Here is a 72,089-nt window from a genome sequence, read left to right on the forward strand (position 1 = left end):
TTAAGAAAATGTGGTATCTATACACAATGGAATTTTATGCAGCCATGAAGAAGAACAAAATGTTATCATTTGCTGGTAAATGGATGGAATTGGAGAACATCATTCTGAGTGAGGTTAGCCTGGCCCAAAAGACCAAAAATCGTTTGTTCTCCCTCATATGTGGACATTAGATCAAGGGCAAACACAACAAGGGGATTGGACTTTGATCACATGATAAAAACGAGAGCACACAAGGGAGGTATGAGGATTGGTAAGACACCTAAAAAATTCATTAGCATTTGTTGCCGTCAACACAGAGAAACTAAAGCAGATACCTTAAAAGCAACTGAGGCCAATAGGAGAAGGGGACCAGGAACTAGAGAAAAGGTTAGATCAAGAAGAATTAACCTAGAAGGTAACACACATGCACAGGAAATTATTGTGAGTCAACTCCCTGTATAGCTATCCTTATCTCAACTAGCAAAAACCCTGTTCCTTCCTATTATTGCTTATACTCTCTCTTCAACAAAATTAGAAATAAGGGCAAAATAGTTTCTGCTGGGTATCAAGGGTGTGGGGGGGAGAGAGATGGGGAGGTGTGGATGGCAAGGGAGGGGGTGGGGGCAGGGGAGAGAAATGACCCAAGCATCGTATGCACATATGAACAATAAAAAAAAATTTTAAAAAGTATGTCTTCCTCTGGAACATGAGCCATTTGGAAAGAGATAGGGCTCCGGACTGGGAAAAGACCCCCACCAAAGATCAGAAAGAAATTCTCTAACTTCTAGAGGACATAGAGCTGCCCAAGAAAGTGGCAGTAATTCACTGGTGAGCACTGAATTGGCCTGGCTTATAAGGAAGCAAAGCAGGTTTCCTTTAGGCCCTACCCTTCAGCACTGCCACTCTTGCCCTCTCCTCCATCTTTACCAGTTTACTATAATCTTGAGGAAGAAAAGGATACAGCCCAAAGAGGAGGGACAAACCGAGGTGAATGTTGAAAGGTACAAATTGTACCTCCCATGGCCATCCAGTAACAGATAATAAAACCTCTACAAGATTCCTTCCACTTGGGAAGGGATGCTACTCTAGGAGTAATCATCTGACACTTGTTGAAACAGGAATAAACAACACTGTGCACAGGTTTGTAAGGCCTGCTCTTTGTGTTCACACAATCATACTTGGCCTATACTCCTCTGCTGGTGGAACCTAAGGAGGAGAACTTACCTTGGGGAAGACTGGTAGGTAGATTTTACTAATATGCCTCATTTCAGGGGCTACAAATGTTTGTTGCTTCTAGTGGATATCTTCACCAAGTGGGTTGAGGCTTTTCCATCCTGAAAGGAAAGCTCTCTGAAAGTAACTAATGTACTCCATAAGAAGGTCATTCCTAGGAATGGACTTCTAAGGTCTTTCCAAAGTGATAATGGACCTACAATCATCTCCCAGATAACTCAGGCAAGAAGCAGAGCCCTAGACATCACTTACCGTTTATTCACCTCTTGGAGGTCACAGGCCATGGCAAAGGTGGAAAGGACTATTCAGTCTCTAAAACAGACTCTGTCCAGACTCTGTTAGGAAACCTCAGAGAAATGGCCACCCACTTACCCACAGCTCTCATGAAAATAAAAAATACCCATAACCTAAGAAAATATCTGAAAGCCTAAATATCATAGCCATAACTCTCCTAGACCTCAAAATACAGTATGATTGTCTAGCAGCCATGGTACTGCAGAACAGACCTGCCTTGGATAAGATCACTGCCTCCCAAGGTAGGATTTGTTCCATGTTAGGAAAAGAATGCTGCTTTAATGTTAACAATTCTGGGGAAATACAAAACAACATAAAGCAGATACTGGAAAAGACCAGAGACCTAAGGGAAAGAGCTGCAAAAGGATAGCTGTCTTGGGAAGGAACTTGGTTTTCTCCCATCCTTGGACACTTACTTGTAATCTGCTGATTTTGCTCATCAGCCCTTATCTTGTTAACTGCCTTTCCAGGTTCACCTTACCCAGGAGGCAAGCTCTGTGCTTTCAGATGCTAACCCAGGCTCTGGGCTAGAAAAATAATCAATCTGAAATGAACAACTCAATAACACACATAAAAGTCTCAATGGAAACCTAGGTGAACAAAGTGGAGCAAGTTGAAAATACAGTATCAGGAAAAGAAGACAAATTAGAGGAATTAGAACAGTAAAAGATCATGAAAGGATGCTAAGAAAATATGAATGGAACATACAAGATATCTGGGAAACCATGAAAACACCAAATCAATGAGACATGGGTGTAGAAGTTGACACAAACTAAAGGCATACACAACCTATTTAATAGAATAATAGCTGAAAACTTCCCTAACCTCAAGAAAGAGAGAGTCATCTAGGTACAGGAGGCTTACAGAACACCAGACCATCAGGATCAAAAAGAAACAATCCCTAGACACATCATAATCAAAACACTCAGCATACAGAATAAAGAAAGAATAGTGAAAGCTGCAAAAGAGAAACAACAAATGACATATAAAAGTAAACTCATTAGAATAACAGCAGATTTCTCAACTCAAGCTCTAAATGCAAGAGGTCATGGAAAGACACAATTTAGGCCCTGAAAGAAAGCAACTGTCAACCTAGACTAGTCTACCCAGCAAAACCATCCTTCCTAATTGAAGAAGAAATTAAGCCTTCCATAACAAGGAATAACTAAAGGAATTTTGTGACCCCTAAGCCAGAACTACAAAAAATACTCAAAAAACTTTTACATATAGAAGAAGAAACTAGAGTGAGCAGAAAGACTTAAGAAAGGATAAACCCTTTTGAGCAAGCAGGCCAGTAAGCAAGGAATAGGTAAAACTAAACAGCAGGGGAACAAAATTGACTGGAAACAACAGGTACCTCTCAATCTTAATACTGAATATAAATAAATGGCTTCAACACACAATCAAAAGACATAGAACACCAAACTGGGTTAAAAAACAAGACCCAACCTATGTTGCTTACAAGAGACTCATCACACTGACAAAAACAAATACTGGTTTATAGTCAAAGGGTGGAAAAAGGTTTTATAAGGAAATTGACCCCATAAACAGGAGCTATACTCATAGCTGACAAAGTAGACTTCAGACTGAAGTCTGAAAAGACTCAGTCAGAAGAGACAATGAAGGTGACTTCATATTAATTAAAGGAACAATTCATCAAGAGGAACTATCAATTCTTAATATGTATGTACCAAACACAGGGGCACCCATCTACATTAAAAAAAATTATAATGGACCTACAAGCACACATAGACCCTAATACTGTGAGAGTGGGAGTCCTGAATACATCACGGTCATGAATAGGTAATTCATCCAGGCAAAAGATCAACAAAGAAACTTCAGAGCTACTTCACACATTAGACTAAATAGATATGGCTGATATCCACAGAGTATTCACTCCAAAACCAGGCCATACACATGCTTTTCTGAAGCTTATGGAACTTTCTACAAAATAGATCATGTTTTAGGATACAAAGTAAGTCTCAATAAATTCAAGAAAATTGATATCACCTCCTATATAATATAAGATCACAACGGAATAAAACTAGATCTCAACAACAAAAGAAACAACAGAAAATAATCAAACACATGGAGACTGAACAACACACTGCTAAAAAACCAGTGGTTGACTGAAGAAATAAGGGAAGAAATAAAAAAGTTCACAGAATCCAGTAAAAAGGAAAATGCAACTTACTAGAGTCTGTGTGACATAGGAAAGGCCATCCTAAGGGGAAGGTTTATAGTTTTGAGTGCATACATTTAAAAAAAACAGAGACCTAATGATGCACCTTAAGCTCCTAGAAAAACAAGAACAAACCAAACTCAAAACCAGCAGATGGAGAGAAATAATAAAGATCAGGGCCAAGATCAATGAGACTGAGATTATATCTACCTATCTTTATCTATCTATCTATCTATCTATCTATCTATCTATCTATCTATCTATCTATTAATAAAACAAAAAAGTTGGTTCTTTGAAAAGATTAACAAGATCATCAAACCCTTAGCCAAAATAAGAGGAGGGAAAAGACCCAAATTAATAAAATCAGAGGTGAAAAGGAGGACATAACCACAAATACTAATGAAATCCAGAGAATCATTATAGAGTACATTGAAAACATATTTAAGTAAACTAGAATACCTAGAAGAAATGGATAAATTCTTAGATGCATATAACCAACCAAATTGAGCCAAGAAGATATTGAACACCTAAATAGTCCTGTCACAGGCAATGAAATTGAAGCAGTAATAAAGAGTCTCACTACAAAGAAGAGACCAGGAACTGAAGGATTCATGGCCAATTTTTACCAAACCTTTAAATAAGAAATAACATCAATACTCATCAAAATTTTCCAGGAAATAGAAAGGGAAGGAACACTACCAAACTTATTCTATGAAACCAGTGTTACACTCATTCCCAAATCCAATAAAAACACAACCAGAAAAGCAAATTATCTTTACTGAATATGAATGCAAAGATTCTCAACAAAATACTGGCAAACAGAAGTGAACAACATGTCAAAAAGATTACACACCATTAACAAGTCAGTTTCGTTCCAGGGATGCAAGGATGGTTCAACAGACATAAATCCATAAATGTAATACAGCATATCAATAGAAGCAAGAACAAAAACCATATGATCCTCTCAATAGACACAGAAAAAGCCTTGGCAAAATCCAACACCCCTTCATGATAACAGCTCTGAAGAAACTAGGAATAGAAGGAATTTTCCTCAACATAATAAAGGTTATATATGACAAACCTAGATCCAACATCATACTAAGTGGAGAACAACTGAGACTGTTCCCATTAAAGGCAGGAAGGAGACAGGGCTATCTGCTTTCTCCAATATAGTTTTGGAGCCATAAGAAAAGAGTAAGAAATAAAAGGGATTAACATAAGGCAGGAAGAAGTCAAACCATCCCTATTTGCAGATGATATGATCCTGTACCTAAGAGACCCTAAAAACTCTACCAAAAAACCATTAGAAATCAAAAACTTTTTCAGTAAAGTAGGTTACAAAATTAACATACAGAAACCAGTAGCCTTCCTATATGCCAACAATGAAAAGTCAGAGAAAGAAATCAGGGAAATAATCCTATTTATAGTACCTCAAAAAAAAGAAGATACCTTGGAATAAACTTAATGAAAGTATTCAAAGACATTTTTAATGAAAAGTATAAACCACTGAAGAGGGAAATTGAAGACATCAGAGGATGGAAAGACCTTCCATGCACATGCATTGTTAGAATGAACATTGTGAAAATGGCCATACTACCAAAAGTAATCTACAATTCCTATCAAAATTCCAGTGACATTCTGCACATAAATAGAAAAATCAATCTTGAAATACATGTGGATACACAACAAACCTCAAATAGCCAAAGCAATTCTGAGCAAAATGTCCAGTGCTAGAGGCATCACAATACCCAACTTCAAACTAGAGCCAGAACAATAAAACCATGGAATTGGCACAAAAAGAAAGATCAATGGATCAGAATAGAAGATTCAGACATAAACCCACTCATCTATAGCCACCTGATCTTTGACAAAGGAGCCCAAACACATGATGGAGAAAAGGTACCCTCTTCAACAGATGTTGCTAGGAAAAGTGGATATCCACATGTATAAGACTGAAACTAGATCTCTTTCATCCTGTACCAAAATCAACTCAAAGTGAATCAAAGATCTTAATAAAAGGCCTGAAACTTTGAAATAACTCTAGGAAGCTGTAGAAAATACACTGGAACAGAAAAGTATAAGGAATGACTTCCTAAGTAGAACTAAAAAGGCTCAGCATCTAAGACAAAGAATGAATAATTAGGATGCATCATACTAAAGAGTTTCTGCATAGCAAAGGAAACAGTCACCAGCCTCAAGAGACAGCCCACAGAATTGGAGAAAATCTTTGCTAGTTACTCATCCAGTAAGGGACTAATATCCAGAATCTACAGGGAACTCAAAAAACTCAGTCCCCAAAGAATCAACACCACAATGAAGAAATGAGCACAGGCATTAAACAGGGAATTCTTAAAGGAAGAAGTATAAATGGCCAGTAAATATATGAAGTGTTAAACTTCCTTGATTATAAAAGAGATACAAATCAATGCTTGGATTTCATCTCACCCCAGTTATAATGGACATAAAGAAGGGTAATAACAACAACAAATGCTGGGAAGGTTATGGCAAAACAGGAACCCTCATACACAGTTGGTGGGAATGCAAATAAGTACAACCACTCTGGAAAGTAGTATGGAGATTCCTCAAAAAGCTAAAGATAGAACTGCCATATAATCCAGTGATACCTCTCCTCGACATCTACCCAACTGAACATAAGACAGAATACAACAGAGACACCTGTATTCATCACAGTACTATTCATAATAGCCATGTTTTGGAACCAACCCAGGTCCCTACAACTGATGAATGGATCAAGAAAATATGGTATATGTACACTGTGGAGTATTATTCAGCCATAAGGAACAATGACATGTGGTTTGAGGGTAAATGGATGCAATTGGAGAACATCACATTGAGTGAGTTATCCAGGATCAGAAACACAAAAGCTACAAGTTTTCTCTCATATGTGGAAGATAGATCCAAAGATAAACATATACACAAAAACAAGCATGATCATATACAAACTCAGGTGTAGAACATGTTTGTAATACTGGAAATACTCTATGGAACTTGGGGAAAGAGGAAAAGGAAAAGAGAATAACAGAGCATCAGTAATATTATATAACATAAGATGAGAAGGTAGAGGATATAAGGATGTGTATTGAAAGCTGCTGAAAATGGGTGGTGGGAGACAAAGGGGTAAGGGAGAGTAATGAAAGGGGTTGAATGACGCAAAATAAAGTATACCAAAATAAAGTATCTCATACAATGAGATACCCCTTTGAAAATCAACTTAAATATTAATAACAAAAACCAGAACTGTAAAATAGGTACAGTGTTTTTTTTGGGGGGGGTTACAAGTGGGAGGGGGGAGTGTGAAGATTAAGATGATGGTAGATGGTACATGCACTTCATATAGCTTTAAGAAACCTTTTGCAATTGCTTTAAGTGGGATAGGGAGGACATTGAGGGGGAGATGATGGGGGCAATGTAAATAATGCACAATATAAGTCTTATCAGAATTGCCACTATGAAACCCCCTTATAATGAATATATACTAATGAAAAATTTATAAAGTAAGAAATAAAGTAAGTAGAGATAAGGGCAAAATAGTTTCTGCTGGGTATTGAGGGGGTTGGGGGAGAGGGAGGGGGCGGAGTGGGTGGTAAGGGAGGGGTGGGGGCAGGGGGGAGAAATGACCCAAGCCTTACATGCACATATGAATAATAAAACAATAAAAAAAAGAAATAAAGTAACTAGTGGGTGGGGCAGAGCTTGGAACCTCGAAGTAGAGGGACTTGGACCTCAGGGGATGGGTCTTAAAAACTGGCCAGGGCTTTGGATTTGGGAATGGGGCTTGATAAGTTACAATATATTTTTTTAAACATGTCGACAAATATTGTCATATTTGTATTTTGAACATTATACACAAAAATGAAATACAAAATATCCAAGGTTAACACTGATCTCCAAAGCCCGACTCAGATTTAAATGATGAGTATTTTATATCTTATAGAAAGAACATTCAAAATTCTGTCAATGCTTATAGTATGTACTATTATTCCTTACCAAGATCTTCATGTAATTTAAAAGGTCTGTATTAAAAAAGGTTATTTATTTTCTTGGATATTCTAAAACATGTCACTATGGATTAGTCTTCAAGATTCAGCACATGGGTACAAATAGAGTACCCAAGAATATGTTTTAACACAGTTAGGGTCATTTCATTTCTAGTTATGTATGCCAGTGATAACTAACTTTTAGATATTTAAAAATAAAATACCCTAAGCAAATGTTTAAAAAAAGTCAAACTAGAAATAGGCAGGGTGATGGTTACAGAGGCAGATGGTAGGAGAGGCAGGGAGCTAGGGAAGGAGGAGGTGTGGGTCAAAGAGTCAGACAGGAGGCATCACAGAGCAGTATGAGCATGAATCCTGTTCTGTGTAGTTCAAAGACACTGAGAGGGCTTTTCACATGTGTGTCTGCATGTTAAGTAGAAAGAGAACCCAGGACTCCACAGATCCTGATGTCATGGTGTGTGGGATGGGCAAAGTATGATAGAAACACCTCCAGGATGGAGCTAAGCAGAAAGTCGATGCTGCTGTGAACACCCAACCCAGAGGACTCAGTCAGTCTTAAGAATGAGGAAGAAGTGAAAATGCACATGGACAAGAGGACATCCCGCTCCAGACTGCCTGGAGATGTTCAGCCCAAACCTCTACCTGGTCTAAAAATAAGGCACTCTTTCCCTTCACACATCTGCTCTGTACTTACAAATTTCTGTTTTTCATAAGTATAATAAATTGATTTTCCTTAATGATGATCACAGGGTCTTCCATTGTCTTGTACTCTCCTCATTCTTGCTTCATTAGCGTGGTGGGTATCATGCAGTCACAGGAATTATCCAAAAGACTAAGGGAAATGTCATTTCAGAGATGATCTAGGTCACCCCAGCAGCAGCTAATGATTAAACAGGCTTCTGAACAGACAAGATTCTGGGCTCCCTCAGGGCAGAAACGGAGACCCAGGATTCAGTGACCTTGGGACACTGGTGTCACCAGGCTACCATTTTCAGGACCATCAGGAGTATTAGTTGCATGGTTTTATCCTAATTCTGCCAGAAATCTTCAATCTCATGATGATGTCCTGTGACCACTTTGTGTTGGGAGTCAGAGATGTGGTATGAGTATTGTCCCCAGAACTCTACTGCAGTCTACAAGGAGGTTGCTTTTTACATGGAGACATCTCTCCTTTCAGAGCCAGTCTGAGATTTTAAGGGATGCTGAGAGTCAACCAGATGTCTTGAGTGTCAGAGGAGGATGGGTGGCAAGAAAGAGAAGAAAGAGAAGGCCAGACAACTGGGATCATCATACAGGTCTTACCCTGTCATTAAAACTGACACACACACCTGTGGAACAGGCTACGTGCTCCCACCAAGGCAGAATATTTGACAGCAACCAAGATGTTCAATCAACTTCTCATGTACATCCTGGTAGCCAGGAATCAAAGAGAAAGCTGACAGTTATAACAAGGCACTTCCCTGACACCCCTTATGCTCTGTCAATAAATGGATTAATCCACGCATGAGGTTAGGGCCCTGAAGTCCTACTCATATAAGAGAAGCCCCACCTCTGACTCTGCTGCACTGAGTGCCACCCCTTCAATACATGAATGCTTGAAGGCATTTACCATCCACATCATAACACTGAATCCCTTCCTTCAAAGGTTCAGGTCCATCTCACAATGGAAAATGCATTCAGTCCACCTGCAAGATTTCCCATATTCTTAAAGTCTGAGAGTTACTCAAAAGTCCACAGTCTCCTCTGAGAAACAACACAAACTCTTAGCTGTCAAATTCCTAGAAAACCAAAAAGAAATTTACATATTTCAGGCATAATGCTTCAAGTGTTAATGTTTTCATTCAAAAAGGGAGGAACAGGAAAATGTAAGGAGAAAGCATACCAGAGCAAGACCAAAAGCAAGCATGGAAAACAATATACCCTGTAGCTTCAGTTCCAACATCTGGATACCCAGTGCTATAATCTGAGCTCCAAAGATTGCAGGCAGTCCTGTCCCTGTGGCATTGGCAGGTGCAATCAACATGGCTGCCCTTGGGCGAGCTATGCTCAATGCCTGTGGCCTTCCCTCTGTATTTTGCCCACTTTCCTGGCAACTGACCTCCTGGAGTCTCCATGGCAGCTCAGGTTCACTCTCACAGCTTCACACTTTGGCCTCTCGATAGCTGCTTGCAGATTGTCTGACCCTACTGCATACTGCTTGACCTCTCAGGCTTTCCTTTGAAATCTCAGTGGAAGCCTCTATGATCCATATCCTTGCATTCTACAGACCTAAAAACAAGCATCATGTGGAGGATGCCAAAGTTGGCCACCTCCTTGTACTGTACAGCCTGGGTCCACTTGAGCCTTAGCTTCTGTAGACTCTGAGTACATAGATGGCTGACAATGGGAAAATGAATTCCAGGGAAAATAATTTCCTTGAAGGCCCAGGAAAGCAGAAACCTCAGGGCTCTCCTCACACAAAAGTCCATGAAAGAGCTTTGGTTTTGTGGGTCAAACCTGTAACCCCAGGTACTTGGGAAGCTGAGTTCAGGACAATCATGGCTCAAGGCCATAAAGGGCAAATAGTTCTCAAGACACCAACTCCAAAATAAGCCAAGCAAAGGAACTGGAGGTATGGCTCAAGCGGTAAAGCCAGGAAGCCCTGAGTTACACACACACACACACACACACACACACACACACACACACACAATATGTGAAAGGAGTTTACAGTTTTGCACACTGGAGCTGTGCTGCATGGGGTTTTGCTGATTCTTGAGAAGCTCTCAAGGCACCTTTTGAAAATTCTGGTGCAAATAACTTGGCTTACTCTTAAAAACACTATTCTCTGTAGCAAGCATCCCTTGACTACAAATTTACACATGCTTCTTTCCAGAACAAAAGGAAAGTTTTCAAAACTTTTGCCCTGGTCTTTGCCTCCAATTCTCATGTATATGTGGCTAAGAGCAGTCATCCATAGCCATGTCATAGCCTGAGAGCTGTGCTGCCTTCAACTCTCCTCCACCAGATGAACAGATCCACCTCCTACAAACTCAGCCTCTCACAAATATCAGGAAATAGACACAATGTAGACAACTTCTTTGCCAGATTGTCATTCACATGGCCTACAGTATGGTTCCCAGCTGAACCTTGTGGCCGAGCTTTATGTCTGATTTCCTAGTGACAATCTGGCCTTCTGACTCCTTACCAGAATTGTCCATTAAGCTCGATTTACAGTATTCTAGGGCCTTTTTAGCCCACATCTCCAACCCTTTGATAACTCCTCCAAACCAATTCTAAAGGTTGTGAACCACATTATCTGGTACAGTGACACCAATGACCCCATCATCCTGTGCCAACTCTTTGCAACACTTAGCTCTCCAATATTGTGATAATATACCCAACATCATCAACTTGTAAGGAGGGAAGATGACTTGCAGTCACCATTTCAGAGGTTTAAGTCCATGGTCAGCTGGGTCTATTTATTTTGAGCCTGTGGTGAGGAAGAAAATTATGGCAGGGAGCGTGGGTGGAACAATCTTCTCACCTCATAGCATCCGAGAAGCAGAGAGCTTGCTTTTATAACCAAGCTTCTTCCTCAATACCCTTTAAACCATTTTCAATAAAATGAATAGTGTTTCTCTCCAGAAAACATGGCAGTCCAGAAAGCAGTGGCACAACACATTTAAGATGTGCTGAAAGAAAAAAGCAAACATCTTTAAAGGATGAAGGAGAAATTGAGGAATTCACAGATAAAGAAAAGGAGAGGACTTTGGTAGCAGTAGCTAGGCCTTACAAGAAATGCTACAGAGAGCCTATAGGCTGAAATGAAAATGCATAGACCATTACCCAAAGCCAAATGAAGAACACTGGTAGAGGCAACTAATAGGTATTAGAAAGGCCAGTACTACTGCACTTTGAACTTATCACTCTTCTCTTTACATTTGATTTTAAAGTTCAATTTATCAAATGAGTGACAAATTCATGTTAAGTGGAACACAATATATATGGAAGCAATCTGCAATGTAGAACATATAAGGGAAGGAACGGAACAGTATAAGAGCAGAGTATTTCAATACCACTGAAACTAAAATTAATACTATTCTAACTAGGTTGCAATGCATTTAGGATATTCATTGTAATCCCAAAGATAAATAATGAAAAAAATAACTATAAGGAAAACAGAAGAGGAAAGAAAGTGGAATCAAAATGGTACAGTACAAAAACTCAACTGAAAGGGCTGTGGTGTAGCTCAGTGGTAGATTCCTTGCCTAGCTTGCATGGGATCCTAGGGTAAAATTCCCAGCTTGAAAAATCAAGTAAATCCATAAAAAATGGTAATGCAGCAATGGAAAGAAACAAGCACATAAGACATCCAGAAGCTGAAAGCTGGTGGCTCACATTTGTCATCTTAGCTACTTGGGAGGCTGAGATAGGGAGGTTCAAGTTCAAGGCCAGCTCAGGCAAATAATTCACGATACCCCATTTTCAAAATAACCAGAGCAAAATGGATTGGAGGTGTGTCTCAAGTGGTAGAGTGCCTGTTCTATAAGTACAAAGCCCTGAGTTCAATCCCGAGTACAAGAAAAAGAAAAAAATGACATACAGAGTACAAATAGCTAAGTGGCAAGAGTTAGACCTTTCTTCACAGGAATCATGTAAATACAAATGGGTTAAACTGTCCAGTTAAAAACAGAGACTGGTAGAATGGATTTGAAAACCATGATCTATATAGGCTGCATTAAGAGACTCACTTTGGGTACAAAGATACACAAAGACTGAAAGATGGAAAAACTTGTTCCTTTAAAACAGTATATTTCAATATGAGTATATTATCATGCATGCTCAATTTTACATCAAAAAGGTAGGAAGAAATGTCAGTATATATTGATAAAAGTCTCAATTCACCAAGATACAATTTTTATCATAATATCTCCCAATACATGAGTACCCCTGAAATATATGAACCAAGACTATATGCAATAAAGACTTTAACACATCATATCCAAGATCCATGGGGAAACAGAGAACTTGACCAATACTATAAACCAATCAGGCCTAGCAGACTGTACAGAACACTGAAATCAACACATTCTTTTCAAGTGCCCATAGAACACTCCTCAGGACAGATCATGTGTTAGGCAACAAGTCTTAATACATGTAAAAAGACTGAAATCATACAGGGACTTTTTTCAATATAGTGGAATAAAACCAGAAATCAACAGCAGAAAGAAAATTGGAAGTTTAAGTCTGATAACATATGCAAATCAATAACACACTCTTACACAACCAGCGTCAAAAAATGTCACAAAGGAAAAAAGATCTAGGGACAATGAAAACAAAAACACAATATACCAAAATTTACTCACATAGTGAAACCAAAAACACTGCTCAGAGGCAAATTTGTATGACTCTACACCTGTGTTTTAAAAAAATGATCTCCTCTCACCAAAAATGAAATCTAGACCCAAATCTAGCAGAAGGAAGGAAATAATAAAGATTATGGCAGAGATAAATCAAGTAGAGAATAGAGAAGCAACAGAAAAATCAGTAAAAGCAAATATTGGTTCTTTGACAAAAACTAACAAACTTGACAAACATTTAGCTAGACTAGCAAAGAAAAGTCGAGAAGTAATAAAATTTGAAACTGAAGTGGGAAAATTGCTACCAACAATACAGAAATAAAAAAGATTGTGAGTACTATACAGCACTGCATGCCAGCACCATACAATTGAGTACTATTCAGTCATAAGCAGGGATGGACACTGATGGGAGTGAGAATGTGGACAAACCTTGTGGATTATGATTCTACTTCTAAGTTACAAAATTCATAGATATAAATTAGCAATTCATAGAAGCTGATGGATAGGGAAGTGGGGAGTTAGTATATAATGAAAATAGTTTCTTGGATGAAATAATCAATGGTGCTTCCCTTTGGGGTGTTGAAAAACTGCTCCCTGGTTGAACATTCTGGAAATTCTCGTGGTTGAACCTTTAAATATATTCCCCAGCAGTTTATTTAATTTCAAAATACTCTGCCAGGGGCTGGGCATCAGTGCTCACACCTGTAATCCTAGCTACTCAGGAGGCAGAGATCAGGAGGATTCTGGTTCAAAGCCAGCCTATGCAGAAAAATCATGCAACCCTATCTTGAAAACACCCATCACAAAAAAGGGCAAACACACAAAAAACACAAAAAGCCAAATCCTCTGCCAGAGCTGTCCAGACTGGATCTTTCTACTTCCTCCTCCCTTGTGCTCCTCTAAGCCAATGCTATAGTTGCTATAAGATCATGAGATTTATTTTTCGACTGAAATGCAATATGATGTAGAAGTATATCAGTGTGTAGCACGCGTTAACTATTTTCCACTGTTGTGTGGAATTGCCTTCTCCTATAGTTTCATGTTATACATGCTAAATCTATGAGGTAAGGTGTGCACACACACTTAGCATGGTTGTAGCAGCCTGACATGTGGAATCTTTTACCAATCCTTTATAGATTTGGGACTAGCTCTAAGAATATTTTTTGATTTAAAGCTAAGTATGTCTGGAATAAGGGTAGGTAATGTAACTTATTTTTTGTTTGCTTTTCCTTAAAATACACCTAAGCAATTCTTTCCCTTATATGTGTACTCATATTGCTATTTAAAGTCTGTACCTTATAGTCAGCATTTGGGACATATAACAGACTGTAAAGTGTGGGAAGTCTTCCGTGTGCAGTGATGGAGGGGACAAAACCATGATTTTGACATCTGTCCTAGGATAGGAATAGGGGCCTGATCAGTTGCAACCAGAACCACCACTACTGTACTTGTAGTCTGATCTCCCAGGAAAGGCCATCCTAACTGGATGAAATGATCTACACCAGGTGGGTACACACTGAGATATAGTTTCAATGCACATCGACTCAGAATTCAGAACAGGCTTGTGGATGTGTGAAGAAATTAAACACAGATCATAAGGGAAATAATGGATCAATATCATTGATCATAAAAAAATCATTCTAAAACACACTAAAGGAAGTTAAACCCAGTGTAATTTTAAGATGTTAAAAAAGAAGAGGTCAGAAACAGGGCAAATTCAGTCAAGGCAGGATTCAATTACAAACAGAAATGACACAGCTCTATAAACTGGGAGCCAGAGGGAAAAAACCACACACTGGATAAAACAATGCAGTGGTCTTCTATCAATAACATGGGCTGGGCCTCAAGGATGTTCACAAAACCTGGACCTTTTAGTCTTCATGACTCCCTGCTTATGGTTTTTCTGTACCCTATAAACACAGACTCCTCATGGTGTGGGATGCTCCAGGTTCACACACAAATTCAGTGACTACAAGATTTCATAGCCGATGGACACTTACTCCCACCCTGGATGTAAGATCTCCTATGAAGACTGCATATGTAGCAGTATATTATGGTCACACTGGTGGCTTGATACTAAGAACTCTGGGGAAATGATGTTGGGTAGAAGAAAGTAACAGACACCCCAAATAATCCCGTAAAAACAGAATGGAGATGAATTTCAAATCAGGGGGTATTATGGACAGAATTGTGTGCAAACCCAGGACCTCAAGTTTGGTAGATTGAAAACTCTTAAGCCATATCCCAAGCCTATTTTTTTAAAGTTATGTTTCACATAGAGTCTCAGCTTTTGTCCAGGGAGCCCTGGAACACAATCCTTCTACCTATGCCAATCACAGAACTAGGGTTACAGCTGGATATACCTGTGATGACCCTTGGGTTATTAGCTGAGATCGAGTCTTCCTAACTCTCTGCCCAGGATGGCCTCAAATCATAATTTTCCACCCTCTACCTACCAACTAGCTAGGATTATAGGCATGAGCTACTGCTCCCTGGCCCCCACATTTCTTTCATTCTCTCAAAACCTGACTTGGAGATGAAAGATGACAACACAGTGTTTTTTTTTTTCTTCTGTATGAATTTTAAGAAAAACATAAACTGGACAAGTATCTCAGGAATACCTCCCAAATTCGTAAAGTGAGCAAGCAACAGTGGTTATGGGTGCTGAAATGCACAGACCAAACATAAAACAGCTCAACAGAGTAGGTTTCATTTCTCACATGTAACAAATGGAGGGTGCTGGGCCAGGGGTGGAAAGTCCTCGGTTCTCTTCATTTCTGTCTGAAAGCACAGTGATTGAAGATACATAGGGCTCAAATCCCAAGTCTCGGAGGACTGCAAGGTCACTGTTACATTTCAGGCCTAGAAGGAATGTTCATCACTTGTGCCTTTATCTCCACAGAGAGCTGTGAACTCTTGGCCACAGGAAGAGACAGAGAAAAGTTTGCCATAACACAGAGAAATGTAAATGGCTCTTGGAGGACACATAACTAGTCTCAGCCATACAGGATATTCCCTTCATGTGAATTCTCTAATGTTTCCTGAGGTTTGATTTCTGAGAAAGATCTTCTACCTTTAAGTCTCCTCTCTTGTGAGTGGTCTGATGCCTGCTCAGATGTAATTTCTGGCCAAAGGTTTTTCCACACTGATTACACTGATAGGGCTTCTCGCCAGTGTGAATTATCTCATGCTTGGTGAGGTTTGATTTTAGGCTAAAGGTTTTCCTACACTGATTACATTGATAGGCCTTTTCCCCAGTGTGAATTATCTCATGTCTATCAAGGGTTGACTTCAGGTGAAAGGATTTTCCACACTGACTACACTGATAGGGCTTCTCCCCAGTGTGAATGATCTCATGCTTGGTGAGGTTTGATTTCAGACTAAAGGTTTTTCCACACTGATTACATTCATGGGGCTTCTCACCAGTGTGAATTATCTCATGTCTATCAAGAGTTGACTTCAGTTGAAAGGATTTTCCACACTGACTACACTGATACGGCTTCTCCCCAGTGTGAATCATTTTATGCCTAGTGAGTAGTGATATTGAGACAAAGGATTTATGACACTGACTACACGTATGGAGCTTCTCACCAGTGTGAATTGTCTCATGCACAGTGAGGTATGACTTCCAGGCAAAGGTTTTGCTACACTGACTGCACTGATAGGGTTTCTCCCCAGTGTGAATTCTCTCATGACTGCTGAGTCTTGACTTCCTCCGAAAGGTTTTTCCACACTGATTACACTGATAGGGCTTTTCACCAGTGTGAATTATCTCATGCTTTGTGAGGTTTGATTTTAGGCTAAAGGTTTTCCTACACTGGTTACATTGATAGGGCCTTTCCCTAGTGTGAATTATCTCATGTCTATCAAGGGTTGACTTCAGGTGAAAGGACTTTCCACACTGACTACACTGATATGGCTTCTCCCCACTGTGAATGATCTCATGCTTGGTGAGATTTGATTTCAGGCTAAAGGTTTTTCCACACTGATTACATTGATAGGGCCTTTCCCCAGTGTGAATTATCTCATGTCTATCCAGAGTTGACTTTAGCTGAAAGAATTTTCCACATTGACTACACTGATAGGGCTTCTCCCCAGTGTGAATCATGTTATGCCTAGTGAGTTGTGACTTTGAGACAAAGGTTTTATGACACTGACTACACTTATAGGGCTTCTCCTCAGTGTGAATCATCTGATGCAAGGTGAGGTATGACTTCCAGGCAAATGTTTTGCCACACTGACTGCACTGATAGGGCTTCTCCCCAGTGTGAATTATCTCATGACTGCTGAGTCTTGACTTCCGGCAAAAGGTTTTTCCACACTGATTACACTGATAGGGCTTCTCCCCAGTGTGAATTATCTCATGCTTGGCGAGATTTGATTTCCAGCTAAAGGTTTTTCCACACTCATTACATTGATAGGGCCTTTCCCCAGTGTGAATTATCTCATGTCTATCAAGAGTTGACTTCAGGTGAAAAGATTTTCCACACTGACTACAATGATAGGGCTTTTCTCCCGTGTGAACCATCTTATGCCTAGTGAGTTGTGACTTTGAGGCAAAGGTTTTATGACACTGACTACACTTATAGGGTTTCTCCTCAGTGTGAATCATCTGATGTGTGGTGAGGTATGACTTCCAGGCAAAGGTTTTTCCACACTGACTGCACTTATAGGGCTTGTCCCCAGTGTGAATTATCTCATGCCTGGTGAGATTTGACTTCCGGCGAAAGGTTTTTCCACATTGATTACACTGATAGAGCTTCTCTCTACTTTGAATTCTCTCATGCTTGGTAAGGTGTGACTTCTGGACAAAGGATTTTCCATATTGATTACACTGATAGGGTTTGTCAACCACATACATCCCATTAGGCATACTAGGGCGAAGACTGTTTTGACACACATTCAACTCCTCAGGCTTCACTCCCAAAGAGACTGCATTCTTTACAATCAAATTGGAAATATGGTTGGAACTCAAATGAAAGGTATGTCTTAATATAACTCTCTTCTTGATAGTGACTCCAGCTTGCCACAAATGGGTGTCTTGACTTTCCTCACAGCTCTGAATTATGACATCCACTTTCTGGACATCTAAAGTGAGAAAAAAGAAAAGAACCATATACATGATACATATCTAAGCATTTCTATGAAATGTGCATGTGCATATAAAGGAGCTTTTTCCCCTCCTACTGGCATAAGATTACGTAAAAACCACAACAGGTATTGGCTTGTAAATAGTTTTCTTCCTACTGACTTCAAGTAATAAATGACAGTGACAGATTTTATATTGTTGAAATATTTTTCCTTGCTTCTTTCATTTTATTTGCACATGGTAGTATTTGGTTAAAATATTCACCTACAGCCTAGTCTTAGTTTTCCATGGAGTGCTTCTCCCCTGCCATTTCATTCTTCCGTTCTTTTCCTCTATTGTGGTGACAATGCTGGGGTCTCCCACTGCTGTTCTTCTCATTATTCTACTTTGAAGGGTGCTGGTATTTTCAGGACCAGAAAGTTGCTTAATACAAGTGGAATACAACTGACTGCCACCTGAGCAGGAACATGGATTTGGTACAGCATTTGCATCTATATTTGTTTAGCTTTCATTCTTACCTGGTGAAAAACTGTATGTATCTAGGAAGTTTTTCCAATAAAAAATATCTTTCCCACAACTTCCTACAAAGCCCTAACGTAACCTCATGACTCTGTTTCTCAGAAATGTTAAGTTTTTTCTTCATCCCACCACACTGGACACCCATTTGTGAATCCCACTATGTTTATACAATGATTTTCTGGCTCCTTCTAAGATCAAAAGCCCCAGCACCTTCCCACAATTCCTGGTACAAGCACCCATGCTTCATAATCGACTTCTCCTGAATGATATTATCTTGTGCACTGGACTGTCAGCTTTCCCCTTTCATAGAAAATGGAGTCTTTTGAACATCTCTCCTTTTCTTTCTTGTTTATAATGATATCCACTAAGAGAATGCAGAAGTGCTAACTTCAAACTCCAAAACTCCAATCCCAAACAAAGATCTGTGAGCTTCAACATGTACCCACTTGGGATTGGCACCAAGAATATCCTGGTTCTTCCACAAATGCAGACCCATATGTTGGATTCTCCATTTTCATGATGTCTGACCCCATGGTTAACAAGGCTAACTTTGGACTTTTCTCATTTTCTTTTCAACTCCCTAGGGGAACTGCTCTGTAAATTTAAATACCAGCTTCAAGCTACCAACTTCCAAATTTGTGCTTCCAAGGGTGATGTAGACAATCAAATACAGATCTTCATATTCACCTATTATGTGTAGAATTTTGAAAAAAATATATGCCAGACAGCCCTCCTTTGAGATTATAATGCACTGTCCTCAGGTGTGCAACCTGGAAGATAGCCCGGTGAAGTCACTGCAACACAGCCAACATCCCTAAATAGCCTCCCCATCCACTATGCACTGACTCACCTGGTGGGTTCTGATTTGGGGATTCTTTTCCCATCCAAAGTTCTGTTCCTTGCTCTAGCTTGATGATCAGCTCAGGTTTGGTCATGCATTGCCCTGTTCATGGAAAATGATGTAGGATTGTGTCAAATGATTAAGTCAGTATATTTTCCCTCATTATTCCTTTCTGCAATGAAGAATATGCTCTGTTCCTGTGCTGCCAGTAAGGGAGCTGATAGCCACAGTGGATATCAAACACTTGAAATAGGACTAGTCACACTGAGGATCTCCATTTAAAATTTTATTTATTTTTGTTTCTTTTATTGATGAGTCAGCATATTATAGTTGTACTGGGGACAACTGTGATGTTTACAAAGTTGTTATAATAAATCTTCCCTTCCCCCATTCTTAGAACAGTTTCAATAGGTCTCATTGTCCCATTTTCATACAGAATACGTAACACTTCCCTCATATTCACCCTCCTTCACCCTTTCCTAATGCAATATCAAACCATGGACTTCTTTTATTTTCTTTCCTTCATTTTTGAAAACAGAAATTGTTTGCTTATGATGGTTATACAGGGAGTTTCATTGTGATATTTCCATATGTATATATGAATATTCCCTGAATTGGTTCAACTCCTCCATTTTAAGTCAGGTTCTTGGAAGCAACACAAACTCCAGGTGTGGAACTGTGCAATGAGGCAGCACATGTGACTTTTCATCAGAGAGAGGTGAACAATTCAGTTCTTCATGGGCTGGAACTGTGCACCTAAATATCCTTCATATATGTACTAAGAAGTCAGCACTTGCTCCTGAGGGCTACAGGGCAATTTCACTCACCCAAAGACACCAGGGTGCTGTAGGTCTCCAGCATCACTTCCCTGTATAGGGTCCTCTGAGCATCATCCAGATTCTGCCACTCCTCCCAGGTAAAGTCCACAGCCACGTCCTCAAAAGACACCAGCACTTGGAATGCCATATGTCTTCTCAACTCACTAGCCATTGGAAAATGGAAGTTCTGCTTCTGTATGTGGAGATGGGAGAAGGGGGAATGTTTATCTGCATTTTGCAAAAAATGTCTCTTGTTTTGCATTCTGTATGGTAAAGAAAGTCACAGGAATGTACTGCCATTGTAATAATTTATTAAGTACTAAATAGTATTAAAATATTATAACCAAATTTACCTCACATACCTAAAACTATTCTTATACCTAGGGAATATATTATGAGCAAAAACAGGCCAGTGGTAAATGGCTATAATACCAACACTGACAAAGATGAGATAGGAGTATTCTGAGTTCAAGGCCAACCTGGGCTATATAGCAAGTCTCATTCTATTAAATAAATAAATAATAAAATTTTGCTCCTTGTGGTGAACACATATAAGATTGCTGCTGTATTCATGGACTGTATTGTGTTAAAATATGAAAAACTGTTGAAATAAGAATTATTAGCTAGTGTGTGCTAGGACTTAGAAATCAGCCAGAGAATGACAGGCTGATATGCTAATAAGCCAAACCTAAGGTGGTGACCAATATGCCAATAAGCCAAACTTAAGGTGATGGTCGATAGGCAAACAAGCTAAACCTAAGGTGGCAGTGCTGGTAACAGGGGTGGTGAGGTCACCACCAGGTATATAAACTCAGGCCAGAACCCAAAAACCTCACTGGCCTCCCCGGCCGCCGGAGACCGCGCTGTCAAAAGTCTGTCCCGAGACTCGGATGTAGAGGCAGCCACTGCTTGTGAGCATGCCCCTTTCTCCCCACGACCACTGGGTGTCGCCGGTGAACTGGACCTGCACTGAAAGCGGCTATGAGGATCCCCCAGGGCACAGCTACGCCCCCCTCATCAGCTGAGAAAGCATCGCAAGCTGAGCAAGACTTGGGGGGAAGGTCTGAGTAAACTGGTCGGCTAGGGTAACAGAGACGGGCCTTAGGATCCATAGGAAAGTGCTGTGTGAAGGTGTTTGAATAAAAAAACCTGTTCTCTGAAATAAGAGTCTCCTGAGTACTGTCTCTGTACTCTAATGAACCATAGGCGCTTGCAACAATCGGTGTAGTTGGCAGGATTTTGTGAAGGGGATTATGATTGTGGCTTTTGGCTTTTTATAAGCCTAGCATGAGAAAGGGCGATCTGGACACAAATCTTGGTCCAGGAACTGACTGAGGTGTTGGAGGCACTTGAGCAAAGGAACAAGGAAGGGCGCAGTGAGCAGAAACTTTGACCAACCACCTGTATGACGCCAACCCAGCCTTGGTTGGGGAAGAGCTGGCAACCCAGGTGTGGGTCTTTCTCCTGCATACCTAGGGCTACCACCCAGACAGAGTCTTTGTTGGGGAAGAGTGGGTAACTTGGGTGAAGGCCACCCCTCACTCTGGAGCAAAGGAAGCCCCCAACGCTGAGATTCTCTTGGAGGGATTTTAGAACTCACCCCTGATGAAAAACGCCAAGTGGCTATGAGACGGTGGATAGCTAAAAGATTGTATAGAATTGGAGACTTGTTATTAGACAAACAAATTCAGGAACTAAGCATGGCCAGATCCATTTGTTGGTACTTAAGGAAGGTGCTCATGAAGAGAATATTTACCCTAGCCACCTAGTGGGAACCTGAAGCCTGGGTATGGCGACTGCCAGGAGTAAAGTATGAGAGAAGCTGAGAAAGAAATGGGGTAAAAATAAGACAAGGGTGGAGACAGAGCCAGGGTCCCCTCGCAAGGAGACAGAAACACTAACACAGGAAAAATTTAAAGATTATCCTAAGTGAACAGATATAACTATTCTCCTTGCAGACCCATACACAGTTAACCCCATAGTGAGAAGGGCCCAAAAGGAAGAAATACCAGTCATATTGTGCAAAATAATAGATGACACAAATATTGACCAAAGAAGGGGAAAACAACTGGTCAATAAGGTCCTAGGCAAAAATAACCCCTTCACTGAGGCATGCCCAGCAACAACTCGAAAGATGACTTACACCCCTGTAAAAGGGTGTGAGGTGTCAGGAGAGGAGACTACCATAATAGAAAAGAGATCTCTGACAAGAACTGAGTTGCAACAATATAGAACAGAATTTGCCCAGAGAGGAGAGAAAAATGTAACCTACCTAGAAAGAATATGGTCTAATGGAGCCGATCCAGTAGAACTATTGGCAACTGAAATGAGACAGCTGGCAGGTATGACAGGAAAACCCCCACATACACGAGGGACTACTGATGGCTCTGGAAGCATGCCCAGAGGCCACCAGGACCTTGTTTGCCTGGATAACAGAGGCGTGGAGGAATACAGTACCAGACATGGATATGTCCTTGGTAGAGGCAGTTTAGTGGAGGAATTTAAATCAGGCCATAAAACTGGTAAGGAAGGTAGGAATTTTATATAAAGTTTGCCACCCCAAAACTAGGACACCATTGGGGGCACCAGTCTCGAGAGACATGAAAAAGATAATTATAAATGGAGCCCTAGCACACTTAAAAATGACCTTAACAACAGCCTTAGGCAGGCAGAAACTTCACAGGACATCACAGACTTTATTAAGGAAGTGAGAAACTTAGAAAAATGCAAGGTACTGTACTTCCCGGTAGACAGGAAAAGAGAAGCTAAATGGCCGCCAAAACAGCTTACCACCTTTGTAACTGAAGTACCAACCAACATACTTAACGTGTGGTAGGCCTGGAAGGGAATGTCGCTGCAGGCAGAGACAGAATTTCCCAACCAGACCCCAACCACAAGGTACATATAGACCCCCATTTCCAAAAAACGGGGGAAGCCCCTACGGGGGCCAAAGAAGGCTAGGATGGAACAGATGGGGACAAGTGATGAGGAATATCAGAACTTTTGGGGACCCAAACATGAGCGGAGGCCCAAGGCCAGAAACACACTCATGGGGACAGAGACAACAGATGTCAGACCCCACATACAACTACAAGTGCTTATCAATGGACAGATCCACTTCCTAACATATTTAATTGATACAGGAAGTGAAGTCACAATTATTACATCAGTGTCTTGCCCCAAACAACAGGATCCTATATAGATACAGGTAGTAAATGTTGTAAATACTGCTTATAGATGCCCAATAAGAATATTAGTGTATGATAGAAAGCCTATAGAAATAAATGCAGTTTTTATGTCTACACCAACAGACTTACTAGGAATGGATATTATTTTCCACAAATATTTGGTACATGGTTACCTTTAAAGAAAAACAAAATGTTACAAGTAAATCTGGCAGAGGTAAAAATAGAATAAATACTACTGCCGGAGATACAACCTTCCTTTACTAAGCAATATCCATTGAAGGGAGGACATGATGAAGTGACAGCATACATAAATACCCTGATAGACACAGGAGTCATTGAAAGGACACAGTCCTTTAATTTTAACAGCCCAGTCTGGCCAGTTAAGAAACCAAATGGCACCTATAGATTCACTGTGGACTTTAGAAAAATTAATGAGCTTTCACCTGCAATGCCTGGTAATTTACCAGATGTACAAGACTTATTTTATAGAATACAAAAAGGAGCATAGGCATGGTTTGCATCAGTGGATTTATCTGATATGTTCTTTGCCTTACCACTGCACCCTAAATCTAGAGAGATGACCACCTTTACCTGGAATAACAAACAATATCAACTCAAAAGATTATCACAGGGGATATAAGAACAGCCCCATCATAGCGCATGTGACACTACAGTGGTCACTAGACAAATTAAAAATCCCGAATGAATGCTTAGTACTGTCATATGTAGATGATATAATTGTAACTGGAAAGAGCAAAGAAAAGGTATCAAAATTACTAAAGGGGACAGTGGAGGTATTAAGGAAAGATGGATGGCCGATAAACCCAAATAAAATACAAAACCCACAAGACTCTGTTAAGTTCTTAGGAGTGATATGGACAGTGACAGGACCAAAGGTCCCCAACCCAGTCGTAGATAAAATTGCCAATTTAAAAGCACCAACTAATAAAATGGAAGTGCAACAAACTATCGGATTGTTTGGATATTGGAGAAATCACATCCCATATTTACAGATCCTATTACAACCCTTGTATCAGGTTATTAAGAAGGCCTCTGATTTTGAATGGGACCCACAACAAGAACATGCCTTTAAGGCAGTAAAAGAGTTGATAGCAATGCATAGTCAGTTATATACCCTTGCCCACACTGACACCATGATTCTGGATATTTCCTACCAAGCAGGATATGGAAACTGGAGCGTAATGTGTAAACAAGGTGCACGCACAGTACCCATATCATTTTATTGTAAAAGATTCCCATATGTGGAATCCAAATATACAATTTTTGAGAGGCTCATGTGGACGCTTATGGAGGCGGTGAAAGCGGTGTGCCTGGTCCTGATGGATCAATGCCTAGTAATCTGTAGCCCAGTGCCAATACCGGACTGGATCAACATGAAAGGGGAAGCCCTAGCCAGAACCCCTTCTGAACCCAAGGTGTTGCAATGGCAAAGGGGAAGACACCACTCTGGGTGGAGGAGATTGCCTCAGCCCCGAAGGTACCATGCCCCATAACCATGCCAAAAATTACACAGGCCAAGAATATTGGCCACTGGGGGACAGAGAGATGGGACAACTAACAAACAAATGCCTGGTTCACTGATGGAGCATCCATGCTGTGGGGTGGCAAGCTGCATTGGAAATCTGCAGCCTGGAGACCCACAGATGGGCAAATCCTCACAGATCAAGGCACAGGTAGATCAGCGCAACATGCAGAGGTCCATGCAGCCAGATTAGCAATTGAACAATCTCACAGAGAAGGGTATAAAATTGCTAGGACATATTCAGACTCGTGGTGCGTGTGCAATGGTATTGCAGTATGGTCAGGAAAATGGAAACATACCAACTGGCAGATAAATGGCAAGGACATATGGTCTAAGGAAGATTGTATAAAAATGGACTGAAAATGACTCTTAAAAGAGGACCAGGAGTAGGGTAATGCAAGATAAACCTAAATGGACTAAAACTAATACATCTGGGAATCATAAGACTGAACAAAATGAACAAATAAAACAACAAAAACTCAAAATATGTACCCCATCAATATAAGAAATAAGAGACCTTCATAAGGCATTAGGCCAATGTGACATACATGCATTGTACTTGGGGACAATTAAGGAATATTGACCTGTCCTAGACAAAATGTAAACAAGCAGTGGAAAACTGCCCAGATTGTCCAATGACAGTCCAAAGATTTAGGTATAGAGCCCCACCAGAATTGTATAAACCTAATTGCTTTAATGCTATAATACAGATAGATTTCATAGGACCATTACAAACACATAAGAGAGATTATGCATGCACAATGGTAGATGTACATTCTGGTGTAATGCTGGCAAAAGTACATAAGATACCTGACACTGTGGCCACCATATACACCCTATGGTGTTGGTGGGCCAGATACGGCCCCCTGGCCATTATTAAGTCAGATCAAGGCACGCATTTTACTAGTCAAATAGTCAAGAAATGGGCCCAGGAGATGGATGTTATGTGGAATTACCACCTAGCATAAAACCCACAGGCAGCAGGTAACATAGAAAGACATAATGGACTATTGAAACTGAAACTACAGTATTTGAAGGATCAGCCACTGAGTAGAGCTTTAGAGATAGCCTGTTACGAGCTCAACTCTAGATTAAGGCTTGGCAGACTCTCACCCTTTGAAAGTACCTTCCCCAGACCATTTTTTAATCCAGGGGGTGGTAACTGAGGGTAACAAGGTACTCCTACCACACAAAGATACTTTTGAAAGATCACAATAATAATCTCTCTCCACAGGAGATTGTGTGCTCAGGAGCTCCCAACACTGTGGACTATAGGGAAAAAGGGCGACTTCAAAAATCACTAAAATAGACAAGCTGGCGCCACAATGCGATCTTTAGCATCACGCTCCCTGAATTACACACATACTGCTTACTGCTGCATTATTTTGCTCACTACTATAGTTATTCTAGTTTGGGTAGGAATCACAGTAGTTGGCCATTATACCCTCTGCCATGAAAGGAGAAGCCAGGGTGATGCCAACAGCAGTACTACCAATAGTACTAACCTCATGTGCAAGAAATTTACTAATCACACTTTGTGTATCCTGGACCATTGGCTCCAGTGATGCTAGTTCTAGTTCTACAACCACCATTAAACCCACTAAGTACTTTCATAACAAAACTCTACCTACACACAAACCTAACCCTACACTTAACTCCTCAATTTTCTTGGTCCCATGGAAATACTTAGATATACAGCCATTTTTAAAATACAGGCCTTCCTGTTGGGCTCTGTATACACATTGCTATGCTAGAGGAAAGTGGGTGGCACCATCTTACTGCAATGACTACTTTGAAACCAGGGATTTGTTCCATTTCCACCTTATTGGCAGAAAGCTATTTCTGTCAGCCAGTCATGTTAAATCAATCCCTGCAGCATGTATTGAAAATGTTTTATGGAGGAATGTCACTACTGAATCAGCCATTTATGCTACATATGTAGCAAACATTAAACTTAACACAATGATGTGGAAATCTCCAATTTATCGTATATTCAATAACACCAAGGGACCCAGTTCTTACACCTAGATTACCCTAGAGGAGGAACCTGTCTACACTTGTGATGATGCTATACAGACATCATTCCCTCAAATCTTCTTTTCCCCATTGATCAAACAAGAATTTGGAACTGAGAATGAGCAGGGTGAGGATTATGAGTATGAGGACAGTAAGAATAAGGATGATGATGAGGAGGAAGGAAGTGATACTTTAAGTACTCCCACAGCATTACCACAGGATATATTTAGTAAACCTATACCAAATTTTGCTCTCCCAGAAGGCAGGAACACTTTGTATCTAGGCTATCCCAATAAGCCATATGGGGATATATGCCCAGAAGCAGGTATGAATAAGAGTATCCCATGATTCATGCAAGAAAATGACACCAGGATAGTAGTGTGTGTGGCTAACTTTCCAAATTTACCATATTATGGAGCCTTACACTATTACCATGGCAGTTCCTATGTTAGCTCACCCAAGGTGACTAACCTGTCCTTCCCACATATTCCAGCATGGATGGACATACTCCCATTGGGTGTACATCATTGGAGATTCCCAATTATTTTAACTGAATTACTGCCACAACCATTTCCAGCAACAGACCCTTCTTTTGCAGCTCAAATACTGACCAATTACAGAGACAGACTACACCAGCAGGAAGGAATTAAAGATTACACTAAACAGGAATTGGAATTACAAGACCACTACCATTGTGTCTTGGAATTTCTTACATTGGTAAACAGTACTGTGGATTTACAAAGGCCAGAAGAGGTACCCAAACATAATGTGCCTCTACGGAGTGCTCATCCCAAATTGGATCATTATACCACAGGAGTAGCCATATTGTCATTCCCATGTGCACAAAATTTCTCATACCAAGATCTTTTCAATGATACCACACTCCACCAGATAAAATTGAATTCTACCACTGATTCTGATGCAAATGTAAAAGAAACTCACAATATCTCTGTCATCAGCTTATCCAAACCTATATTCTCCATTAGCTGAAATAGACTTTGGCATCAAAACAGCCTATAAATTTTATAACAGAACAGAAGATGGTAGTATTACTGAAAGTGTGGCCAGTTTCAATTTTTCATTACCCATTTTTCTGAATAAGACTTTCCACGTTGCCTTCTTTAATCACACAGGGCAACCCACAGACACCAGTACTGTACCCAGAATGATGTTCTCTCGCTTTGCAGGAAAAATGAATTTAACAGCATATGTCTTAATGAGTAAGATACAGTTCTCAAATATGCATAGAACAGGCACAATTCCAAGCAATTTAGATTTTGATATTCCAGCATATATACATGAAGCTCAATATACACCTAGACAAGCCCTACCATACCAATCTAATATAGCTGAACAACCTATCCCACTAGACTTAGTAACACCAGCTACTAAAACTACTATGCTTAATGCTCAAAAGTTAAATTATAAATGGCTATGACAAATTGGACAAACATTACATACTATGAGATCAGTAGTTATGTGGCACCTAACTACACCTCAGATGGCTTGATAACCTCTAACCAAGTCAAGAAGTCTGCTTGCACAAGACCTTTATTTTATGTTAAATCCATATATAAAGCACCATGAGCCAACAACCATACATTATGGTGGTGGTCCAATGCAGGGATGAGCATGCAGGAACTAATTAAAATACACCATTTTGGTGTTCCGTATGCATTCTCCTTCCTATTACCATGGAAAGGAAGATGGCACACAGTGGACTTTGTAGCCCACAAACCCAGATGGAAAAATGATATATCCAGTGCAATGCCAACAGAAGGAATACCAGTTTCTATGCCTGGATATGACTGGGACACAATATACCATTTTGAAGTTTCATTTAAAAAATGTTGGATAAAAGACTTCTCAGATGCACCATGTATATTATATAGAGAAGGCTGGAATGAGACACTTAAATTTTACTACATACATTATAAACCAGAGGTTCTCTTTGCACCAAGGATATCAGAAAATATTTCTGATACACATAGGCACATCATTTGGAGAGAACCCCCAATGATTTTACCATTGACTTACACTTCTTTAAGAACATTGCCTAACCCCAGGATAAGAGATCTTCGCTTACACTAAATCTCAATAATATGGTGCTTAAGGAGATGAAATGTAAAGGTTAAAGCTACCTACCTTTTCATACGGACTAAGTCCACCAAAAAGGAAGCCCTTACAGTCCTTTATGGCAGGTGTCATCGCAGCTGTGGTAGCAACTGCGGTAACAACAACCTTAACAGCACCACTTTTCATAGCCCTGGATGACCTGAAACAGGTTACAAAACACCAGGTTGAGGCAATAGAGGCCTTATCAAGAAGTCTCGGTCAATTAACATAAATAGTACACCACCTGCAACTAGAAATAGAGTCCATCAAGTCTGCTCAGCTCACACAAGGGAGGTATGAGGATAGATAAGACACTTAAAAAAAAAAAAAAGAATGCTCAGCTTCAATCTGACAAATTAGCAGCAGGAAGATTTCAGTGGCTTAAAAAACAATGAGTCCTGCAGGGACATGAGATAGAATGACCTAAGGCCCAACAATCCTTAGATGCCATGATGGATGAAATTAGGATATTGTTCCAAACAGGCCAAGGAAGGGAAACAACACATTTTAAAACTATATTAGATGACAGATACCACTCAAGTTGTGTAGATGGATATTGCAAACTACATCTCTTACAAATTTTCTTAGACAATGCAGTCTCAGTCCACTACACAACAGTCCCAAGAAAGTTAGGAGATAAATTTGTAATACCACAATCCACACTTTTAGTAGTGGACGATAAATCAATTAATACTACACACTTTTACCCGAGAAACAGGGCAATACCTATCACACAAAACATATATATTATACCAGAACCCATGTTGCATACTATACATGAATTAGACTTAGTAATAACACTCCTTAGAGATGCAGCCACTTCTCTAGGGAACAATATATTTTCAGTATGCTCAGGTGATAATCACACCATACAGTATTGGTAAAGAAATATGTCAATGATTGATAATGAGGCTCAGGACAAAATCCATAATACCTTCGTTGACAGAACCCAAGAAAGACTAGAAGGATGCATTATCCTAGAAATGCATATAAAATCAATGTCACCTTCAGACATCAGCCAAATCCAATTTTCAACAATACTACATATTTGAGACATGTTTGTGATAGGAAAATAATATCTACATGACATTATTTCTCATTTTCACAAGCAGCAGCTCCAGATACTTTAGCAAGAAAAGCAGCAATGGCAAAAGAAGCCAATAGACAACTAGATATTATGAAGGACTTCATACATACAAATGCAAAACAATTTGCAAATATGGATGATGCAGTCCATAAGGAATTTAAGCACATGGACAAACAATTGGTAGAAATAAAGAAGGCAGTGTACTTGGCTGAGACAGATACAATGGCATTCGTCCACCACAGATATACACCTTCTCACTGCTCAGCAGGAGATGTGTTAATAAGACTTGTGAAATTTGACATTTCTTCAATCACCTCTTGGAACCCCTTTAGGTGGTTAAGAGATTTATGGCACTATGCAGTGCTCATAGTTATACTGGTTATAGCAATAAAACTACTTTCCCTGTATTGCAGGCACTTTCAAAAGATAAGTGCTGATTCAGCAATTTGGAAACTAATTGCCCACAACAATGCACAGCTTCCATGCCCTTGATTACAAATATATGAATAGTAGGAGGAAATGGAACCCCCAAACCCCTGAAGGAAATTATTTTAAAGAAATGACTTGGAACCACCTCCACCACACATATGCAATGCATACAGATGCTTATTAGATTATTAATAAGATGTTAAGATTATATACTACTGATGATTGTAGATTTTGAAAGGCTAGATTTGCAATATATAATGGCAGGCAAAAGTAAGATACATACAAAGAATTCCTAAAACATGACCTAAACCCTCACAACACTTAGGGGTGCAAGCATTGCTACCAAGCGGTAGGCATCCTCCTTACATACTGGATAAGTATGCACCTCTCACGAGTGTACACATATCCTTCAATTTGGGGCTACATGCTCCATAATCAACCTGAAACACTCTTGTGATTAATAGAATCCAAACATTACTCTGTTGAGCCAACCACGGATAACCCCATAGTCATCTAACCATCAATGGAGGACATTACCATCCATGCAATTTTTAAACCAATCTTGATACATGCACTTAAACAATACCTTGCATTCCTTAATTGGAAAGAATACCTTGACACATATAGGAAAAACAAAACTGTAGAGTTAAAAACCCTTTACAAAAGAAATATAGGATGGATTTCTTGTTCATATTGCAGGACTGAACATCCAGTAGGACAATGCCATAGGCACCCAGTAAACAGTACACTCAATGCTTAAACCAGAAATAACTCTTATAGTCTTAGGCATAACATTTTCTATCACATATACACTCCCCCTATTCTTATTCCTAAGGCACTTTTCTATTAATAGATACAGATTTCATAAGCTCTGGTAAGTAATGCTGAACGAATTCTTCTTCCCTCTATTTTTCTTCTATCTAGTAGGATTAACATGGGGATATTTGTCAGGCTTATATACCAGAAGACACACAGGACTATCACACTTTTTACCATCATGCTTACAGTATATTCCATTCACTACTTATGTAATCCCACACACACCAAAACAAACACAAATAGTCAGGCCCATGTCCCACACCCTATAGATACACAGCTAATAATCACACAAGAGACACCATCAACTCCTTCTGGACAACTAACACCTTCAACATCTCAAGAACCAGAAGAAACCCTCTCCAACCACCCATCATATGTGGTCCAGATGGACAGCCCATTGATCCAGTGGAACTAGGACCCACCTTTAACTTACCTTCAACGTGTATCATCATTTCCAATGCGGGTACCCTACGCTACTCAACACTTAGAACTTTCATCGATGGACATGAGGCAATCTTCAGACTCAACGCTGGACCTCCACAAACCCGATCAGATGTAAGAGCAGGCACTAGTGTAAGAATCATTAACAAACAACTGAAGGCTGTGGACTTCGAGGATGACATAATACTACAGTGGAAACCTGGACGTCGGTCCAACTTGGCAAAAGACACAGCACCAGCTTGCAGACCAGGGGGTGGCACTGATATCATTCCCCCATCAACACAATGGACTGTATGGACATACTTACAAAAATGGGCTGCAGAGGAGATTCACCCACATCCACCAACTACAGGACTTCTCACCTTCTTCATTGTTTCCCACTTCTGCCCAATGGTGACACTTGTCCATTTCCACATGTAAGACAGATTGGGCACGTGTCACTACTGGATGAATGAATGCTATGCAGCATGCTATACAGGACATTGGCATACAATTGGTTGGAAAAAGGCTTTTTATTGCAGCTTTCACATGGACACAAAAGGGGAATTGTTCCCCATTCATGATGCTAATTGACTCTTCCAGTGTACCATGGAACTCGTCCAGAGGCCCTATGCTGAAGACTAGGACCTCAAGGACTTGGGGGGTGGACTGTGGTGAACACATATAAGATTGCTGTTGTATTCATGGACTGTACTGTGTTACAGTATGAAAAACTGTTGAAATAAGAATTATTAGCTAGTGTGTGCTAGGACTTAGAAATCAGCCAGAGAATGACAGGCTGATATGCTAATAAGCCAAACCTAAGGTGGTGACCAATATGCCAATAAGCCAAACTTAAGGTGACGGCCGATAGGCAAACAAGCTAAACCAAAGGTGGCAGTGCTGATAACAGAGGTGGTGAGGTCACCACCAGGTATATAAACTCAGGCCGGAACCCAAAAACCTCATTCGCCTCCCCACCCACTGGAGACTGCGCTATCAAGAATCTGTCCGGAGACTCAGATGTAGAGGCAGCCACTGCTTGTGAGCATGCCCCTTTCTCCCCACATCCACTGGGTGTCGCTGGCAAACCACAAAACTGGACCTGCACTGAAAGGGGCTGTGAGGATCCCCTGGGGCACAGCTACGCCCCCCTCATCAGCTGAGAAAGCATTGCAAGCTGACGGAGACCTGGGGGAAGGTCTGAGTAAACTGGTCGGCTAGGGTAACAGAGACGGGCCTTAGGATCCATAGGAAAGTGCCTTGTGAAGGTGTTTGAATAAAAAAACCTGCTGTCTGAAATGAGTCTCCTGAGTACTGTCTCTCCATATTCAAACAAATCATTGGCGCTCACGACACTCCTTCAAGGAACTTAAGATGTGATATAAAGAAGCCATTAAATATGAATAAAAACCCACAATCTGTTAGAGGAATTGATTTGCAGCTTCAATGTAAATGAAGCAAGGAAGGAGAACATATACTTCTATTTTGCATGATGACTGTATGCTTCACATGGACATGAGGCTACAGTAGAAGTCCGCACACAAACAACACCCACCACATTAATGAAACTACAGATGGTACCATGTTCAGATGAATGAAACTGGACCATGATGAGAGATAAACACAATAATGAAGACACAGATTATTAATTTTATATGTGTAAACAATCTCCAACAAGAAATTTTATGCATGTATTCTTTTTGAATGACTTATAAACTAAAAGGATGCCCATAGGCATCACAGTATTTCCTTCCTACCTCCAAAGGATTGCTGGTGTTCACTCCAGGAATCTCTGCTATTTCCCAAACACCAGGTGGAAAACATGAGGTCATGTGAGAACAGGTAAGCAAACTGAGCAGATATACATTTCAACAGTCATCCCTGGGAGGAGAATTGGAAAAGCTTAGGGGAGATAAAGGGTAAGAAACCAGAGTGAGACATCAGATCACAGAGAAATAAGACTGCAGAAAATAAAGGTAACCTTCAAGGAGAAAAGAGAAAAGAAGGGCAGGAACAGAATTTGGTTAAGAGTTTGTTCAATGAAGATAAAAAGATATTTTACTTCCAGATGATCTGCATGATTGCTGCTACTTAAATACAGTGCCAAGATGTCAATTTGGAAAATGGAAGAACTCAACAGCAGGCCTGGCACTGCTGGCTCATGCCTATAATCCTAGTTTCTCTGGAGGCAGAGATCAGGAGGATCCAGGTTTGAAGCCACCCCAAAGAATTCATGAGACACTATCTGAAAAATACCCAATGCAAACAGACACAAGAAAACACCACCAAAAAAAAAAAAAAAAGAAAGAAAGAAAATACCCTATATTTTTAAAAAAGGACTGGCTGGGAACCAAAATGGTAGAGCACCAGCCTAGGAAGCACCAGGCCCTGAGTTCAAACCATAGCACTTCCAAAAAAAAGAATTCAACAAAGGGACACAGACTTCAACATATCACATTTGGAATGTCTGAGACCACATTTATGGGATGCTCAATTACCAATTACATACATGATTCCAGAGTTCAGGAGAGAGATGTAAGCTGAAGACAAAAAAAAAAAAAAAAAGGAAAGTAACAATTTTAGTTCTGCCTAAAGTTATTACAGTGAATTAAATGGAGTGTCTTCCAAGAAAGAAAGTAACAAGAAAAGATTTTAAGGAAACTAGTATTTCCTGATAGAGGACTAGAAATAGACTACAAAGAGCAAGAAATAATTTTCTGAGTTTTTCCCAAAAGTAAAGAAAATCTCAATGTTAAGAACTCTCAGGCTTTCATGGTGGTACACGCCTGTCATTGCAAGATTCAGGGGGCTGACGCAGGAGAATAATGAGTTTGAGGCCAGCCTGAGCTACATAGTGAGATCCTGTCACAGAAACAAAAAAGGAGCTCCACTAACATAATTAAATATATTTATATTCTATGGGGAAAAATTCTTTCAATGGTTCACACAGACATTGAGATGTTCTTTTTCAAGTACCACCCTGGGCCTGGTTGTATACACCTGTAATCCAAGCACTGAGGAGTTGGAGACTTGAGGATACAGAGTTTGAGGCCACTCTGAGCTATACAGCGTGGATAAGGACAATATGAGGTAAAGAGGAATCTTGCCTCAAAAACATATAATGAATGAAAATACAAGGGCCATCAGTACAGGTTTAGTTAGGGTATGAAATGCCCTAAAGGACTAAGTGTGAAAGGCTAGGACCTAGCCCATGATGCGAAGAGCAGGTGGTAGAATCTTTAAGAGGTCATTGAAGGTGTGCCCTGGATCAGATATTGAGACTTAGCCCATTCTTGTCTTTCTTTTGCTTCTTGGCTATATGGTAAGCAGCTTCTTCTGCCATGAGCTTCTACCATGATGGCAGCAATGTATATAATAGACAAAAACAAGGATTTAGAATCAATAAGCCAAGTTCCTCCCTTAGGAAAGTATGGGGGGGTGGGGGGAAAGGAAAAATTAAAACCAGCAAAAGGAGAAAACCAATAAGAACAGCTACAAGTGGAAACAATGATATTAATACAGAAACTCAACAAAGAATATCAGCAATGGAAAAAAAACAGAGGACATGAGTGAATTCAGGTTATAATAAATATATACATGGAAATGCCATGAGGAAACTCCCTGTGTAGATATCTTAAACAAAAATGACATTTTTTAATTCATTTAAAAAACAGGAGATCCAGAGGGGAGAACAAGTCCTTCCCAGGGCGGGGGCGGGGGGGAGGGGCTGGAACCAGTGCAAGGAGGGAGGAGGAAGAGTGAATATAGTGCAAATACTGTGCGCACATGTATGTAAATGGAAAAACGAGACCTGTTGAGTGGTTAAAGGAGAATGGTAGAGGAAAGTGAATTCAAATATGATATATTTGATATACTATAAGAACTTTTGTAAATGCCACAATGCACCCCCACCCAGAACAACAATTAAAAAAAAAAGAAGAAAAAACATACTACCTGAAAAAAGAAAAACCAGCAATAAAGTTCCCAGTTTTTGTGCCTCGTGCCCAGCTACTCAGGAGACAGAAATGGACAGGACTACAGTTTGAGGTCAAGCTGGGGGTGGTGTCATAATACCAGCTACTTGCAAGGCTGTAAGTAGGAGGACTGCCATCTCAGGCCAGCCCAGCAAAACCCACAAGACCCTATATGAATAGAACCTACAGCAAAAATGTTTTAGGGGCATGGTTCAAGTGGCAGAGCACATGCTGAGCACAAAGGAGACTCTGAGTTCAAACACAAGTACCATAAAAAAAAAAATGATAAAATCCTTCTAGTCAGGTTATGAGAAAATAAAAGAAAAAGGGCACAAAGTATTAATAACAGAAATGAAAAATGGATATCACTACATATTCCACGAACATTCAAAGAATAACACAGAAAAAAATATGTACAACTCTATGTCCACACACTCGATAGTCTACGTAAAATGCAAGGATTTCATAAAAGACACAATTCAAATTCACAAGTTAAAATCACAGAGTATGAACACATTTCTAATAAAGGATTGAGACTAGGAGGGTGTATCAAGAACAAGGCCCTGAGATCAAATCTTAGCACCACCACACAAAAAAAGAAGAAATTCAAAAAACAATGAATAACCTTTCAAAAACAGAAAGTAAGAGGTCCTGAGGGGTTCACTGGTAAATTCAACCATGCATTACAGAACAAATTCTCTCAATTCCCTATAATCTCTTCTAGAGAATAGAAGCATAATCAGTACTTCCTATTTTGTTCCCTAATGACAGCATTACCCTAACACCAAAATCAAACAAGGCAGGTGGAGTGGCTCAAGTGGTAGAGCACCTGCCTGCAAGCATGAGACCCTGACTTCAAAGCCTACTGCTGCCAGAAAAAAAAAAAAAATCCAGAAAGCCTCAATATTTGAAAATCGAATACTATGCTTTGAAATCCCATGAGTCAAAGAAGGAAATGACAACGTATTTGTGACAAATGTACACATTGTTACCAATGGCTTTCTGGAAGAGTATAGGGACCACAAGTTCTCTCCAAATTCTTCCCTCTGTATTGGAAACATGAGCCTTGAACCATGCCCAGCCTCAGTAGCTTGGTTGGCCAATGGAACATGGCAAAGGTGACGTTTGTGGACATCAGAGATAAGGTTGCAAGAAGTCATGCAGCTTCACTCGTGCTTCTTGGAAGACTAATTTTGGGGAAAGCCAGTCACCAGGTAGTACATCCAATTATCCTGTGATCTCCTTGGTGCAGAAACAAAGGGAAGAAGGTGTGCTTGTGGACAGCCGCAACAAGCCCCAGCAGCACCAGTGCAGAAAACAGTGAGTCTCCTCAATGTCAGTATACATTGGGTTTTCAGATGATTCTCCCCAGTTCTTACTCCACTCCATCTGTGCCTGAGATGAACCAGGCACCACAGTCTCCCTAAATCATGGAGCAAAGACAGTAAGTGTTTCTACTCACCACAATTTGAGCAGATTTTTTTTTTCTGCACGAGGGTTTGAACTCAGGGCCCCATGCTTGTTAGGCAGACACTCTTACTACCACTTTGAGACAGTCCAACAACACTTTTTTTTGTAGTTGATAGGCTCTCAAGAACTATTTGCCAGGGTCTAGTTTCCAAGCTTGATCCTCCTGACCTCTGCCTCCTGAGTAGCCAGGATTATAGGTGATTTGCATAGGCACCTGGCTGAGCAGAGGTTTTACACAGATGGGATAACTAAAATCTGGAAACCAGGAGTGTTGTGGTGATAAAAAGCTACAATGTTCGGCACTGATGAGAAACAAAGAAGAGGTGCAGTCTGCAAGACTCCTAATGCAGCAGGATGTGTCAGGACTCTTGGTGAGGACAAATGTGTTGCTGAACCCTGGAGAAAAAGTCCTGTGGATCACAGACTAGAGAACAGTCAGCAAAACTGCTAACTCTCACAGTGTGGAAGCCTGAGAGAGAGGCTCACTGTCTCAGGGTCTGCCTAAGGAGACTTCTGGGGAGAAGGTGGAAGGGACTACCAGGCTCCTCTCTCTGCCTCTAAGAAAAATGAGAGAGAGAGATGAAGTGAAGAAGACCTTTCAGTGTTCAAACAGAATTTAGACAAAATATGAAGGAACTGAGTTTGAAGTAAAACCATTTCTCATCCCTGGTTTTTGCCAGCAAAACATTTTAAGAGAAAAAAAAAAAAGGTACAAATTGGCTGCAAGGGTCAAACCAAGCATTTTTTTAAAAAGAGCAAAAGGTATTCTTCATTCTAATGTCCTTAGGGTGTGACTCACAGATAGTACCAGTTAAGCAAAGGTGACTTAGAGAAGGGGAAGCCAGGGAACAAGGACCTGTCACATAGAGTGTCTGTGGGGAGAGGGGATAGCTTCTGCCTAATGCATTTTGATACACAGGAAGCATACCCTTTAAAAAAAGTGATTACACTGTGTCTTTGTGTTCAAGGAGAAGAGAGTCAGAAAAAATGAAAAGTAGGGACAACTAGGGGTGTAGCTCAGTGGTAGAGTATATGTATAGCATTCATGAGTCCCTGAGATCAACACATACACAGACACACATGCACAAACGCACACACACATAAATGAAAAGGGAGCCACTGGATACTCAATGTAAGCAAACCATATGTGGAGACAGTTCATCAACTGCAAACTGAGGTTTTTCTTAAGGAAACATAACATCAACTCAGAGAATGGCAAGAGCCCAGAGAGCAGAGTGAAGAGGTAGGAGCATCTTTCCCAGGGAATAGGACTAAGCTATAATCAAAAAACAGGCACAGGTGATTGATGGGTATAAACACTCAGATCAGTGTGCATAGGGTGCCTCCTGTAGACCCAAGCCCAACACTTTCATGTCACTGTGTGCTGGGTGTGTGTGGACAGGGAGACAGCAGGCTACCATGATGCATGGGTCCAGGGCATACATGGTTAATGTGAAGACTGGCAGGGGAGATAAGATTCAAACCTCCCTGACCCCAAAATGGCCCCTTTCATAGTTAACACTGCATTTCCAATGGTCACCCACATCCACAAAGTGGTATGATAACCAATGCCAACCACTTGAGAAGGCATGTGCCATGTAGCCCACCTGTCACCTGTAGTAACCCTTTAGGTGTTTTTCCCTACTTAAGGCTTCATGAATATTACTTACATGCAATGAATACAATTTTAACAGAGTGAATCATGGAAAGGAACAGGCACAATCAGAAATCAGCTATATAACATCTGGTTTTCAATCAAATCTGTGAATCACCCTAAGGCCACTTGCAGAAAACAGCCAGGTTTTTCCACGGAGACTAGCTCAATCCACATAAAACCAGAGATCCCAGACATCTGTACTCTTGAGCTACATGGCTATAGCCCTGGTTTCTCCTTTGATGACATCATTTTCACTTTCTATTTTCAATAAGATTTGCCACACACTCCTTGTCTTTTGAATCAACTGTTTGACCTTGACCCCAGACAAAAGACTGACATAATTGCCAGGCCCCAGATAACAACCAGAACCTGACTGAATCAACCTTCCTACCAGTATCAAAACAGGAAGGACCTCTGGAGGACCTGAGAAAGGCTAAGTATATTTTGAACTTTGGAGAAATATAAGTCATTTGTGCCCAGAATGCAAACTTCGTGCCACTAGTGACATTCCAGCTGGGACAAGAGACATCATGAAGCTGACCACACTGCCCTGAAGCAGACCACAGACACAATGAAACACTGTAACATACACAACACAAGTCATACTGCTCTGTCCAGTTCCCTGACCCTCAAAATTGAGACAGTTAAAGAGAAGTTCTATTTAAACCAGTAAGTTTTCTAGTTGGAACACCTAAAACGTCATTAGAGACCATAGCAAGTACCTTAGGTTGAAACTTGGAGTTAGAGGCTTGGATTAACTTATGCTCAAAATAAGTGAATGGTAAAGCACATTTTACAATTATGTCCTGCCTCAAAATACAATTGTGAGTTAAAAATGTTCAGCTAATGCAATTATCACTTTTATTCTTAGCCAACTAAAAACTACAGTTACAGTCCATAAGCTTAGCCATAGCTGGTGCAAACATCCATTTTTTGTTATTCATTCTTAGTTAGCTAAAATAGCAGAGAAATTAAATTCAGTCCTTAAAGGACTGTATAAACATGACAGGTCCTTTTGAATTGCAGACAACTGTATAGTAATAAAAAGTACAAATATAGTCACTGACAAATTTATATAAACAAGTTAGCAATTATGAAAATTTAGATCTTTTTTATTCTTTGCATACTTTTTCATTGACCTTTTCTTAAATGTGTCCCACTAACTCCTGACTGCTTTCTTCTAGGGGACTCCTGAGGATGTCACCATGTGTTCTATTTAAAGGCACTGTTCTGTGCAAATACGTTCTTTAGGTTTTTCCAGGAATGACATCTCCCATCACCATGTTTATTCATGAGCATGATCAGATCCTCTCCCTACACGCACCGCATGCAAACAGTAGGACAAGATGAAAAGAGTAAACAAAAGTTGCAGAAGTTCACACGAGATGAGATTAGACCTGACAGAGAGGGAGAAATTCAGAAGAAAGCCCCATTTTTGAGTGTTGGATCACTGGTGGGATGGCTGTTGTTCTGGATGTAAGGAAGTGTGAACCACAGATAGCGATCCATGCATAAGATCCACTGAGTGAGTAGAATGAGGCCCAGGATGGAGCACTTGGTTGAGTTATGTTAAGAAGCAGAAAACACAGAAACATTCAGGAACAGAGAAGACATCGTGAGAAAGACTGTGACAGGGACTACCAAAGAATGTCAAGGAGCACATCACAAACAGTAGCTTCAAATATTGCAAAAGGTGATAGTAAAGGACAAATGAACAGTGAGAAGATCTACCAGGAAATTTAACTTTGAACAGTGTGTACATGTACATGAGGGCTGACAGACATGTAGAGAGTCACTGACAACCTGTGGTCAACTCAATCTTCCAGATATTCCAGTTTTATCCACAAATCAAATATGGCCTTCCAAAAGCTGCCTGGGACCACATTATTTTAGCAACTCCAGAAAAATTTATTAAGAGAGAATTGCATTAGCACCAGATAACCATTTCCACTGCAGAACATTAGAAGTGCTATTTCCAAGTTGGTCATGGAAACCTCACTATGGCATTAATGAAAGCATGTAATGTTTTAGCTTTTGGTAAAGTTTTTATGTCCCATTTGAAGTTAGCATATTCTTTTCTCAGGTAGCATTCAAATCATGTAACAAATGTGTCTCCCCCTTGTCATGGCATCAGAATGAATAGAGATAGGGCCAGGCATGGTGGCACACACTTGTAACCCTATAAACTCTGGAATCAGACAGAAAGATTGTAGCTCAAAGCAAGCAGGAGCAGAAAAGTTAGCCAGACCTCATCTCAAAAAACAGTCTGGGTGTGATTCATCACAACTATAATCCCAGCAACAAAGGAGGTAGATATAGGAGGATTATGATGCCCTAGGCAAAAACACATGACACTTCCTGAAAAATAACTAAAGGAAATAGGGCTGGAGGTATGGCTCAAGTGGTACAGTGCATGCCTAATAAGCACAAGGTGTTGTAATATCAAAACTGTACTCCCCACCAAAAAAAAAAAAAAAAATTGTTTTTTGTAGTCAACACAGATGTTTTTAGCACCTTAAAACCTGCCTATGGCTGGGTGAAGTGACTCAACTGGTAGAGTGCCTGCCTAGAAAGTGGTAGTGTGGACCTGAGTACTGCAAAAACAAAAAGGAAAAACCCTGCCTATGTTTACCTGCCAACTCTATTTTATTTATGTGCATTACCCTGAAGCTGTTTTACCCATTTCCACAATTCCATTTGTATTTACAGCCTTCACAACTCACCAGAAATTGGTTCATTTTTTATTTCTCTTTGAAGCAGATTCTGGAGGTGTCATGGGGAGAACAGCAGACTCATGAGTCAACAGGCATTGTTTGGCTCAAAACTCTATACATTAGCTGTAAATAATGAAAAAACAAACAAACAAACAAAAACCACTCTATAATAGAATATTCCCTATATAAGAAGAGGTAACAAAGACCCCAATTACAGACCTATGCATAAATCCATTAAGTGGTAGAGATTAAACATAAAATTTATTATTGGGCCGGGCACTGTGGTTCATGTCTGTAATTCTGGTTACTCAGGAGCTAGAGATCAGCAGTGATAGGTAGCAGTTAGACATAGGAGGTAGCCACAAAAGGAGACAGAGAAATTATATTATTTTAATAAATTTAAAAGACAGGGTCTGACATCGAAACCAAGAGAGCCAGAACAGCTAGCCCTCTGCCTTGTCCTGTTAAAAGCTAAGTGACAGGAACAGGGAGACAAAGAGGAGCTGCCTGCTTCTGCTTTCCTCCTGGGAGATGTTAAGGAGCTACAAGGATCCTTGGATTGGTGGAGAATGATCAAAGGAAAGTTCTAAGGCACACCTACTGTCTCAGTGATTTGGGTGGATGTGAGTATGATTAGGAAGGATGACCATTCCCTGTTTTAAGAACCATCTCAGCCACCCAGACCCAATACCTTTGAACATGGGTATTCCCCCATATCCTCAGTATAAGACTTAAGAAATGGGGACCACTGTTTGAGTTCAGGAAATCTCTCTCTCTCTCTCTCTCTCTCTTTCTCTGTCTCTCTCCTCCCTGACCCCCTTGCTGTCAATCTAAAGAAAACCAGCTTTCAGTCTATTGAAAATATAATGCTTCATAATAAACTTTACTGTTACTTTCACTGAATCTTTGTGCCTTGCTTCAATTCTCCTGCTGGACGCAAAAACCCAGGTAATTTTCAGGACCATGTTTCTAGTAACAGGAGGATTGTGGTTTGCAGGCAGCCTTGGGCAAATAGTTCCAGAGACCCTATCTCGAAAATTCCCATCAGAAAAAAAAAGGGGGGCTAGGACAGTGGTTCAAGTAGCAACCTTGAGGCCATGAGTCCAAACCCCAACCCCCATCAAAAAAGAAACCAAACAATTACAATTGGGCCAATTAACATGTACTGAACTGACTCAGCAAGAAATAATGATCACAGTTGGAGATCAATCTGCGCAAATACTTCATGAAAGCCCCATCTCCAAAATAACTGGAGCATAGGCTGGCAGGGTATCTGCCTAGCAAGCATGAGGCCCTGAGTTCAAACCCCACCATCGCCAAAAATAAAGGCAGGGAGGAGGAGAAGGAATACTTTAAAACATTATGTCTTTGCTAAAATGCAACTGGGGCTATGGCACAAACAATTTAAAAAAGCATACTATTAAGAAAAATGCATCTAGGGTCTGGATATAGTGGCACAGGTCTTCAATCCCAGCTACATAGGAAGGGGAGGTAGGAGGAAGACATTGGTCTAAGGCCTTTCCCACGCAAAAGCAAGCACTATTTGAGGGCTGGGGCTTGGCTCAAGAGGTAAAGCTGCTTGCTTCAAGGCTCTGAGTTCAAATCCCACTATGGCAAAATAAACAAAAAGTATGGGGAAAAGACCCTATCTGAAACATTAACTACAAGCAAGAAAGGTTGGGGTGCAGCTCAAGTGGTACAGGACTTGCGACACCCTGCGTCCAGACCCCAGTACTGCCAAAAAAAACCAGAAAAAAATAAAATCACTTGTGCATAGGAGGAACTAATTACTCCCCCACGGACTACAGACGCGCATTCCCGCTGTAATTCCTCCCCTTTTCATGTGAGGCATGCATGTTGAGATTCAGTACTTTTGCTGATGCTAGTGCCTAACAAATGTACATGGACCTTGGGGGCACCGTCCCTGTGATGGTTCCAAGGAGGCGCCTCCACGTACCCCCAAGTCGACAATCCGCGTTGTGCCACTGACGCGGCCTGGCCACGAGGACGCCACTAGATGTGACAGGACCAAGTGAGCAAAGGCTTTGCTCCAAGGTGCGCCTTCCTGGCCGCAGTCACACTGCAGACGCGCGGCCGAGCAATCACACACATGGCTGCTGGAACTTTCCCTCCCAGCCCGGCTCGGCTCCGCCCGCCACCGGTGTCAGGGACTGTGGGACGACCACCTGCGTTTCTGCCAACAACTCCTCAGGGTCGCAGGTCCTGCAACCCAGGGTCCCCGTGGCGGGTTTCTCTCTCACCCTCCCACGGACCTTCAGGGATTCCGTGAAAGACTCAAAGTCCCCATACAGCTTCTCCAAAAGCCACAGGTCCCGGAACTTCCCGCCGGAAACTGGCGAGGGCGGGGTGGCGCCTGCGCAGAAGAAACCAGGAAGAGCTGCACTCCTGATGATGCTGGTGACTGGACTAGATGAGACTACATTTCCCACAAGACTCTGCGAAGGTGCCTCAAGGGCAAGAGACGCTTCACTTTCTGGGTGGTCTTATTGCAAATAGACCATGATGGGATGCATTAGGCTTGGCCCATACCCATGTGATAGCCCTGTGGACTCCTGCTTCTTTATTAACTCCTACTGTCAAAATCCAGCGCACTGTGGAACAAATAGTTTAAAACTTTCAGCGTAAATGCATTGCGCCAGCATGTTGGCTCAAGCCTGTAATCCTACCTACTCCAGAAGCCACATAAGGATCATGGTTGGAGGCCACCCTGGCAAAAAGTTCTAGACACCCCACTGATGTACATTCCTGTGCCCCAGCTCATTCTTCTGCTGTCCAGGGGGTCCCCAGGATTACTGGCATCGGTTTCAGTCCTGGAAATTTTATGATTCACAACATGAGGTTTCAACCTCAAAGAGCTGCTGCCAGGAGAGGCAATGGCATCTTGAAGAGAGAGGAAAAATGCACCGCCCCACCCACGTAGGCCTCGGATCTCAGATTTTAAATTGCTGTCTCCAAGCAATCTTTTAAACTAAGGGGGAGAAAGGTGAGGTGCTGGGGCAGAGCCTGGCCTCTGGGAAAGGAAAATTTTAAGTAGCAACGAAATTCATGAGGATATCGCAGGGCCTGTAATGCTAGAACCAGAGTGGTGCCGATGTCATTGGTATGCAGTAATTACGAATGTCAGAGGGAAAACTAGCGACACTGGATATCTTATTTTAGGACTCACTGCAGAAGACAACACGTGGGCATTGGAGTCAGACTCTTTTCTTACAGTCTTTGTACAGATGAGCCTTAATGCCGGTTTGAATAAAATAGGCTTTAATGACAGTCACTCTCCTTGGAGCTGTTAGGATCAATACAGTATTTAATAAATGATAGCTGCTATTGGTTGTGAATTGGTTATTGAATCTGCTATTGAATGCTATTGGTTATTGAATCTGGCAAAGGTGGCAATATTTGGCTGCATTGTTCACTTAATGGTACCAAGGCAGGCTAAGATAGGGAAAGAACCAGACTCTTCTGACTTAATATTATATTTCAGATTGAACATTTTCTCCCTCTCTCTGAGCCTTCCTTTATATAGCAAATATGTGCAGATTCTTCACACCTTAGCTCAAACCACCACCCTAGGCCAGAGACCATTCAAAGCCTTCCCCACTCATTCATCTTTGGTGATCAAGAGTTACTGAATTTTTTCCTCTTCCATAGGTTAGCACAGGTTTTAAAAACACCTGGAGGCATGGAGAGCTCTCTGTGCTTCTGCCTCTTACCTGGCTGGCCACAGCTCTTGTAGCTTTTCCCTTAACCTTTCGTACACCTTTATGATCACCCGTACTATGTCTATATATCCTGCTGAACGCATCCACATGGGATGTAAGGATCTGTATCTTCTACTTATCAACACATATAGCAAGCCTGTCTACTAGATTCTTCTCTGTGGCAGGGAAATGGAAGCAGACATGTACTGTGAGTTTCCTGCAATGATGGTGGGGCAGAGGCAGAGAGTCAGCCAGACTGCAGTCTCTTCCCTTCAGTCCCATCTGTTCCATGTCCAAAATTTCTCTACCTTTTCCATGCTTACTTAGAAAGCCAGATATCACCAGTTTCAATGGAGATATAATCTTTTTGCCAGAACAGTCTGCCCTTTTCCCAGCCTGTCATACAAATTCTAATTTAAAAACAAATTTTTGGTATAAAATAAGAGCATGGACTCATATGTCCTGTATCCTTTGTCCAGATGAGGATATGGGATGCCAACCCTATACCCAAGACTAGGGTCTCTAAGTTTACATTAAAGATTTGGCTAATAACAAACTACTGTAGCCCAAGATAAACTATTAATAGAGATTATTGAAAACACCCTCTAGGGATAAATCTAAAGCCTTCAATATCTAAGAGTGCACTCAGAATTAATATAATTGCTTTGCAGTCTTTGTGGTGAATTTTGTGTATGTCTATTGTATGATTAACTTAGTAGAAACAAAAATCTGATAGGTATGATAACAGTCTTATTGGAGACAGAGACTGACTCAAAACACCTTCCTAGAATTGACTCTTGCTTCAGCTATCAAGCCACCCTAAATCAGTCCTAAAGAACAGAATGGGACACATCCCAATCTGCTCCTAAAATTTTTTCAAATAACTGATCAGTGAATGTTGGGATATGTCTAGAGGACCTGTAGGCCTCAGGGGAAAGTTCACAGGAAGGGCTATAACGTCTGCCAAGTTCCTTGTCCTTGTGTCACATGTGACATCCTGAAAGGCACCAAACTATTATTCCCCTGTGGCCTACCAGTAAATGCCATAGAAATTTTCTCAAGAATCTATGTGTACTCTAGTTACAAATGTCTTCATTATATTTACTTCCAAAAATCCCTTTGTGACTAAACTTCCCTTTCTGCTCTGCTAAATAGCAAGCAAATGTTCAGATCTAATAATTAACTTAATAAAAGATAACAGCAACTGATAGTTAGGGGTGCTGTCCTATAAACACAGTCCTGCAGGTCACTCAGCATCAAACTGGTGTTTTTGTACTCTGTTTTCAGCCTGCCAAGGAAAATGTACTTGTGGCCACTTAGTTATCTTTTAAATATTCTTTAGCTCTTGGTTCTACGCATGTTTAAATTGACATTTATGGCATGCCTCATGTAGAATAGGTTTTTTTTTTTTTGCATATACATGTATTTGAACATCCTTAGAATGATTCTTATTATAGATGTAATGTAATGAAATGAAAAGATTCTGTTTTCTTGTCTCCCCACATCCTCTGGTGCTACTTTTAAGAAAAAGCAGTTTTTCAAAGTTTTATCTCAATCAGGACTAACTAAAATACAGGCATTATTTTATGGACAGTAACCTTAATCTGTTTCATTTTGTTGTAAATGTAATTTACATTCAATTCTTTCATAAACAGATCTATTAGCAAATGTGTCTTTATAAGCTAGTTATTGTATAGATGAACAGAATAAGACTGCCTTTTTTTATGGTCTGAAAGATTTTCTAGGGTCATGTTGAACTAGAGCTTGAATCTGTATGTTCACAGCAACAAGGCTATCTGAATATTGTTCTGCTCTGTAAGGAACTGTTGTAGGAAAGATATTATCACAATAATTACTCATGTTTTCTGTTGAACTTGTCAAGTTTTTAATACTTAAACTAAACCTTAATTAAATCAGAGTTCGTTTAAGTATTTGCTCATGTAAAGTTCTCTTAAATGACCACCTTATAACTGTGTTCTGTGTCTAGACTTAATCTAAATATTGTTCAAAGTTAAAAGTGTCAGTTTAATATATGTGAAATGACCTGCTAACCGTTACTCTCTTTTACCCAAAAGCATTACATCAAAACCTTTAGCATATAAAAAGGTTAATGAAATTTTTGATAATTGTGCTGTTTGTGATAAGTAACACTCAGAAAAACCCTGTCATTTGGGCAATCCTGCTATTTAAAACCTGGCCTATATTTGTCTTAGCCAAGTGAGTGTTACTATTTATGTGAAACGTACTTGTGGATTAGATTTGGTATCACAGGCATTGTCTCTCTATCTTGTAAAAGATCTAAAGTTTATGATGTAGACTTTCACATGGTTATGTCCATGTGCTCCCAATAGTAAGAATGAGCACTTAGTGTAGCTGTTTTAAAGCTGTCAGTTATAATTCTTTTCCTACAATGCTGTCTGAAATAGAAATACTTAAATTTTCTAACAATTCCTGTGAGTCCTTCTCTAGGGCATTTGCAATCAAACCCCAAAAGTGACTAAACCAGTACAATATTTGGGGTACATCCTCAAACCAGGGACATTACAATTGTCTCCAGTGAGGATCAAGTCCATTTGCGAACTGGGACCCCTAGGAACCAAACAAGTCTGCTTATTCCTGGGGATGGCTAAATTCTACCATCTCTGGGTCCCTCATTTTGGCCTATAACCCATCCTCTATGTGAGGCAACCCAGGAACCAAAAAAGGAGCCTCTTGACTGGACTCAAGAAATAACCCAAACATTTCAGGCCATAAAAAAAAATGACCTGACAATGGCACCAGCCATTGACCTTACAAAACACTTTATCTTTTATGTGACTGAGAGGAAAGGAGTGGCTGTAGGAGTCTTAATACAAAAACTGGTATCAGAGACCCAACCTGTTGCCTATTTATCCCAGACTGGACAGAATGGTCCCCAGGTGGCCTGGGTGCCTAAGGGCCATCGCTGCTACCAACCTTATCACCAAGGAAGCTACCAAGATCACTCAGTCAGAATGGCTTTGACCCCATGTCAGGTAAAGGCAATTTTAGAATTAAAAGGTCATATGTGGATGACCAGAGCAAGACTGACCTGATACTAGGTTATCATGCTGGAAAACCCAGAGGTGACGGTGGACACCTATAGCACCTTAATCTAGCTTCAGTGCTACCCACTGAGCTCTGGGAGATAATCATTCCAGTGAGGAGACAATGTCTTACATAGTCTCAAGGAGACTGGACCTACTTGACATCCCCTGCTGCAGGAGGACCATGAATGGTTTACTGACAGGAGTAGGTATGTGCTGGAGGGATGATGGAGAGTGGGGTATGCAGTGGTCAGTGGTGAACAGGGCATTGAATAAGGACCTCTCCCTCCCCCACCCTTAATCCTCCCCCAATCTCACCTCAAAAAGTGTAAGAAGTGCCTTTGTCCTGAGCCTTGACCTTGGGAAAGGACAAAAGACTTAATATCTAAACAGAGGCAAAGCATGCTTTCCTCATGCTTCATGCACATGCAACCATCTGGAGAGAGAAAGGGCTCCTGACTGGGAAAAAGACCCTCATCAAACATCAGAAAGAATCACTCCAACTCCTAGAGGTCATAGAGCTGCCCAAGAAAGTGGCAGTAATTCACTGGTGGGCACCAAACTGGCCTGGCTGATAAGGAAGCAAAGCAAGTTTCCCTTAGGCACTATGATTCAGCACTGCCACTGTTCACCTCTCCTCCATCTTTACCAGTTAACTATAGTCCTGAGCAAGAAAAGGATGCAGTCCAAAGAGGAGGGACAAAGCAAGGTGACCTTTGAAAGTGAGGAAACTTATTGTACCACCCACAGCTATCCAGTAAAAGATAGTAAAACTGCTACAAGATTCCTTCCACTTTTGAAGGGATGCGACTCTAGGACTACTCATCTGTGTCTCTGGTCTGCTTCAGAGCAGTGTGGTCAGCTACACAATGTCTCTTGTCCCAGCTGGAAGGTCACTAGTGGCACGAAATTTGCCATCTGGCCAAAAATGACTCACATTTCACCAAACTTCAAAATATACTTGGCTTCTCTCAGTGCCTCCAGAGTTCTTTTCTGTTTTGACACTGGTGAGAAGCTCGATTAAATCAGGTCCTGGTTGTTATCAGGGGCCTGCCAGTCATGTCAGGCCATTGTCTGGGGTCATGGTCAAAGATTGATCTGACAGGTAAGGAGTGCATGGCCAACTTTACTGAAAGTGGAAAGTGAAGGTATCTCCATCAGGGCAGAAACTGAGGGTTAGAACCATGCAGCTCAAGAGCACTGTAGTCTGGGGTCTCCCTGGCTTTTATGTGGCTTGAGCCAGGATGGTGGGAGAAACCTGAGTGTTTCTACAGGTGGGGTTAGGATGATTAGCAGATTTGATTGGTAGCTAGATGATAACTGATTTCTGGTAGTAAATGTTCCTTCCATAATTCACTCTAACTATATGCATGAAATACAATTATATTCAAGAAGCCTTAAGTAGGGAAAAACACCCAGAACGTTACTACGAGTGACAGGTGGGCTACTCTGCACATACCTTCAGAACTGTTAGGAAACGATTATCATTTCTCCACAATTTGCAGGATTCAGGAGATGACAAGAACTGAAGTATTAAGCCTGAAAGGAGTATATCAGTAGGTCAGGGGGCAGATTGAATTTTATCTCCCCTGCCAGTCTTCACATTAACCCTGTAGGCCCTGAACCCCTACATCAACTCCCTGCTGAGGGACAAAATTCTCCCAAATCTTTTGGGGATTGTTCAGGGAGAGAAAGTCTCTCTTTTTTCTCTGTAGGCAGTCAACCCTACCTACAGGGGATCCTTGTCCTAAATCTGTCTTAACTTGGGGGTCATGGTATACGGTTAGCAGAAGCATTCTCCAGTCATGTCCAATTCATTGGGCCCCAAAGCCTGGGCAGCATCTGAAAGCATATGGTCTGGGTGAAATGAACCTGGAAATGCTGTTAATAAGATAAGGGCTGATGAGCAAAATCAGCAGATTGCAAGCAAATTTCCACGGAAGGGAGACAACCAAGTTCCTTCCCAAGAGAGCGATCCTTTTGCAACTCTTTCCCTTAGGTCTCTGGGTCTTTTCCAGTATCTGTTTTATGTTTTGTATTTCCCCAGATTTGTTAACATTGAAGCAGCATTCTTCACCTAACGTGGCACAAGTCCTACCTTGGGAGGCAGTGATCATATCCAAGGCAGGTCTGTTCTGAAGTACCATGGCTGCTAAACAATCATACTATATTTTTGGGTCTAGGAGGGTCATAGTTATCTTATTTAGGCTTTCAGATATTTCCAAGAATAGGTTTTTGTATAACCAAGTGGTAGTGGCAATCCCCCAATACCTGCTGAGATTCCTGATTTGACATGCCCCATTGCAGCAATGAAGGGAACACTGGTATGATGCATGTTCACAATCTTTTCCAGACCTTGGCTTGGAGTTTAAGAGCCTCTCTGGGAGCCAGATGAATAGTCAGGAACAGGTAAGCCAAGGTTCATACCTGTCCATTTGGTAGACAGGTATAGATATGTCTGTCTCCCACATAGGAAGTACATCCCTGTGGAGGACGTCATGAGTTAGTAGGGACACAAGTGCAAACGTGCCCAGCCTCCACTGCTGCCCTGGTCCCTCATGGTGCACAGTTCTCTTTCGTACAGTGGCCAGTCAGGACCATGGCAGTTAGGGGCCCAGGCATGCAGAATAGTACTGAGTCTTATTTTCTCAAAAGATTGAATGTCTTTTGAGGTCAATAAATCTCCAGGCATTGGATCCCAGCTTGCCGGTACCCAAAGTCAGCTTATTATCTCCCAGGGATCGATGGGTTTGAACCAGTAACTCCCTGAGCATTTCTTTTTTGGTATTGGGAAGAAAATTTGGTATTGGGAAGATATCTAGAGTCTTGTCAGAGAAAGTAGTGTTTGGAGTTTTAGTTCTCTTGGTCTCTGTCCAGTAATTGTAGGATCCTCTCCCCTCCTCCCTGTATTCATCCTTGGAGGAAGGTTCCAAAACTTCTCTCTAACTGTAATGGTCAGATAGCATCTAAAGGGCTCTTGGTGTCTCAGTACACTTTTCCCACTTGCTTGTACACAAATGGGAGCCTGGCCCTGGAGATCCATGTGTTTGAAGATTGGCTCATTGACAGGAAGTCCTTTATTTTGTAATGCTTGAAACCAAAAGGAATGGAGTTGACCATGGATCTCAAAGTTTGGACTCAGTTGTCACCCATTCCTATAAGTTTATTGGATAGGCTTTTCACATCCCACCAGGGTAGGAGTCCATACATATCTAAGTGTATCTTATAGGTGAAATTGACTTTTTTTTTTTGGTAGGTAGAGGATCAAGGCAGTCACATTTCTGTAAGGATGCCAGGTGGGGACTATGACTGTGGTTGGGGGACCAACATATGAGGACCCAGGGGAATGCTAGGAGGAGCACTACACTGTATAATTCCATCCTTGGGGCTAAACATAGTTCCTACCACAGCAGTCTAAAATCACAAACAAGTCATATTCTGAGACATGACCAGAAAAGGGGTGTTTTAAAGTAGAGGAATAAGAGCAGTTTAGCATTACTTAACTGTTTGCTGAAGCTCTGGCCTTTCTCCGATGAAGAAGAATTCCAAATTATCCAGGGACTCATAGGAATAGTCAGGTTCAGGTTACTGTGCATGAGGGAAGCTTTCCTCTGGCTTGCACTTTACCTACAGAAATGAATGCAGTTATCTATTCCCTGGAACTTTACAGCTGTAACAGTGGACAAGATCACTGGATATGGCCACTTCCACTTAGGCGGCAATTGATCCTGGGGTGGTCTCTGCAGCCAGGTCCAACTGAGCACCTGATCCCTAGGTCTAACCCGATGTGCTCCCCCTGGTTGAAGACCAGACATGATCTTTTCCCCTAGTTCCATTATGGCCTCCTGGAATTGTCCTAAATGGGTTGCATAACTTGTCAATTACCTGACCTCTAAGTCCACTGGCCATTATTGGAAAGAAAATAGCCTTTCAAACAGGATTTCATATGGGCTTAAAGGATCTTAGATTGTGAGGTATTTTTTAGTTTCATGAAGTCTATGGTTAGATGGGTGAGCCATTTCTCTGAAGTTTCCTAGGAGAATCTGGCTAGGCTAGAGTCTGTTTTAGAGACTAATTAGCCCTTTCCACCTTTCCCATGGCCTGAGGCCTCCAAGAAGTGAATAAATGGTAAGTGATGCCTAGGGCTCTCGTTATTGCCTGAGTGATCTGGGAGGTGAATGCTGTTCCTTTACCACTTGGAGAGGCCTTGGAAGTCCAATCTTAGGAATGATCTCCTTGCAGAGCACCTTAGTTACTACTTTCAGAAAGGCCTTTCTTTTCAGGATGGAAAGGCCTCAACCCACTTGGTGAAAATATCCACTAGTACCTACAAAAGTTTGTAGCCCCCACAAGGAGGCACAGGAATAAAGTCTCTCTGCCAGTCTTTCCCAAGGTAAATTCCAATCCTTAGTATGGGTTCCACCAGCAGGGGGCGATAGGCCCAGGATTATGGTAAGAACGCAAAGAGCAGGCCTGAAAAACCTGTAACACAGTGTTGTTTATTCCTGTTTCAACAAAAGTCACAATGAAACACCAGGACACACACAAAACAAGCCATACTGCTCTGTCTAGTTCCCTGACCCGCAAAATTGTGACAGGTAATGAGAATTTCTATTTAAGCCAGTAAATTTTCTAACTGGACAAAAATATCACTGGAGGCCATAGGAAGTCCCTTAGACTGAAACATGGAGTATGGAGGGTTAAATTTAACTTTGGGCTCCAAATAAGTGAATATTAAAGCACATTTCACAAGTATGTTCTATCTCAAAATCAATTCTGAATTTAAAATGTTCAGATATTGTACTAGTACCAGATAACCATTTCTACTGCAGAACATTAGAAATGCTATTTCCAGGTTGGTTGTAAAAAACTCACTCACCATCTAAGAAAGCAGGTAATGTGTTAGCCTTTGGTGAAATTTTTATGACTCATTAGAAGTTAGCATATCCTCTTGTCAAGTAGCATTCACATCATGTAACAGATGTGTCTTCTGCTTGTCATGGCATCATAAAGACCAGAGATAGAACCATGCATAGTGGCACATACTTACAAGCCTAAATACTTGGGAGTCAGAGATAGGAAGATTGTGGTTCAATGGAAGCAGGAGCAAAAAAGTTAGTAAGACCTTATCCCAAAAACCAAGCTGGGTGTGGTGGATCACATCTATAATCCCAGCAATAAAGGATATGGAGGTAGGAGCATTATGGTGCCACAGGAAAACACATGACTCTTCCTGAAAAATAACTAAAGAAAAAAGGAGTGGAGGCATGACTCAAGTGGTAGAGTGCATGTCTAATAAGCACAAGGAGTTCCAACATCAAAACTGTACTCCTTACCAAAAAAAAGACCCAAGACAAATATGTACTCACACAGATATTTTTTAGCATCTTAACACCTGCCTATGGCTGGTGCAGTGGCTCACATGGTAGAGTTTTTCCCTAACAAGTTTGCAGAAACTTCAAACTTCAAACTTGCAGAAGTTCAAACTTCAGTAATGATCACCAAAAAAATAAAATAAAATAGAATAAGTAAAAACCCTGTGTCTACTGGCCAACTATATTGTATTTATGTGCATTACCAGAATGGTCTCTTATACAAGAAAAGGCAACAAAGACCCCAATGCAGACATACCTGTTAGGGTGAACAAAAGGAAGCCATGTTAGAACTGGACCTCCTCCCTCCTGAAGGTGACTTACTAGAAGCACTGAGCCCAGAGTTCAAACCACAGTCACATTTAAAAAAAAAAAAGAAGAAGAAGAGAAAGAATATTTTAAACAAACATTATATCTTTGCTAAAAATGCACCCAGGACCCCCAGTACAACAATTACATAAATAAATAAATGAAGTGTACTATTCAAAAATAAATGCACCTAGGGGCTGGATATGGTGGCACATGCCTTCAATTCCAGATACACAGAAAGATGAAGTAGGAGAAAGATCATGGTCTGAGGCTTTCCCCAGGCAAAAGCAATCTGTACTTGAGTGCTGAGGTGTGGCTCAAGTGGTAAAGCTGCTTGCTTCAAGGCCCTGAGTGCATTGTGAGATAAATAGTTTAAAACTTTCAGCTTAAATGTATTGCACCAGTGTGGTGGCTCAAGCCTGTAGTCCTACCTACTCCAGAGAGGGAGATAAGGATCATGGTTGGAGGCCACCCCTTGCAAAAACTCCTATAGACTCCACGTTGACCAATGGCTGGGAATAGTGGTACACACTCCTGTCACCCCAGCTAAAAAGAGAAGCATAAATAGGAGGATCGCAGTTCAAGCCACAGGCCCTGAGACACCATCTCTAAAATAACTGGAGCATAAGGGGCTGGCAGCTTGGCTTAAGTATGGGCTACAGCAAGTGTGAGGTCTCGGGTTTGCCTCCCAAAGAAAAAGAAATAATAATTTTAAAAAATCCGTAGAAAACTAGCAGCTCACACATGTTCAACTGGATCACTCAGTTATTAGCCTAATCTTCAGTGCATATTATTCACAGAACAGTGGTGTTTTCTCAATGATAACTTTTATTTTGTTTTGCCTTGACAAAAAGCAAAATTAATTCATGTTAAAATGTATGCTAAATGATCCAAAGAAAATGTTTAATCCTGCATTCTGAATGGAATATCTTGTACATAGAGATTTATTTCTTTTGCAGAGCACTCAAATTTGCACTTAATTTACAAGAAGACAGGACACCTGTTCCAGCAAACTGTTTAAAATACCTTCAGGTCAAATTGTCTCTCTCTCTTTTTTTAACTGTTACATTAAAATTGTAACCAAGTATAACATTCTTTTAAAATTTTCCATCAGAGGGATAAAGTTGAGAAGTGTGCCTTTTGTTTTTTTAATGGTGATAGAAATTAAAATCACACTACTATTTGATATAGGTTTTAAGTGTCATCCACTTCGCGCATCACACTTAAGCTTGTGGTAGCTTTCTTCTTTCTCGTCAGATCAAACTGAACGATGTATATAACACTGCCTGTAAAGTACTTTAAGAAAGCATTTGTATTTACTTAACAGCTTCAACTGACAACCTTGGGTATATAGGTGACCTTGAAGTATTATGTCACATTGAAAAGAAGAAAACCATATAGATAACTATGAATGCTATGAAGAAAAGGTTATTTCTAGTTTTGTGCTAAAAATCAATTGGATGAACTAAATCCACAACAGGACAGGGTAGCAGCAGTTCTAAGTCTTATTTCTCCTGTTTAGATATTTGAGTGCAGCTGCACCTGACCAGCTTCATCCTGAGGTTTTCAGCTAAGCTTTATTTCTTAGAAAAGGTTGTTAACTTTCAAAATTCCTTTTTTTTTTTTGTGAAATGGAAGTATTGTGTGAGAAATGTTCAGCTTCCCTGGTTATAAAAGAGATACAAATCAACACTTAGATTTCATCTCAACCTAGTGAGCATGGCCATAATCAAAGGTAATAACAAATGCTAGCAAGGACATGGCAAAACAGGAGCCTTTATATACTGTTGGTGGGAATGCAAATTAGTACAGCCCCTCTGGAAAACAGTATGGAGATTTCTCAAAAAGCTAAAGATAGAACAGCTATATGATCCAGTGGTATACTCTTGAGCATCGACCCAAAGAACAATAAGACAGGATGCAACAGAGACAGTAAACACCAATTTCATCACAGCACTATTCACAATAGCCAAGCTTTGGAAACAACCCAAGTGCCCTACAACTGATGAATGAACAAGAATATGTGGCATTTATACACAATGGAGTATTACTCAGCCATAGGAATAATGACATGTGGTTTGAAGGTAAATGGATGCATTTTGAGAACATCATGTTAAGTGAAGTAAGCCAGGAACTGAAACACACAAGCTGCATGTTTTCCTTCATACACGAAGATAGACCCAAAGATAAACACACACACAAAAACAAGCATGAACATAGACACACTCAGATGTAGAACATGTTTGTAATAGTGGAACTACTCTATGGAACTCAGGGAAAGAGGGAAAGGAAAAGAGAATGATGCAGAGTAATATCGCATAACATAAGATGTGAAGGTAGAGGATATAAGGATGTGTATTGAAAGCTGTTGAAAAAATGGGTGGTGGGAGATAAAAGGGTAAGGGAGAGTAATGGAAGGGTTTGAATGGCCCAAAGTAAAGTATACCCACAGTGGGAATAATTTGAATATCAACTTAAGTATTAATAATGACAACCAAGACTGTAAAATAGGTACGGTATGTGGGGGGGGAGGGTACTAGTGGGAGGCGGGAGGGTGAAGGAAGGATATTAAGGTGACAGTAGAAGCTAGAAGGACTTGATACACCTATTAAGAAACAGAACTAAGAAAGCTCTCGGAATTGCTTTAACTGGGGTGGGGAGGGGGCTAAGGGGCAAAGATTAAGGGGGCAATGTAAATAGTGTACAACATAAGTCTACCCAGAAGTGTCACTATGAATCTTCCCCCCCATATAATGAATATACCATATTAAAAGTTTATAAAATTAAAAAAAAAAAGTGATGGGCAGGGCAGAGCTTGGAACCTCAGAATAGAGGGATTTGGAACCTGGGGGGAGGGAGAGAAGGGCTTCAACCTGGGCAGGGCTTTGGACATGGAGGGTGTTCACTAAGTTATGATCGAATTTTTAAAAACATTTTGACAAATATTAAGTCAAATTTGTATTTTGAACATTGTAACACAAACCTGAAACACAAAACATCAAATGTTAACATTGATCATCTAACCTGACTCAGATTTATATGCTGAGTATTTTATATCTTATAGAAAGAACTTTCAAGTTTCTGTCAATGCTTATAGTATATGCTATTATTCCTTACCAAAATCTTCAAGTAATTTAAAAGATCAGTATCAAAAGTAGTTATTTCTTTTCTTGGATATTCTAAAATTTGTCAGTATGGATTAGCATTCGAGACTAAACAGAGTACCCAAGAATATGCTTTAACACCATTAGGATCATTTCATGCAAGAAAACCTTTAACTTTTAGATATTTAAAAATAAAATACTCTAAGCTACACTAAAAAAAAGTTGAATTAGAAATAGGCAGGGTGTTGGTTACAAAGGCTGAGGATGGGAGAGGCAGGGAGCTTAGGAAGGAGGAGGAGTGGGTCAAAGTGTCAGATAGGAGGCATCACAGAGCAGTGTGACCATGAATCCCATCCTGTGCAGTTCAAAGTCATTGAGAGGCCTTTTCACATGTGTCTCTGCATGTTAAGCAGAAAGAGAGCCCAGGACGCCATGCATCCTGACATCATGATGTGTGGGATGGGCACAGTGTGACAGAAACACCTCCAGGATAGAGCTAGGCAGAAAGTTGATGCTGCTGTGAACACCTAACCCAGAGCACTCAGTCTTAAGAATGAGGAAGAGCAAATGCACATGGACAAGAGGACATCCAGCTCCAGACTGCCTGGAGATGTGCAGCCCAAGCCTCCAACTGGCCTAAAAATAAGACACTCTTTCCCTTCACACATCTGCTCTGTACTTATAAATGTCTGTTTCTCATGAGTATTATAATAAATTGATTTTCCTTGATGATGATCTCTCAGGTCTTCCAATGTCTTGTACTCAATCGATGCAGTAATAGGAATTATCCAAAAGCCTAAGGGAAAAGTAATTTCAGAGATGATCTAGGTTACCCCAGCAGCAGCTAATGATTAAAAGGGCTTCTGAATAGGCAAGGCTCTGAGCTCCTTCAGAGCAGAAATGCAGACCCAGTATTCAGTAACCCTGGAACACTGTTGTCACCAGGCTACCATTTTCATAAGAACCATCAGGAATGTTAGGTGTCAGTGTTCTGTCCTAATTCTACCAGAAATCTTCAATCTTATGATAATGTCCTGTGACCACCTTATGTTGGGTATTGTCTCCGGAACTCTACTGCATTATACAAGGAGTTTGCTTTTTACATGGAGACATATCTCCTTTTCAGAGCCAGTATAAGACTCTGAGGGATGCTAATGAGTGAGCCAAATGTCTTGGGTCAGAAGGCCAGACACCTGGGATCATCACAGAGGTCCTACTGTCATTACAACAAATGCACCCACCTGTGGAACAGGCTAGGCGCTCCCACCAAGGCAGAATATTTGACAAGGACCATAACATACAATACATTTCTCATGTATATCCTTGTTTCCATGAAGCAAAGAGAAAGCTGGTTTTGCAACAATTCCCTTCTCTCAAACCCCTTATGCTCTGAATCAATAAATGGACTAATCCATTCATGAGGTCAGGGTCCTGAAGTCCCAGTCATCTAAGAAAAGCCCCACCTCTGACTTTGCTGCACTGAGTGCCAAGCCTTCAACACATGAATGTTTGAGGGCATTTGCCATCTGCACCACAACACAGAATCCCTGCCTTCAAAGGTTCAGATCCATCTCATAATGGAAAATGTTCATATAGTCTTTTCAAATTATTACTCATTTATTCACATGTGCATACATCGTTTGGGGCATTTCTCCTGCCCCCACCCCAACCCTTTTCCCCCCTTCCCCTCACATAGTCTTAACAGCTCCAGAGTTAGTCAAAATTCCAGAGTCTCTTCTGAGACCCAACACAAACTCTTAGCTGTCAAACCCCTAGAAAACCAAAAAGAAATTTACATATTTCAGGTATAATGGTTCAAGTGTTAATGTTTTCATTCCAAAGGGGAGGGACAGAAAAATGAAAGGAGAAATCAGACCAAAACAAGACCAAAACCAAGCATGGCAAACAATAAGCCCTAAAGCATCAGGTCCATCATCCAGATACCTTGTGCTGTGATCTGAGCTCCAAAGATCTCTCAATGGCTATTTGCAGAGACAGTAAACTGCTTGACCTCCCAGGCTTTCTGTTAAAATCTTGATGGAAGCCTCTATGACCCCATATGTCTTGCATTCTGCAGACCTAAAAGCAAGCGTCATGTGGAGGATGTCAAAATTGGCCACCTCCTTGTACTGTACAGCCTGGGCCCACTTGAGCCTCAGCTTCAGCAGCTTCAGAGTGCATAGATTGCTCGCCACGGAGAAATGAATGCCAAGGAGATAATTCCCCAGGTGGCTGGGAAAGCAGAGAACCTCAAGTCTCTTCTCACACAAAAGTTTCTGAAATAGCTCAGGGTTTGTAGCTCAAACCTGCAATCCTAGGCACATGGGAAGCTGATTCAGGAGGATCAAGGTTTGAGGCTAGGTGGGGCAAATAGTTCTCAAGACACCAACTCCAAAATGAGCAGAGCAAAAGGACTGGAGGTATGACTTAAATGGTAAAGCCAGGAAATCCTGAGTTCTAACTGCAGTCTCACCTTCTCCCCCCACAAAAGAAACAAGTCTCTGAAAGGAGTTTACAGTTTCACATCCTGGAGATGTGCTGCATAAGTTTTTGCTGATTCATGAGAAGCCCTCAAACTACCTTTCCAAAATCCTGGTACAAATAATTTTCTCACTCTTAAAAACACTCATCTCTGTAGAAAGCACCCTTTGACTGCAAATTTACACATGCTTCTTTCCTGGACAAAAGGCAAGTTTTCACAACTTTTGCCCTGATTCTTGCTCTCAATTCTCATGAAAGTGTGGCTAAGAGAAGTCATCCATATCCATGCCATGCCCTGAGTGCTATGCTGCCTTCAACTGTCCTCCATCGGATGAACTAGTCCAAATTTTACAAACTCAGCCTCATACAAATATCAGGGAATACACAAAATATACAAGTTCTTTGCCAGATTGTCATTCTCGAGGACTCATTCCCAAGAGAGTCCTGGTTCCCATCTGAACATTGTAGCAGGGCTTTCTGTCTGCTTTCCTATCAATAATCTGGCTTTCAGGGTCCTGACCAGAATTGCCCATTACGCTCCATTTACACTGTTGTAAGTCTTCTCTGACCCACATCTCCAACCCTTTCCTAATTCCTTCTTCAAACCAATTCTATAAGTTCTGAACCACATCATCAAGTACAGTCACACAAATGACCCAATCTTCCTGCGCCAACTCTCTGTGACACTTAGATCTCCATAGTGTGACAATATACCCAACATCATCAACTTATAAGGAGGGAAGATGATTTGGGATCACCATTTCAGAGGCTTAAGTCCATGATCAGCTGAGTCTATGGATTTTCAACCTGTAGTAAGGAAGAACATTATGGCTTGGAGTATGTGGTAGAACAAACTTCTCACCTCATAGCATCTGAAAAGCAGAGAGCTTACTTTTATAACCAAGCTCCTTCCTCAATATCCTTTAAGCCATCCTCCATAAAATAAACAGTTGGTTTCTCTCCAGAAAACATGGCAGTCCAGAAGGCAGTGGAACAACACATTTAAAATGCTCTGAAAGAGAAAAGCAAAACATCCTTAAAGGATGAAGGAGAAACTGAGGCATTCACAGATTAAACAAGGAGGAAGGAACTTTGTTAGCAGTAGATGGGCCTTGTAAGAAATGCTAAAGGGAGTCCTACAGACTGGATGAAAATGCATAGACAGTATCTCAAAGCCAAATGAAGAACAATGGTAGAGGCAACTAACAAGGTATCAGTAAGGCCAGTACTATTGCACTTTGACTTTATCACTCTTCTCTTTATATATGATTTTAAAGTTAAATTTATCAAATGAGTGACAAATCCATGTTAAGTGGAAAACAATATATACAGATGTAACCTGTGATGTATAAAGGGAAGGAATGGAGCTGTCTAAGAGGAGAGTATTTTCATACCACTGAAACTAAATTAATATTATTCCAACTAAGTTGCAATGTATTTAATATATTCATTGTAATCCCAAAGATAAGCAATGAAAAGAAATAACTGAAAGGCAAGCAGAAGAGGAAAGAAAATGGAATCAAAATGGTACAGTACAAAAACTCAACTGAAAAGGCTGTGGTGTAGCTCAGTGGTAGAGTCCTTCCCTAGCTTGCATGAGGTCCTAGGGTAAAATCCCCAGCACTGAACGATCAACTACATCCATAAAAAAGGTGATGCAGAAATTAAAAGAAACAAACATGTAAGACATACAGAAGCTGAAAATTGGTGGTTTCCATCTGTCATCCTAGCTACTTGGAGACTGACACAGGAAGGATCAGAGTTTGAGGACAGCCTAGGCAAATAATTTATGAGACCCCCCATCTCCAAAATAACCAGAGCAAAATGGATTGGAGGTGTGTCTCAAGTGGCAGAGTGCCTGCTTTGTAAGTGTAAAGCCCTGAGTTCAATTCCCAGTAGAAGAGAAGGAGGAGGAGGAGGAGGAGGAGAAGAAGAAGAAGAAGAAGAAAAGACATACACATACAGAGAACAAATAGCAGGTAAAAGGCAAGAATTAGACCTTCCCTCTCAGGAATTCCTATAAATACAAATGGGTTAAACTGTCCAGTTAAATAGCAGAGACTGACAGAATGGATGTGAAAACAATGATTTATACAGGCTGCATTCAGACAGATTCACTTTGGCTACAAAGATACACAAAGACTGAAAGATGGAACACTTGTTCCTTTAAAATAGTATATTTCAGTGATGAGTATATTATCAGGCAAAATAGATTTTACATAAAAAAGGTAGCAAGAAACATAATTATATATTGATAAAAGTCTCAATTCACCAAGATACAACAACTTTAATTATAATATCCTCAAATATATGAATACCCCTGAAATATATGAAGCAAAACTCTATGTAATAAAGACTTTAACACATCATATCCAAGATCCATGGGGAAACAGAGAGAACTTGACTGGCCCTATAAACCAATCAGGCCTAGCAGACTGTACAGAACACTGAAATCAACCACAGCAAGATACACATTTTTTTCAAGTGCCCAAAGAACATTCCTCAGGACAGATCATGTGTTAGACAAGTCGTAATACATGTAAAAAGACTGAAATCATACAGGGTACTTTTTTCAATTGTTCCCAGAGCCACTTAGCCTGCTGGAGAAGATTGTTTGTACATTTCTCTACAATACCTGAAGTATTTATATTTGTAACAGAAAGTATTGGAAACTGTACATACTCCTCCCTATTCAGCCAAAAGAAAATCTAAGGCTAGATGGTAATCGATGAGTCCAAGAAAAACCCATTTTTTAAGTCCAAAACTAAAACACCACCTTTAAGTACCACAGGACATGTCTATTTAAGTAGAAAGCCCTGGCCAAAAATACGACTTTGTGCTTAGAAGGACTTTAATGCCAGATAGAGACACATGCCTAAGAACCACTCCCTTAAACCTCTTTGCCTTGATTAATTTTTTGAGGGATCTGGCAGGAGTGACTCCATTTGAACTTTGACGGCATTCCTCCTCTGTCTCCAAACTGTTTGTCTCTGAGCAGTCTCCTCAGAAGATTTTTCTGATTGTCATTTTGATCCTTTTTGTGAGGATTAGATTTTTTTTTTGTAAGTGTCCTGTATGTGTGGGGGAGCAACAAGCAGGTCAGGTGGGAGTCACTGCCAGCTAGACCCTTTTGGCCAAATTTAAGCAACAAAGAGGCTTAGAATGAGTTTCTCTTATGAAGTGGGCTTCTAGATAATGACAATACAAAACAAATCTAGCAAAAGCAGACATCCAAGAAGCTAACCTGGTTGACACGTACTTATGCTTCATGCTTAAGCTTGTGGCAGCTTCCTTTTTTTGCTCCAGATCAAACTGAACAATGTATGTAACACAGTCTGTAAAGTACTTTAAGAAAGCATTTATATTTACATGATAGCTTCAATGGATAATATTCTGTATATGCATCATCTTAAAGTATTATGTCATATTGAAAATAAAACCATATAGATAACTATGAATGCTATGAAGAAGAGGTTATTTCTAATTTTGTACTAAAAATCAATTGGATGAGCTAAATCCATGACAGCACAGGGTAGCAGCAGTTCTAAGTCTTATTCTCCCTGTTTAGATATGTAAGTGCTGCTGCACCCAACCAGCAAAATCTTGAGGTTTTCATCTAAGCTTTATTTCCTAGAACAGTCAGTTAACATTCAAAATTCTTTTTTGTTCACAAAATGGAAGTACTGGTTTTCCTTGTGGATGAATACCCACATTTGTAAGTGCTCACTTGTATTTCAGGTTTGCACAAGGTGTGAATAACTGAAGAAAATAACTTGCTGGCTCCACAGGAAAATGCTGTGAAGTATGTGTACATACTTCAGGAAGATTAATCATTTCTTCTGTTAAGCACAATCAGCATAGAGCAATTCCTGATTCTGTTCAAAATACAGTCTGTTGTGGTCCATTTTCAATGTAAGGCATTTAACCTTGAGTGGATAATTACTGGCCACTTGCTTATCACTAAAAAACAAACAAACAACAAAAAAACAACTCCCGTCACTGGCTTAAAACAATTTAACACTTCCCACTAATGTATAACAACTATCTTTTTGAGTTATTTCATTTATGCAAATGCATCCATCTGAGCCTTTTTCTGCATCAAGTATTCAGCTGAACCCTTTCTGTAACAAAGCATGGTGTAAACAAAGAGAAGGTAAAGGGTATTTGGACCATGGGAATGTTGCTACTGAAATGGAAGAAGTGATGGCCTGGAAAGTTCTAGGTCAGCTTGGGGATCCTGGGAGGCACCTCAGGCTTAAGGAGGAAGTGGCTTAGAATAGACAAAAAATAAAATTTTGATTGTGCTGTCTTTTTGTCTTTCACCACTAAACTTCAAAGTATTTTGGTTTTTCTGGTTTTTTTTTTTTGGTGGAATGGGTGTTTGAACTCAGGGCTTTGGGCTTGCAAAACAGGTGTCTTAGCAGAAGTGATGAGAGAACAATTGAAAACCATAGAGAAAAAATGAGCCAGTCACTGGCAGTTGGCACCTATACTTCTGATTCCTTGGAGGCTGATTGGGAGAGGATTGAGGTTCAAGGCCAAATAGGTCTTGAAACCCCTGTCTCCAAAATAACCAGAATAAAACTGACTGAAGGTGTGGCTCAAGGGGTAGAGTGCCTGCTTTGCAAGTTTGTAGCCCTAAGTTCAAATCTATCTCAACCAAAAATACAAAGATATAAACGTTATAGCTTACAAAAAAATTCACTCAAAATATTCCACAAACTTAAAATTAAAAACTGTAACAATGCTAGGAAAGCATAAAATGTTCAATGTGACCTGGTGTTTGGTTGATGAGTTTGTTTTATTTATTTATTTATTTGTAGAAAATTCCTTTATTATAGTGCAAATAACTTTCAGCAGTGACATAATGTAACAACACATGTAGCAATGTTTTTACACCACACAGTAAATAAGAAAGTGTTTCTTTGAAAATATGTCATCATAGAACATTATTTCTACATCAATGCCGGAAAATGCCAAGGGTGTTTCTCTCAAGGCAGTAGGGTTGTCTCCCTCTTTTTGGATGCTTTTCTTTTAATTACAAGTGGAAGGATTTGTCATTTAACAAATCATCAATTCTAAGAGTGAGCTCTTAGTGGTTTTGAAAGTGAGGCTGGTGAATTTTGAAATGGGATTTCAAAATTTAAAAAAATAATAATTTTAAGACAATTCTGGAATAGCCCAGAAAGTAGAAGCCACTTATATTAACTGTGAAGTAGATAAACACATTCATTCCAATTTTGCTGCAGAAAGATTGTCTAAAGGCTACCTTTTATTTCCCCAGAGCCTGATTGCTATCCCTTGGTTTTGGTTATTGCAAAACTAGGGCTCTGGTTAGAAATAACTCCTTACATATGCAAATACTTTGCTGTGAACCTTTAAATTGCACTTTCTATCCTAAAATTCCCACCTTGGACCTCACAGAGTGAGGAAAGGGGTAAACATGTTCCAGTTTCCAGCTAACCATTAGGACAGTGGGACTGGCCCCCTACTCATTTAGCTCTACCTAAATCAAATCATCACATCATTTAGATTAACCCCACTAGACTTATCCAAGGGCTTCCCACTGACCTGTAGGGACATGAAGGGTTAACACTGTATTTTCACACTAAGCTGCCTAAGGGCTTGGCTGCTAGTGAGTTAGCAGATAGGTAAAGAGAACAGTTTTACTTCCAGTCACTTTTCCTCCCTGCTGCTCTAGTTTCTGCTCAATTATGCAGTGGGTAGGGAGTGGTTGGCTACTCAAGAGTCCTCCCAAGGGGTCTTCCACTATGAGCTGAACCAAAACCCCTACAAATATATTTCAGGGTGCTAAGTCTTTCTACAAACACTCCTAATAAATGGCTTTATAAGCCATGGGAAGTTAATCACAGGCTTGAAAATACCTGGAGCCAAAGAGCAGCCCTCATGGCTGTATTTGGCTGAATAAGTCAGCTGGTATGTAAAGCTTTTTCATGTATAGCTGGTCTTGTTAAGAGTATCTTTGTACATAACACCATGGAACTGTGCCAAACAGTTTCAAAGTTGATATGAATCCAAATATATCACCTATAAAAACCACAATTTTAGTTTGCTTTATTTAACTTAGACTTTGGTACTGAAACACTGTCTACATTCTCGACACATGAATATGACATGGCCACTTCAGTGCATCTGAATGTTGTGTAAAAAAAAAAAAAAAGCAAAGAGGACAAGGACATGTTGTAACAAGACATACTATGCTGAACAAACAAAACTTAAATTATACATAAATACACCCCCACCCCAGCACCCCTTTCTTCCCCCACTAACAGACAAAAGCAATGCCAAGGGTCCTTCTCTCCAGGGCCAATGTAGCTTGCGAAGTCCAATGCCCAGGGCTCCAACTATCCCTGGCCTTTTGGGTGACATTTACAGTCTGTAGCCACCTGCCAGAAACAAGCTACATTTTGATCAGTTCCCTGAGTGTGGGGAAATTTTACAACTCCATTCAGTATAGATTGTACTCAAAAGATGTGGAGTCCTGGGAGTGGACCTTTCTGATAAACTAACCGGATCATTTCCTAATCTGGATCCTCTCTTATTCTACTATCTCCTCTAAGCCAATACAGTAGAATGTATCTACTCTGAAGTTCCAAAGGCATTGCTTAGGGATATTGGTGAGGGTCACATAAGAAAAGTTATACAATGAGCTAACAGCTTAAGTTGATATAAATTATTTCCAAGTAAGTCATTTGGGGCCGTTTGCTTCTGCTTTTTACACTGCAGCTTTCATATGATACTTTTAAAAGTTTATGTAATAGTCATTTAAAAAATTTTCTATGCAATCTCCTCTTATATGTTTTCAATTAATTTAATAACAACTTAATGAGCTATTATGTAAATCTAGGGAGAAGGAGTTAGTTTTAAGGAAGCCAATACTGTGCTAATTCACAGTAAGGAGAAAGAGCAATGCAAACAGAATTTCACATCATTGACAATAACTTGAAAAGCAGTCTTAATCGAAATGTTGCAAATTTTTCCCAAAAGCACTTAGAGCAACTTATGTGAAGAGAGTCTAAGTCCAACGGTATGGAGAATATGACTCAATTTTTAAGGAGTAAATTCACCTGTTTATGAGTATAATACGTAATTTTTCCCCCCTTGGACCTAAGATATTTATACATTCAAAAGTTCACCTTGCTGTTCTTGAGACATTGCTCATTCTCTAACACATACATTGAATATAAATAAATAACTACGAGAAAGCTTCAAAAATCTGAGTTAACACTATGCTGTGCAAAAACCCCGAAACAGAACAAAAAACCAAAAAACCAAACCTTGAACAACCTACATTCTATGTAAATACCCTGACTAAAATGTTGGTTGTGCTACACAATTTCACTTCAGTGCAGAAATGCGTTGATTTTCATGTACAGTTGTTGCTTTTAATGTCTTTAAGCACTTTTGTTTCTAAACATCACCTTGCTTCAAAATGATGAATAATTTGCTACCAAATCACAAATCATCACAATCCATTTTAGTTTAGTTTGAATAAAATCCAGCATAAATTTATTACTTTGTTTTGGGAATAATGGCTCCATGTCTTTGTCTGACAGCTTTCTTCCTATGGGTAAACCATAGTCAAAGTTGTCATTTTTGACTTAAATTGCACAGAAAGAAGAGACAGTGTAGCTTGCCTTTTGTTTTTGTTTTCTTTTTAAGTCTCCAGCTCTTGCTAGGACCTTCTTCCAGACTGACAGTCATATAGTTGTGGCACCTGATCCTACATGAAATAGAAGTGCTTTAAACAACATCAGCCAAGTTTGGTGATCTGGAGGTCCCCATTTATCTTTATGGTGTGAATTGCAGATAACGTTTGAATACGATGGTAAAAGTCAAAAAGTTGGTGTTCATCCACAAACACTCAGAAACGTGGGTGCTCACAAAGAATTTCCACCCTGAATGGCTGGTCTGGGATGAATGGAAAGTAAGGGATTGCTGACTGCTCGTCACCTCTTTCCCCCGATATACATGAATTTCTGAGTAGCTGCCGGTCTGTGAACACAGCTTTGAGTTCAATTGCCACAACAGCAGGAGGATCCTCCGAGTCACCGGCAAGTCAAACTGATGGCAAAGCTCTCTGGGTTGAGGTCTACGATGCCCATTACTAACACCTTCTTGCCTGGTCTCATGCCACATTTAATGTGCCCACAAAATGGAAGTACACGTTGGCTTCCACTGGAGAGCCCAAGGAGTTAAGTGCCCATCATCTAGTTTCACTACGGCATCGCTGTCGGCCACCGATCCCGCCATGTTCTTGCACGGTGCACCGAGGCGCACGGCAGCCGGCCAGGCGGCTGGGAACGCTGGACGCGGAGCGCGGGTGCGGAACCCGGGGCGGTCTTGCGCTGATCGGGGGCGCGGGTCCGAGGCGGGCGCGCACACACACACGGGCGCGCACGCATGCCGGGGGCCCCGGCGCCGACCCGGCAGGCTGGGCCGGGGAGGAGGGGGAGGGGAGGCAGAGGCGGTGCGGCCCGTGAGGTCCAAGGTGGCGGCTGCTGCCCGGACCTGGACCGCGGCCGCCCAGTGCGAGCCGGCGCTGCTGCAGTGGTTGCTGTGCTTGTCCAAGAAAGAAAGGTGGCGAAGGCCCTGGGCGGCATTTAAAGGCGGCCGGGACCCGGCTCGGGAACCGGGAACAGGGCCTGGTTGATAAGTTTTAGATTAAACAGTAAATTCAATCCACAAAAGAAAAACATTGATAACTATATTAATAATACAGTTTTTTCCCCTGGCAGTACTAGGGTTTGAACTTAGGGTCTCATGATTATTAGGAAGGTGCTCTAATGCTTGAATCACTTCTCAAGCCCAAGACACTCTTAAGAGAACAAAAAGTTAGGTCATAGGCAGAGAGAAATTTTTTGGGAAAATTACTTGTATCCAAAGCATAGTAAGAAACTCAGAGGTGGGCATGGGGTGTACATGTGTAATCCCAGCACTAGGGAGGCTAAGGCAGTAGGATTGTCAAGTCTGAGGCCAGTCTATATTATACAGTGCTATAATGTCTCAAAAGAAAAAAGGAATAGAAACTCTAAAAGTTAAATGGAGTAAAACCATCCAATTTAAAACAGGTATAGGTCTCAACAGACACCTCATCCAAGATACACAGGGACCAGGCCCAGTGGCTCACCCTATAATCCCAGCTACTCAGAAGGCAGAGAATGGAAGAATCAATTCTGATTTGATGCTAGCCTGGACAAAAAGTTATCAGGAACTCATCTCATCAAATAAGCCAGGCGTGGTGGCACATACCTGCACTCCCAGACCTACATGGGCAGCCATAGGTAGGAGGATTGCCAGTCTGAGGTCAGCCCAAGAAAAAAATGTGAGACCCTTTCCAAAAAGTAACTAAAAGGGCTGGAGGAGTGGCTCAAGTGGTACTGCATCTGCCCAGCAAGCATGAGGCTTGAGTTCAAATCCCAGAACCACCAAAAAATAAAGATATACAAAGGGCACATAAGCATACAAATGATGCTTGACACTTCATGAGGGAAATGCAAATTAAAGTCATGACTAGCAATGCATATCCTAAAATGGCTGAAATATTTGTTTTCTTTTTTGACAGCGCTGGGTATTAAACCCAGGCCTAAAGCATCACACTTGCACAGTGCTACAACCTGAGTCCTGAAATCTTTTTCTAAAAGAGCAGTATTGAGGTGTGGTGGCACACACCTGCAATCCCAACACTTGGGAGGTGGAGAGTCTGTACCTCAACCTTCAGCTGCGTGCACCATTTCTCACCACAATGGCCAACAAGTTAACAGATGACTGAGTAACCAAACTGGGATACAAGCCGGCAGTGAAATGCAAGTCAATGAGGGGGGTGTATGGCTACCACAGCAAAGAGAGCTTACAGGAGATAAGAGGCATTATTTCTGAGTACAAGGAGTCAGTTTGAGGAGGCTGCAGACTGTGTAACCCCATTGAATGAGATTCTGGAAAAGGGAAACTATCAAAAGCAAACAGATCTGTGATTGAAAGTAATGTATGGAGGGCAGGGAGTGAACTGAAAAGGAAACACAGTGATGCAACATGTGTAATGGACCACGTCCCAATGGTTTCAATATAAAAAAATTGTCATTAATTGTACCAGGCCTGGTGGTATATGCCTGTGATCCCAGTGTGCAGGTTGGTGGGAATGGATCTCAATTCAAGGTCTGCCCAGACAAAAAAAGCAAAAATGTCAGCAAAACCTCCATTTCAAAAAACCAGACAGGGGCAATGGAATGGCTCAAGCGGTAGAGCACTGGCCTAGCAAGTGTGTTGCTGAGTTCAAACCCCAGAGACACACACATGCAAAAAAACCAAAAACCAAAAACCAAAACAATATGGAGGCACACATGGTAGTACATGCCTTCCTGTAACCCAGTGAAGAGGAAAGTAGAGATAGAAAGATCACAGTCCAATGCCAGCCCTGAGCAAAAACACAAGACCCAATATGAAAAACTAAAACTAAAGAGGCAGGCATAAGACCTAACAGTATGTACTGAAAGCTGTTGAATAATGGGGGGCGGGAGGGAAGGGTAAGGAGAGAAACAGAGGGGATTGAACTGACCAAAGTAAAGTATACTCACATCTGGGAATCATCAAGAAACCCCTTCGAACACTGACTTTGGAATTAAAATTAATGACAGAACTGTAAAATAGGCACAGTGTGCGGAGGTATTTGTGGGAGTGGGAGGGAGAATGGAGGAGATGAAGGTGCGGGAATATGGTTGATGGACTTCATACGTATATATGAAATAGAACAAAGAAACCTCTTGTAATTGCTTTAAGTGGGGCTGGGAGGTGGCTAAGGGGGCGAGACAGTGGAGGTGACCTAACTAATGTACAATATAAACCTGTATGGACTTGTCACAATGAATCACCCTGTACAATGAATGTATGCTAAAAAATGAAAAACACAATAAAAAACAAAAAACCACATAAGAACAAAATGGCTAGGGACATGGATCAAGATGAAGACAATCTACTAGGCAAGCATGAAGCCCTCAGTACTGCCAAATAAAAGACATCAATGACTTTATTATCCCCAGAAAGGAACCTTATCATTTTGAAAGAAAACAAGGCACTTTAGGTAAAGTGCCTGGTAATGGCTGAAGGGCAGCCATTGGTAAATTTCAACAAGTGTTTTCCCTGTAAGCCCTGAAACCCCAGAAGAAACTTTACTCACCAGAGGGTAAAGACACAGAGGCAAAGCAGCATGAGGGTCTTTATTCAACAGCAGCTTAGAACTGATGCCTTCTTCCTGAGGCCGCTCACAGGCCGCTTCACCCCTTTCCTCTGTGACAGAAAGTGTCCTGTGCAGGCTTCTCTCATGGGAGGAGGGCCTCCTCCTAGATGTACTTATCACAACCTTCGTGGGCACAGTCTGGAGGTGGAGCTGCACAGGACACTTGTAAAAGTGGGACAGCAGAGTCTCGCCATAGCCCACAAGGAAGTAGAACTCACGCAGGCAGCTGCTGCAGGACCACCCCCGAAATGTCCACTTGCTTGGTCCCAGACTTCAGGACCAGCTAGTCGGCCAGGCAGCCTGGGGAGGTGCCTCACATGAGCTTCAGAAGGAAGACGTCCTCCACCGTCTGCTCTGCAGCATGGTCTTCCCTGTGCAGGTTCCCTGAAGAGGAGGCACCACCTAACATGAGCCCTGTGACTCAGTGCCTCGTCAAGAGTCCAGTGCTACCATCTGGGAGGACTGGGCACTCGACCACCCCTCTTCTTCTATAAACAGAATTATTTTCCAAACCATCGCTTTGGAGCAAGTACCACCATTATCCTCACTTTACAAAGTTTTATAAAAATGTATGCATAAACTAAGGCACAAAACCCAGATGACACCTCCCTATCTTGTCCTCTACCTTCCCCAGTCTTTCTAGCTGCCTTCCAGGAGCACAAGCCATCCCATGGGACAGGTGAGGCCACCACCTAGCCTTGAAATTAGGGACACCAGCTTCTCATATCTAGGGTCACGGCTCCCACCAGTGGTTCTTAGTTGGGGCTTGAAAGCCTTCAGGCTTTACAGTGTGTCAAGAGTCTCCACACCCACACCCAGACCGCCGAGCAACAACAAGAAGTGTTGGGACACCAGAAGTGTATTTTACTTTATTGTACTTTTATATGTTGGACTGGGACAGAATCCAAGAACTAAGTTCCCTAGGTGCATCAAAAAATTCCAAGTGGAGAACTTGCATACTGAACAAAATACGGTTTGCTTTTCATTAGTTCACAGTAGTCAAGTTCTATAACGTCCCCACAAACACGGAACTA

The 72,089-nt window shown here is 40.9% G+C and overlaps 1 protein-coding gene and 1 pseudogene across 1 annotated transcript; both read right to left on the reverse strand.

Moving 5' to 3' along the window:
- Positions 1–12,468: 12,468 nt before the first annotated feature.
- On the reverse strand, positions 12,469–50,682 carry LOC109678005 (uncharacterized). The gene is made up of 5 exons (XM_074058214.1): positions 50,634–50,682; positions 43,938–44,125; positions 20,326–20,509; positions 19,508–19,600; positions 12,469–18,137 (listed from the first exon to the last, which is right to left on the reverse strand). The coding sequence occupies exons 1-5, from the start codon at positions 50,680–50,682 to the stop codon at positions 16,081–16,083; spliced, it is 2,571 nt and encodes an 856-aa protein (XP_073914315.1). The 3' UTR covers positions 12,469–16,080.
- A 15,363-nt stretch (positions 50,683–66,045) lies between these two features.
- LOC141420746 (galectin-related protein pseudogene) lies at positions 66,046–68,140 on the reverse strand (annotated as a pseudogene).
- Positions 68,141–72,089: the final 3,949 nt, after the last annotated feature.

This window comes from Castor canadensis, chromosome 2, assembly GCF_047511655.1.
Source record: "Castor canadensis chromosome 2, mCasCan1.hap1v2, whole genome shotgun sequence".
NCBI classification, from domain to species: Eukaryota; Metazoa; Chordata; class Mammalia; order Rodentia; family Castoridae; genus Castor; species Castor canadensis.

Excerpts from the sequence above, each read along its gene's own strand:
- LOC109678005 (XM_074058214.1), bottom strand. The coding sequence starts at position 50,682 with ATGGTACTTCAGAACAGACCTGCCTTGGATATGATCACTGCCTCCCAA. Across the intron at positions 20,510-43,937 it reads AGTTGTTGGCAGAAACGCAG|AAGCAGAACTTCCATTTTCC; the intron begins GTGGTCGTCCCA and ends CTCCACATACAG. Across the intron at positions 18,138-19,507 it reads CCCAAATCAGAACCCACCAG|ATGTCCAGAAAGTGGATGTC; the intron begins GTGAGTCAGTGC and ends TTCTCACTTTAG.